Source organism: Argiope bruennichi, chromosome 9 (assembly GCF_947563725.1).
Source record: "Argiope bruennichi chromosome 9, qqArgBrue1.1, whole genome shotgun sequence".
Lineage (NCBI taxonomy): Eukaryota > Metazoa > Arthropoda > Arachnida > Araneae > Araneidae > Argiope > Argiope bruennichi.
In genome coordinates, this window is record NC_079159.1 from 51358968 (window position 1) to 51429809 (window position 70842).

Sequence of the window (70842 nt, forward strand, 5' to 3'; positions counted from 1 at the left end):
TTCATTTAACTTCTAATTAGATGACACATACTAGCTGGGACATTTATTATTTTTCAATTCCTATAATAATATAAGAAGTTTTGTGATATTGAAGAGTTTCTGAGAGATTTTTGCATTTTCAATTACTTTAGTTTTAAATTACTAAAGAATTAAAATTAAAAATTCAGTCATTCGATGCGCGTGTCAGACACGTCATTGTATGCGAAAAGGTTAAGAATAAATCTTAAAAATGAAAGAAAAACAAACGGACCAATCATAAAACATTATAATTCTACAAGCACGCTTGTATTTCTATTTTTCTTCTTCTTTTTTATTCAATTAAAGTTTTCCGTGAACACATTTTTAAAAATTTTGTTTTATATTTAAAATTTTATATGACACTGTTGTCAGATTTGTAAATTTACCGAAGTTACTGGTTTCCGAAAAGAGAATTATTTAAACGTTTCTTTTTATAACAATTTTCTAGGTGAAATTCACTGGCGTCATTTGCATTTATTACATTTTTTTAATCGCATCCATCTCTTTTAATATTTAAATCGAGGTTAAAAACGAAATTCCGCAATTTCAAATAACCAGTTAAATTTTCACTAGCAAATGAAATGTTAAACCGGTTATAACTAGTGATTATAATTTCGATTCAACTTGAATTCGTTATAATAACAAATGTAAAATAATGATGAGTAAATAGAATGATTTCTTAGTACAGTCAAGTGGTTTGGTGTGATTTGATGATAAAATTGTAAGGCATCGAAAATTCTATTTCTAAGAACTCACTTGATTGCTGCATGTTTCGTAAGTTCCACTGTATTTCCGACTTGTATAAATAATAATAAAATAGATTTTAAAATGCAGTAATGGGATATATTTCGTATTATTTCAATTTGCATATAGTGAGAAAAAGCAAGTTTCCTTGAAAGATGTTGCCACAAACATTTGGAATAAATATCTGAGATTTCTGAATAATTTGTGTCGTAAAAAAGAATTTGCACAACTATGGAATTGACTGACAAGTTTGTAAACATGTTTGTAGATTTTACGGTATAAAATTAAATTTTAAAACAAACGAAAATCAAGAAACAAATCATGAAAGAAAAATACTCACCATAAAAATTATGCTGTTTCTTTTTGTGAATAAACGGTTAAATTATAACAATTCTAGCTGCTTTAATTAAAATCTGAAAAGCTAATAAAATTTCAGTAACACCAAATCGAATGTCTGGCTAGAAAAAATGAAAATAATATTCCAGTTATAAGTATCAATGGTTTTTCAAAAGCCGTTGATATCATGAAACAGATGTACTTTATTTATTTTATTTCAGATGATATAACTGACATTGCAAAAACTACTTTTGTTTGAAATATTGCAATTCTTTTATCGTCTGAAACGTATTTTAAATAAAATGAAAAAAAAATCCTTTATACCAGACGATTTTTTTAAAATTGCCAATAGCTAATTTTCTTCATAAGTTATTAATATTTGTTGCATAAAATCTTCTAAATTTGTTCACAAATACTAAATTATAAGAAAATTTTAATGAATGTTTTGAGATAATGAACGAAGCGTTTAATATTTCATTTATAAGAAAATATGATACTTGTTAAATGTAACGGCGACCAAAAAGCGCCAAAAAAAAAAAAATGTTGCCAATTTGGCGATTTTAATCGTCAAACTATATAGCATGTGATTCACACGTTCAAAATTTTTCATAATAAATAGTAATGCAATGGAGTATATGTTTAAATTTTGGTAAAATCTTTTCTTGGCGCTTTTCGATTGCCGTTAAAACCGAATTGTACTGAAAACATAAAAATAAACCAAATCAATAATTGTTCCTAATATAGTCTTGTAAAAAACTACAAATAAAAAAAATTATTTCTCACTTTTCTTGCAATTTTTTTTTTTTTTTATAATATAGATGAAACAAAAATTAAAATCATCAGAATGTCAAAGTATTTATTCAAAATTTAGAAATTCTTCTATTGTTGGCAAAGGTTTTAATTTATAATAAGGACATATTCGTTTCATTCTAGATGCTTAATTTGGATTAATAAAAATAAAATAATAATAAAAAAATTGTAACTGTAGGCACTAGATTTTTATTTCATTTCTGTAGGATCTTCATAAATTTATTACAGAAACAAAAGTTCACATTCCTATTTTAGTTTTTTATGAAAAATAAAAACATTTAATTAAAATTAAATATTAATATATGACATTTTTTTTTTTACTCAAATCGTCTACTCTTTTTGTCTACAGTTATTTCAGTTTTTCTATCCTAATTATCTTTTGCGTATTGTACGAATCAATTTTTTTTCACATTCCTATTTTAGCTTTTTATGAAAAATAAAAACATTCAATTGAAGTTTAATATTGATACATGATACATTTTTTTACCCAAATCGTCTGTTTCTTTTGTCTACAGTTATTTCAGTTTTTCTATCCTAATTATCGTTTGCGTATTGTACGAATCAATTTTTTTTATTGTTCTTATGAAAATGAATTGACTTCGTTATTTCAGGTGAAAAAAGAAATCGATAGTTTTATACGACTTGTATAGAATTCACAAATTTTTGGAAAGACCATGAGAACAAGAATAGATATTTGCATTTGCATTTATTTCCCTGTTTCCGTTCAATCATTCTGAATCATTCAGAACAAAACAATTCCATTTTTCTTATTTTTCTAGTAGCTGTCAGGAAGTAATTTTTTCGTAAGATTCCGCTGACAGCTTCTGTCATCTTTTTGAGATACAACAATGCTACTACTTTTAACATTTCCTCAAACTTTGCTGAAATCTTTTTGATTTTCATTCGTCCATTGCTTTTCATTGTTTGCTTGATCCAGCAACTATCTTGTACTTGCCATTTTTCATTCTCTTTGTTATGCTTTGGGCTAAGCTTTCGTTTTTGCATCACTTCTAGAGAATTTTTCTTTTTTTTTTTTTCTGCTCATATATGCCTGATTGAAGATATGATTAATGACCTTTTAGGAATAATATAAGATTTTTTCTGGGTGAATTCACAAGGGAAAAAAGAGGGAAAATATTAAATGTCATCAAATTTTTGATCTTAAGGGAAGATAATATTGTAATATTTCGAATTGCCATTAGGTCTTTTCAGAAATTAAACTGCCTTAAATTTGTGTCTAAGCACTAAATAAATATTTTTACTTTGGCATATAAACATTGTTTTCATCCCAAATAAAAAAATGTGAAAAGAAGAAAGGAATGGCCATTCCAGTGCAAACTTTCTTGGAAGCAAGACTACTAATTCTGTTTTTCCCAAATGGAATGAATGCCGTGTCTTCTAAGGTGAGTTTTGTGGTGCACACTTATATGATCCTTCTAAATTTACATTAAAAATTGAACAGTTCGCTTTTGGAAGCTTTTTCGATGTTTGTCTGACCGAGACGCAAATCTGGACTTCTTTCTCCTAAATTCAGGAAAACAATCTACTTGTTAAATATTATTACTGTCTCAGACGCTCAGAATTCATTTCGCTAATAACAGATGCCACGTCTCCTTTCTATCATAACAGTGGGTTTACATTCGGTCAGTTATAAGACGGCCAGTAAGACAACGCACGCGCATAAAGGGACTGATTTATGTTTGCCACAATGTCATAAGATAGATTCAAACATTCCATTCTTGGCTATAAATTGTCGTTTTGGCGTCCCTGAATTTTTCTTTTTCACTGAGTATCGTATTAAAATGATGGATATTTACATAAATAAGTATTGTAAAAAAAAAAAAAAGTCAGCATACGTAAATTTGAAAAACTATAGAAAAGAAATCGCATCAGAAAAAACAAAGAGCAAAAAAAAAAAAAAAAAAAAGGTCGGAATTAATCTATAATAAGTGATAAATTTTTTCACGCCAAAAAAAAATAATAATAAAACCCCACCAAATTCTACAAACTCATGCGCAATAAGGAAAAAAAATACAATGCGGCGACATTTTTTCATTTGCTGTCCCGTCGGGACAAGTACTTGAGCATTTTTCAGCCTTCCTACGCATGCGCTGCTTACTGGCCGTCTTATAACTGGTCGAGAGTAAACTCAACTGAAGTGTTGTGATTGACATTTCATCAATATAGAGAATTATTTGTGATGGGCTCGGGTGGACGATATGGTGTTTTCTATCTTAGAACGTGAGGGATAGAAAAGCCTCATGAAGGATATCTCCCTCCTCCTCCCTCCCAAGACCAATTCGAGCCGAAAGAATTGGTCTGTCACCACCTCTACTTTTTCTGACAAACGGTATGAAAAAAGTTTTAAATTCAGGCATTCGGCTTTGGATTCTATGGGTGAGGGAAAAGGGAGGGACTAAAAATCTGAGAAGTGAATGCCGTTGGGGCTGCTAGGACTGGATTATTAAATAAGCAAAGCAGGAACTACAGATAGGTTTAGTTTTTAGTTATATTAACGTCCCGTTTGAAGCAACACTAGGGCTATTTTGGGACGGACCTCGTCATTTTGAACCACGGTCTGATGACGAGGACGACACCTGAGCTGGCACCCCCTCTCCACACCACACCACACCAACGGGAGGACGACGGTTCTTCGGTGGAATCGGGTCTCGAACCTGAAATCTTTCGGTTCCGAAGCCGATACCTTACCACCAGGCCACCGCGGCCCTGAACTACAGATAGGATCCCGATGCTTCGAACTGTAAAAAATAATATGATGTTTTATAATTTAAAAGAAATGACCTATCCTATTATTATATCCTATAAAGATTATGTTAAGAAGTTACATCATTTTTTTTTTTTTTTTTTACTATCCTGCTTTAAATTGCTTTTAAATTTCCATATCATACTTTTATCATACTTTTTATACGCTATTGAATCAAACTCTTTTGAAAGCGATCTGTCGCAATTTAATGTTTTTCTGTTTCAATTCGCCAAAATTCGCTTCTTGAATTGCTTATATAGAAATTAAGTTTTGAAAAAAAAAAATGCCTGATTTTAGAAAGATGGGAAAAGTGGCGAGAAGGACCAAGACTCTTATTCCCTAAGGACCCCTAGAGGGTTTATTTCGACATTATTTGTAGATGCCGAGGTCGGATATACAGGAGAGAAAGTGAGGCATTAAAGCCTGAATTTGTAAGAACAACATTTCTCAACAGGGTTGAGACTGGATTGGAAATTCCTGAGATAACAGATAAAAATAGACTTTTGTGTCAAGGATAACACCAAATGGTTATCAACACCTAGCTCATATTATTGCTAGATAAAATCATTTTTGGAACTACTTTATAACTATATGCATGATCTAGAATAAAGAGTAATATAAAACGAACTTCCTAAAAATCCCGTTCTTTGCTAAATTGAAGAAAAGGACCTAGTTATTTTGTTAAAAAACAATGAATCATTAACTTACGGACTGGGCAACATGGTCGATCGAATGGAATTAGAACCATTACCAATACGTAAATTACTAATATTACACTTTCATTTTATAGTTGTTTCATGTTATATGAATTAATTTCTATCGCTGGAGAGGTTTTCAGATATGCCAATTTTCTTGTTACATCTCACATCAAGACCGAATCAAATCAAATTGAATTAAATCTTTTATATCAAACCAGAGGGAAGGGTCTCTCTAAAAAGTTCTCGCATATTCTATAATAAACTTCTCATGCTAGAGAACGCCTTAAATGGCATTGGCATGCAATGTTTACAAAATATTTTTTTTGCGTGAATTTAGCATCTTTTCTGAATCTATATTGTCCTTGGCGAGTTTTTTGGCGGTTAATCCCTGGCATGCGTTAATAACATCCAATTATTCGAATTTTCTTATTCGAATGAAATTAAAATTTGCCACAAAATTGCACTTGTAGTCGCAAAATCTCTTACCAAAATTTGACATATTAAATTCACTGCTTTTCTGAATGATCGCGTTTACATTTTTTTTGAAATTACAGACCGACAGACAGTCAACCCATTATTGTATTTTGACAGATGTCTACATCATAAATGTTAATTATGTGCACCAAATTTTATCTATCTGGCTCTCCCCGTTTTGTAATTATCTGTTAAATTATATTGAAACAGCCGGACAGATGGACTTCCTCTGCACCCATTTCACTAAACATTTTGATAGAAATCTGCAAATTTGGTGTTAAGATCATATACTGTATTTCAACCATCTGACTCAAAGCGTTTTTGAGTTATCTTAACCACAGACAGACGGACGGACGGACATATTCAAAAATATGATTTTCGAACTCAGGGTAGTCTAAAACGTAAAAATTCATCACAATCTCGAGCTTGAATTTTTTTGACGATTTTTCGACTTTCTCTATACTACGTATACAGAAAAAGTAAAAAAGGGGTCTTTTCCTATCATTAAGCATATCTCATGAGACCTTGTTGTATAATGGCGTCTAAGGCGCATCCTTTTTTGTGGCTGACCTCTTTGAAAATCGGAATGAGGATATCTCTTCTGACCACTTTTTATTAGGATATCCCGTTCACCTAAAGGATAAAACCGAAAGATACTGCTTCTTCCTGCCAGCCTGCGACAACCCACTTGAGACACCCACGGCAGTTATTGGTGATCGAAGTTCAACGACTTATTGATTTTATCAACATTTCATAATAAGTTTAAGGTGAAAAATTAAAAGAGGAACATCCCATGCGTTTTTTTTAAAAAAGAAAATGCTATAAGTCGTCTAGAAAAGCCGTTTTAGCGGATAAATAATTAGTTATTTTTAGTCGCAGAACTTGATTGAAAAAAATGAAACGGATGTTATAAGTATAGAGGATTTCAAAATGATATAATTTTCACCCAAATCACAAATATTTCGCCGAATGATGGTATGGATATTGGAATCGAAGACTAGTCCGATTATAATGCCTTGCCATTTTCATAACGCTGGATTTTATGTGATGATTCTCATTAAATAGAACCATGGTTAAATAACGAAGACGATGCCTGAGCTCTTAACTTCTTTCTAAGAATTATGATCACATCTGTAGAGGAAATCTGAATTTCGAAATCAGATTTAATTTAAATTCCCATACACATTGGTTTTCGTATCTTGGCCACGGCAAGATTGAAAAAACATTGATCCGAGAAGACTCGATAATTTAAATTATTAGCCTTTATATACAAATTTGATACACATGAAATCAGCTATCAGTGTTAAACGCATTCTTAGCGTGTGGTGTGGAAGTTTGGAAAGCAAGATGCTTCCTCAGGTAAGGCTTTTGTCATTTATATTTGCAAGCCTTTTACATTCTACTTTAAAATGACACAAAACAAATCCATCGAAATTAAGCAGAACTAATTCACCGAATAACAATTGCGATAATTTGGCAGAAAGGGCATGGAAGCTGGAGCGGATGTTGTTGTTTCTAAAAGCACTTGTCATAGACAAACCCACTGACTTTAGAAGTCAGTGATTTTAAGCTAAGGGTGCATCTATTGTTTTTCAGTAGCGTCATCTAGGGCCAAGAGTATGACTTAGCTACACACAAGTCACAACCCTTTTTACGGGGCAGACTTCATTCATGCACTGCATTCACTCATCCACAGATTGTAATTTAGATTTGAATCAGAGAACGATCACTCCTGAATACTCCCAGTGGTATTACTCTCGACATGGAGGACTTTGTGACCACGACAGATTTATATGTGTGCCAGCCACCACACACACGAAGAGTCTTTGGTCAGCGGGGTTCGAATTCGCAAAAAAAATCCAACGCCCTCCCAACCAGTCTATCCCGGTCCTTAGAGCAGATGTTCAAGAATTGACACTATCAAATATATGTTGCATATATAAGTTTAATATACATGAAAGAAGTTAGAAATAAAGTTCATCCCAATTCATTCATAACTATTAAGATAGATTACATCTTTTATAAGACGGAGAGGAGAGAAAGTTTCTATTATTATATATAAATTTTGCCATTTTTTTAAAATTCCTAAATTTTTTTTTCTCAATAATTATTTCTCCGCTCTTATGAAAAGCGAACTTTTCATTGGAAACAGAAGAGACAACATCCTTTCACAATTTGCCATTTAATCAATATAAACAGTGAAAAAAAAGAATGTGAAGCAATTATTCCATTCTCCTTTAAAAACGCAACGGACTGATTCACTGAGAAAACTTCGAACTTATTTGGTTTTAAAAAACACCTGTGGGAAACCCTTTCATGAACTTAATACATCTCAGAATACTGTACAATAGTGTATTCCACAAGGTATGCAGTGTCTGATATTTACAGATTCTGCTAGAACTGCTAGATTTAGATAGAACACATGAAGACGAATATTTTTATGTGGAGGTAACATGTGGGGTCTCCGAATATAGCGTCATAGTCTAAAATCGGTGTCTATATGCGTGAAACTTGTGCTATAAAAACTTCAAAAAAAAAAAAAGAGAGAGAGAGAGAGAAAACTACAAGTGAAAATATATGTGTATTGAGAACTTTCAATACAACAGATTTTCGAAATGTCGGCCGTTCCAACAAATGACATGGCGAAGTCAGAAATCGAAGTTCGCAACTGTTTTCTGCAAAACATCTATTCCAATTTCCTTGACCCTCGGTTTCAAGTGCTGCTCTCAAGTCGTCCAACGTTGAGGGCTGTGTGAGATACACTCTGTCCTTCAGACGTCCCCATAAAAAAAGTCGCACGGGTTAATATCCGGGGAGTAAGGTGGTCTCTCTATACCATTACCTGTAATGAAATCCAACCCGATCAGTCTATGGTGAAAGTGCTCCGAATTGCCGTATTTTTTTTCACCACGGCCGCTGGTCATAGCAATTCATGATAAGTCAGCACCATGAAAACACGATGTTCAATCGAATGTTTGTTTATTTCGGAACTACAACGAATACGTACAGAACACAATACTTTCTTAGTGAGAACGCCCGTCTCATTCTTATCAAACCTGTTATCTAGTCATATGTGCCGCTGCGGGAATTTGCATATTCACTTGTAGACGCGCTTTTCTTCTCATTGGTTGCCACAGATTTGCATAGTCACCTAGGGAAGCTTCCTCGGGAATGTTGCATCGTAATTTGGAGTACAAATTTTCGGATTCGTAATTAACGTCCTTCGTGTAATTAGACCATGATGCTCTATATTCGGGGCCCTCACGCTATACATCAAAATACTCGTCTTGACATGTTCTATCCGAATCTGAAAATTTCAGACGCTGCATACTTTGTGGGACACCTTGTAAGTGCTCAGGGACAATCAATTTATTAAATATCGATTAAAGATTATTTTTACTTTCTCGTATACGTAATATAAGAAAGATCTGTAATCGTCAAAAAAATTCGAACTCGTGATTTTGACCCATCTCCACGTTTTAAACCTCCTTCAGTTCGAAAAACGCCTTTTTGGGAAATGTCCGTCTGTCTGTATGTGTTAAAGTTACCTCAAAAACTCTTTGAGCTAGACGGATGAAATTTGGTATACGGCCTTTATACCACATTTGTAGATTTCTATCAAATTTTGAGCAAAATCTGTTCAGCAGAAGTCTGTCTGTCCCGCTGTTCGAATAAAATTTAACATGATAATTACAAAATGAATAGAGCTAGATTGTAGTGATGTGGTAGTATATAGACTGGGTTGTTGATCCATTCTTCACGCCCTTATTATGTAATTATGGCTCGAAATGACGAAGTCCACCCCCAAATTCAAGCGCACTTTTAAGATAAAATGTTATTCTAAACAGTTCAATCCACCGTGTATATGTAATAAATTATTTGAATCAAAGCTTTTGACATTAAAACTGCTCTGTCTTTCCTTCCCTTCTCTTGCTACTCATTTCTAATGAGCCTTGCAACAATCTTTAAAATACTAAAACAGCAATTTCTTATATTTTGATTGTTTTGATAAGAAATTTCCTGTTTCGAAATTTTGGTCTATCATTTGACCCTCTCCTACAAATTTAAGTTCACCGGTGGTGCTATTTGTTTTCAGATACGAAACCTCCTGTGCTTGCGCCAGTCGGCTTTGTTTTCATTAAAACGGGGATAAGAGGATAAATGCAGGAAAATGCTTTTTTGTTTTGTTTTTTTGTTAGTAATCTAGATAAAGAACCATTGCAAAGTTTGGAATTAAAAAATAAAACATGATTTTGGAAAAGGAAATCAAACACCAAAACTTTATATAAATATCTAAAAGAAAAATAAAGAAATTCGGAAAAACATTTATTTTACTCAGACGCCTGTTTCTGAAACGAACGGTCCTTACAGCTTCAAACTCGACATATTATCATAGTGATCATAGGTTGGAGCCATTGACTCATGTCGAAAATATTAAATAAAATACCTTAATATATTTATAAAATTGTTATTCAAATGACGTATCAAGTCTACAATGAAGTATTATTAAAATTCGTCGCTTTAAAAATCAGAGGGAGTGTTCCCCTCAAAATTTGCTCTCAAATTCTAAAATAAACTTACCATGCCAGAGAACCTCTTGCTTGACTTTAGCGTACAATAGTTAGGAAAATATTGACTTTTGGCGTAAATTTAGCATTTTTACTGAATCTGTTGTGTTTTTGGCGATTGATTCCTGGCATAAAATTAATATTGTCCGAAAATCGAATTTGTACTTTAGACACGCTTTTCTCAACCGATCGAAACAAAGATTTTACAAAAAACTGCACTCGTAGTCACAAAATCTCATGCCAAATTTGATATATTTAAGCTTTTCTGTTTTTGAATGACCGCGTTTACATGTTTCTGAAAGAACAGACCTACAGACAATCAACCAGTTGTCGAATTTGGCTCAAAATTTGATAGGTGGCTGTAGTATAAATGTTAAATTTGTGTACGGAATCTTATCTATCTAGCTCTATTCGTCTTGTGGTTATCGTGTTAACTTATACTAGAGCAACCGGACAGACAAACTTCCTTTGAACAGATTTTATTCAAAATTAAATAGAATTCCGCAAATTTGGTGTAAAGATCATATACCAAATTTCAACCGTCTAGCTCAAATTATTTTTGAGTTATTTTAGTCGCAGGCAGACAGACGGACATTTTCCAAAAATGTGCTTTTCGAAATCAGGGAAGCATACAATAGTATAGATTCAGTATAATTTCTAATTCGAATTTTGTGCCGATTACATTACTTCCTCTATGAGTAATGGACTATAAGTAATTATATTCGAACAGACGAATTTCCTTTTCAGATATTTTATTCAAAATTTGTTAGAAATCTGCGAAATTAGTGTAAAGACCGTGTACCAAATTTCAACCGCCTAGCTAAAAGCGTTTTTGAATTACCTTTGTCTCAGTCAGACAGATGGACATTTTCCAAAAATGTGTTTTTCGAGCTCAAAGAAGTCTGAAACTTGTAGATTCGTCAAAATGTTGATGCCTAAGTTTTTGATGATCACTACACTTTCTATATACTAAGTATATGCGAAAACAAAAACTGTCAATGCCAACAATATTATTGAAACAAAAACAGATCGATATATCACATATATTTATTATTTTTTTGCAGTTTCAAACTTCAATAACATTTTGCAATATGTGTTTTTCGAAACTCAGAAGGGTCTAAAACGTGGAAATTCATCAAAATCTTGAGTTCGATTTTTTTTTTTTTTTTTTTTTTTTTTGACGATTACGATGTTTGCTCTCTACTACCAACACCTTAAAATTAAAACTGTCTTATACTGTTACAATTCCATATTATTGACAGAAGACAGGTCAATATTCTACATGTATTTATTATTTGTATTGCAGTTTCAAATTTCAACAGCAAACGATTATCTTATTTCAAAGTTAAAAAAAAAAAGCATCAAGAGCTTTAAATGGAATTTTATTCATCCAGTTGTGGCTATTACAATGACCTCGAAGTCCATAGCTAAAAATCCCTAATCCGCTCTGCTTTCTTCGTTTAAAAGAATTAAAAATTTCCACATACTTCTTTCCTGTTTTTAAGCTGAATAATTAGGTTTCAAAAACTGCCTTTTAATAGCTTATTTGTGGAGGTCATCTTCACCACAGCTTGAAAATATGAAGTGCAATGCGAACACGAAAATCCTGTAAGCTGTCCGTAAACAAAACAGCTTTCTTTTCCCCACTATTAAGAGCATTGACATTCGAGTTCATCTTACAGGGACGTCAGACGTTTTGTCTCCAAAAAACCCAAAACTTGTGACCTTAATGTGCAATTCTTCATTCCTAGCACGTTTGGAACTCTGGGAGAAATGCACCTTCTTTCAAAAAAAAAACTAAAGAAAAAGGGCTATTCTTTTTTTTCTTTCAGCGAGGTTGTAAAAGATAATATACAAGACCTTGAAGCCAGCAGAAAAATATGACTCTTTATTTCCGAAAATTTATTCATTCATTTATTTATTTTATTTGAAGCTCTCAGTGTTTTTAGAAAGAGTTAAGAGACAAAAATATTCAGATCACTGCTGATTCCTGGTCTGACCAGGTGCGAGTCAAATGAGAAATTAAAAAACAAACAAAAATTCGTAAGAGAATCCTTGCTTATTATTAGTATTCTGCGCTTGAATTTGGAGCGTAATGACGGGTTGAGTTGTTTCAAGACGACATGCGAATAGAATTGTGACTCACGATTTCAATTAATGTTTTGTTCATTGAAAGATCGTCGGCATTTAAGATGTCTGAAAAACTTTTGTAGTAGAGTTAAAAATCTGACGTGGCATTGTTTTTTTTTCCATGGTGAATGTATTGATATCCATTCCAGCAGCAATTCTTTTTCCTTGAAAAAAATTACAGGCAACTAATGTAATTTAATTTTCAACATCAAAAATACCTTAATGGCTATAAATAAAACTACTTGAATCTTCATTTTTACTACTAATAAAAAAGAATGTATATGTTGACTTTCTACAAAATAGACTAGTTGACTACTGTCAAATTTGGCACATATATACTTTGGAGGATGGAAATGTGAGATTCGAAACAATTTCTATGAAATTTTAATCAAAAATCAAGCAGGAATTTTTGATGGGGGGGGGGGGGTCACAAAACTATCCGGAAATATTTCTGCACAAAACTGATTTTTACACCATTTTAAAAGTGTAAAAATTGGCTTTTCTATATTAGTCTAATTATCGTACACGTTTTTTCTGAATTTTGATATTTTTTTCTAAAATTGTTTTTCATGTAATTTTTAACTATATGTTTAATTGCTGGAATGAAAATGAAACCGTTTCTAATGTTTTATCAATTTTTTTCTTTTCTTTCAATTGCTAAAAGTTAAAGAAAGATGCTGTTTATTTATCTGTAAAAAAAGCAAGAATAAGAAAAGTTAGTTATAATATTGATAAAGACGATTTTCAATTAAAAGACATTCGGACAGCAATATTTAATTTCTGCAATAAACAGAACAATTGGTGGTATAATAAAATAACAAAATAATTATTGGTATAGTAAAATAACAAAATAATTGTTGATATAATAAATTTCTAGCACAATTTGATACTTAAAAAAAGTTTTAGAAGGAAATATAAACATCAAACTATCGATAAGAGTTTTAATAGAAATTAAGACAACCAGTATTCCTGGCGAACCAGCAGGTCACCATAGATGGCTAATTTGAAAAAAATATATATATATATTAATTTTAATAACCGTTTTTAACATAATACGCTGTTTGTCAAATGTGGCCAGTTGTCGTAAACTTTATTATCTGGTCACCAAAGGCAGTTAGTGTAAAACAACATGGCATCATTAAAAAATATTCCCTTAAGAAAAATGAATAAATAACTCTTATTTAGAACAAAATGGTACTTAAAAAAAAGAGAAAATTCCCACATTTCTTAAACAATTTCAAATAGAATAAATAAGGCCGAACTATTTAGGACACTGAGAAAATTAAGCATAGCTGAAAATGACTAGAAATTTCTTCCAAACAATGCAAGGGGGAAAACTTTTCTGAAGGTTAAAGGTTAATTGCACTTGAAATCCTAGCGCAAGTTTTTCAAAAAATAATTCCGAAAAGAATGAAAAATACGATCGAAATTATTTCGAAATGCAGATCCATTATCATTAATTTAATGATGGTCTTCGATCATCGTGGTTTCTGCACGATTCTCAAACAACATTTATCACGAAAAGGAACTAGAAGAAGACAATTTTGGAATTGTTATTCTGATGATTGAACGGAACATTTTCCCGGATGCTTTAAAAATTGTCAGTAATAAATGCAAACTGTTTTTGATAATGCTCTTTTTATTTACATTTTGATAATTGCGAAATAATTTTTCTCTTCATAAATTTTAGGACAGCATTAATGAAAATAAGAAATTTATATAGCAATATAATGATCTATCAACAGATATAAAGTAGAAAATATACGTGTGTGTCAATTCACTACATGAACCTCTCTTATAGCAGTAACAGAATTGTAACAATCTGAAATTTACCCATGGCATTCAGGTATATGCATTTTAAGATCGATTGGACTATTTATAACTTTAAAAATTTAATTAATTCCTAACATTTAATTAAACATCTAAAATTAAGATAACTTTTACCATTTTATGCTAATAACTGGTAATACATATTTATTGAGAAAAAATTATTTTTATATGATTTTAAAGAGAAATAAATTATCTTTTACATGATGCTAATTTCTTTTTCATAAATTTTTTTCACTAATTAAAAAAATTATAATTATTTTTAAGCATATTTTCTAACAATTAAATTTAAAAAAATATTATTTCAACCAATAGGAAAACTATTTGTTAATAGGAAACAATTTCGTTAACTATGCATTTATCCACTGCTAATCGGATAAAACTATAGTATGAAAATATGCTTTAAAAAAGACTTTACTATCGAAATATTTATACTTTACTATACCAAATATTTATATTTACTTACTTTACTTACTCGAAAATTTATACTAACTATATCGAATTATTTATATTTTACGAAATATTTATTTATACTTTACTATCGAAATTTTATTACACTTCATACGAAATTTATTTATACTTTACAAAATATTTATTTATACTTTACTATAGAAATTTTATTATACTTTATACAAAATTTATTTATACTTTACAAAATATTTATTTATACTTTACTACCGAAATTTTATTATGATTTATACGAAATTTATTTATACTTTACGAAATATTTATTTATACTTTACTATTGAAATTTTTCTATACTTTATACGAAATTTATTTATACTTTACTCTCGAAATTTTACTATACTTTATACGAAATCTATTTATACTTTATGAAATATTTATTTATACTTTACAGAATATTTATTTATACTTTACTATCGAAATTCTCTCCCTCCCTCCCCAAAAATGTGTGGCAATTTAAGTGGTATTATAAAAATACAATTTTTAAAATTTTAGAAAAGTATAAAAATAAACTTTGTGCAATAATATTTTCGTAAGTTATCGCGGAAAAATGTCAAATTCTCGCTTTCATTTTTGATTAAAATTCTAAACAAAATTTTTAAAAAAATGTCCCGATATGGATAATCAAATATGGAAAATGTTTTTATCAAGTATATATCTGCCAAATACGATAGCTATTGATCAAAAGAAGTAGTCTATAGAGCATCATTAGACAGGACATAATCTCTTCATTTAAAGGTATAGACATTTTTTTATAAGTTTATAACTTTTCTGTATAATTTTATATAATTTATGCAAAAATAAATTTTACTATAAAGATACATTTTTTTTAACGAATATCCCCTAATCCGGTGGACCTTAAGTCTGATTTCAGCCAAGTTGCTGAGAAATTACTGTCTAACGCCCCTGACGCCACTTACTCTCACTGTTCCACTGCTTTTTTGTAAAGTAGTTGCAACTCTAAAGAAACGTTCTTGAACAACATGATTTTCTATAGCGTTAAGCGAGTATATACATAATTATCAGTCGTACGAGATTTTCCTGTTTTACTTAAAAGTTTGACGGTCATTTAAATAAAAGTTTAATTAAGTTAAGTAACAATAACAAAAATAAAAAATACGAACCGGCACTTCATTCAATTAATGTAATTCTAGTGATTAGTATTATTTTTAATGACCATTTGACAGCAATTTTGGCCTAATGTGTCCTTGACCACAATTAGTATCTATATTTTATGTTTTAAGATAACTTTTATCTGAATAAGTATCATTGGCTTAATATGTCTTTTTAACCTTTTCCGGGCTTGTGTTGTCTTTGGCATCACCGGAATATGCTTTTATATGCATTCTTGCTTTTGATTTGGGTTGGAGAAAATTTGATGGGGGTAGATAATTTTATGAACTAGGAAAAAAAAATTTAAAAAATGTTAATTTATTTATCTTGTTGAAATTAGTTAATCTGCCATTATAGAATAATTTTAAACATGACATAATCCTAAATTGTTTTGCTCAAATTTTAATTTCTTTTACTAACAAACAATAATTTGGAGTCGGAAAGGCTTGATAATATCTTAGATAGTACCTTCTTAACCTTAGTATTCAATTTATTGCCTCATTTGGAAAATGACTGAATAATAAAAATAAAAAAAAATAGGACAAAAGTTAAAGTCGTTTCATTTCAAATAAAAAAATACATAAATATATAAAAAGTCATTTAGGCTTAACATCTTTAGGGGAAATATTTACAGCAAAATCTCATTCCTTCAGATGAATCTTTCAGTAATAAGTTGAATTCGGTAATGTAACAGTCACATGCTAAAAACTCATGCTGTTTTCTGATGTGCTATGATGTAATTCGTTGAGTAAAAGATTCCAAAAATAACTTGACAGAGCATATATGATCAAGGTTACGTGATGATGAATTGAGTCAATTCTGCATCGTTTCGAAACCCAGTTAGCCACACAAAATAATAAATAATAATAATATATATGTAATGGTATCTCTTAATCTAATTTAAATCCTGATTAATTTCCTACTTTTTATTTAAATTTAACTAATATTAATTTTATTCTAAAATGTTCGCTTATTTCCTGATTCAATTCCTCTTTTTTATTTAATTGTTTCTACAAAGACAAACACAAAGATTAGAGACAAAAAAATTGACAAAATTCATGAAATAATTGCACGACTATTAAATAAGTATCATTTAAAAAAAGACATTTTTTTAAATTTTAAAAAAGCGAAAAAAAAACATTTTTTGTGCAATAATATTTTCAGAAGTTATTGCGAAAAAAACCCTCCAAAATTCAAAATATTTAGAATTCTGCAAGAGTTAAAAAAATTTGTGCAATGATATTTTTAGAAAATATTGGAAAAAAACTCAAAAATTCAGAATTTTTAGAATTCTGAAAGAGTGAAAAAAATTTTTTTTGTGAAATTATATTTTAAGAAGTTATTGCGAAAAAACTTCAGAATTCAGATAATTTTTAAGTAAATGTTTTCAAGGATTTTTTTTAAGTTAATATAATAAGGTAATTCCGAAAAGGAAAAAAAAGCATATCTTCAATATCTTAACATCATGTAAATAAAACCATTAAAAAGAATAACCCATTGAGCTGTTTTCATAATTGAACGTTGAAACAATTGTCAAGAATTGTCCATGATGCCAAATTACATCGTTAAAGTACTTTGCGAAAGAAAGTTCTTTCCTTCCAACAACATTTTCAAATTTCGTGTCTTAGTAATTAAATGAGAAAATTAGTCTTCAGTTATAATCATCATTTTCGCATTAGTACATGAATTGAAGAATTGTATTATTTTTAAATGTAAAAGCCTTGGATGATCTTGGAACTATTTCTAAATTTTGAATAAAGTTAATAATGAAAGTTAAAGTACTTACAGTAATGGCAGACGATAATTATTAAGTAATCAAGTTTTATCATAAAGAAAAACAGACGTCATTTTCTTTCAACTACAATAAGATACGAAATGGATACCAAGATTAAATGGACTCTTAATGTGTATCACATGATCATGAATTGTCTGAAGCGAAGAGATATTCAATAACACTCTTAAATGAATTGTGTTTTCTTTTAAAAAATGTCACAGTTAATTACAATCGAATCTATACATTTTTTTAATTAAAAAAAAAACAAAATGTTATGAGTGTGTATAAGCATATTATTTTCAATATCATATTTAGTACATATTTTAAAACAAAAAATGATCTGCTTTTGATATTATTTTAGTATAAAACAACTTTTATTCATCAAAAATCTGCGATAAAAAATATTTCACAATACGATTTTTTTTTTTTCTTTCAAGCGTAGCAAAGATGGAAATACCACATAAACTGGAATTAATTTTTTTTACAAATTTTTGTAGATTAAAGTAGTGCGTATATCATGATAGTTTATGTTAATTATTACTATAGTTAATTTTTGTTTATTTAAATTTATGATTGTTTATATGATAATCTGTAATATATTAAGAAAAGTAATTATTTTGCATATATCGATTATAGTATAAATCACTGCTGATCCTTAATTAAAAGTTAATTTAAATACACTTGAAATTATTGAAAAAACTTTGGTAAAATACAGCAGATTACCAATTATTCTGATGTTTTAAGAGGGCAAGGGGGTGAGAAATCCTCAAACAAAGTCTTGATTGTAAGTATGAAAAATAGAAACAACTAACTTATAGATATATACAAGGAGTGATACTTTAATACCATACAAATTGATATATCAAGATTGCACAAAATTAAAATCCTTTCATATATAACATGTTTGATTTTTTTTTTTTTTTTTTTTTTTTTTTGCTAAACTAAAAATGACTTTTGCATAAACTACTATACAAAATTCTTGAATTACCTAAAATGTGAATTTTAGGTCATTCAAGAATTACCTAAATTGAATTACCTGAAATAAAAATAAAAATTTTTTATTTAAAATTAAAATATTAATTGGATCAGACAATTTTTTTTTAAAACCCCATTTTAATTTTTCCCACAAAGTATTAATATTTTTTTTTCATCAGTACTGCACATTTTATTCATAAATGCTGAAATATATGAAAGGTTTGAAAGAAAATATCGAGAAACTTAATTAAATAGTTAATTTTTTATTAATAAAAATATGAAAATAAGTCAAATCAATAATTTCTTCTATGCAAATTGCTAATCGTCTGCTTTAAATTTTTACAAAACGATTAATAAAAATACTAATAACAGCTTTTCATATGTATTCTCGTGTTTCAACAATAAAAATTTATATTTTTTTTCACGAATATTTACGTTTTTTGCTTTAATTAAAATTTGAGTGATGAACTTTTCTTTTTGATATCGTTTTGTTGAGTCGCAACTCCACATTTCTCACAACTCGTATACTCTTTTCAAATACAAAAATTTATTATTTCGTAGAAATAATGCTGTTAAAGATGACAGGAGAATCAAGTTGTAGTAATTCTTTAATCCAATTAAATAAACTTTAGAATTCTTTTAAAACCTATACAAAATGTTGCTAAAATATTTTTTAAATAAAATAGAAATATCAAAAAATTAAGGAAGTGTAATTTAAAGTTTACTGTTGCAAATTAACGAAGCATCTATAAATTTCTCTATTTTAAAATTGTCTGTGACTGACTGTTCAAATATTTTATTTATTAAAAGTTACTATCATGTTTATAAAAAAAAGAATATATGTTCTCATTTCAAAAGATAACGCATGCCAGGAATATTTAATGTAACTCCAAAACATCCTACAAATAACCTTGATTTGTAGCTGTTTTCATAATCTATAGCATTCTGTACACAATTCACGAGTAAGCCACTGACATTGTAAATGTTAAAACCTTACAAAGGCACGAGTGTAGTTAAAGAATAAGGTCAGGATGAGTAGAATCTAAGCCTCAAGAGATAAAAGTTCGACAAGAAAAAGATAATGTTGAACATACGCCGAATTCTAGTTGAATGTCAATGAAAACAATGCGGAATTAACTTCTTGTAATCTAAAAACAATAAAAAGAAAAGAAAAAGAAAACATTTAAATGTTACATTATGTATGAAAATGATTCAACAAATAGTATATTTAATCTGATTCAATGATATTAATTCTGTCTGGAAAAAGGTTCGCTTATACAAAAAAATCGTTTCGTACAGTTTTGAGAGATAAGTTCATTTCAATTAAAAATAGTTTGCTACAGAAATTTTCATAAAAAACGTTGGTTAACGATATCTTTATTTATTTAAGAAAACTCCTGATTCGTTTAAATTTTTTATAAAATCATCATCACTTTAATTAAATTATTAATTGTATTTACCAAATATGACCAGTACATTTATCAAAATTATCACAGTTTGGCCTAAAAATTAAAGACCTAAAAAACTATAATCAAATTTAATTTTGATTATAATTTCATTAAAAAATTATTAATTTGATAAATAAAGCGAACGTTGTGTATTCAGTTGCAACATAAAATTAAATCAATTTTTTAAAGCTAATCTTGATATGAAAATGAATTACAACTACAGAGGCTTTCAGATTTCTTGAGTTGAAAGTGTATCTTTATAATTAATCAAAAAAGACCACAGCGTTTCATTTTTAGACTATATTCCGAAAAAAAAAAATACTTCAATTATTTTACAATGTAGCGTATTCCTTTTTTTGTGATTACTGGTCATAGTCAAATTTTTTTAACGTTATTTTGAGATTTTTTTTTTCCTTGTATCTAACTAGTTCTGAATTTTAGACAGATTATTCACATAGTCCACGCTTTATCTAAAACCCCAAAATTTCTTCAGTTAACCTTCTGAAGGGTCTATCAAACCAATAGCACAGTTACCATATTTTATTAGACTAGTTTCAAATATTTGCAGGCTTGCTGACTAAATAACAAAATTTAATATTTTGTACGAAATTTGCCCTTTAAATAACTGTATTATTTTATTATTTTTATTCAGTTTTAATTTAATCAAATTTTAAGATAAATATTGCATGAACTAAAATTTAAAGGTACAGTAAAACAGGAAATTCAAAAAATATCAGTTAAAAGACAACTTTGAAGTAAGAAAATCTAAACATACATTATTTCAGAAGGATTTAAAATCGTCTGCCTATTTAATTTAGGAGAATTTTTAATGATTTTTTTTTTCGTGAAATTTGTTTTGAGGTATTTTTAAAATCTTTTGCTCCGATAAATTCTAATTTTAAAATAATCATCTAATCGAGTGTGTACAAAAAATGCTTTAGTTTTAGATATTGCGCGAAATTATTTAAGGAATTTCTCTTTTCTCCTTCATTTTGAGATATAGTGCTTTTTATAAATAAAATCAAACCTCAAAACTAATGTAAGGTACAAGAAAAAAATTTATATTTTCACAAATTTTCATAATTTAAAAATAATTTTCTTGGATGCATATGTCTTTCAAAATATCCTAATGTCTTAACTTATCCATGAGCCCGATTCGCCTACATTTTTATTTCAAATTCATTCATTCTATTTCAAATAAATAGTAATATCATAAAACAGACCATTTAAAATTAGATAACGATGTGCTATATCATACTTTGTATCGGATGGTGCTCTGCAATAGATATCGTCACGGTTAAAGACACATTTACAAGAAACAAAATTACCATAAAATTAAATGTCCATTGAAGGAAATTAAATTTCCAAAATTGAGCAAGAACGATGAAAGCAAAATAAGAATTTCATCTGTTTCAACTGCCAAGTTTTGTAAAAGAATGTTTCAATTTAAGATCGAAACATAGTTAAAGAAACTTTGTCTCTTTGATCTTCACGTTATTTGAAAATAATAACATCACGCAGCTCTGATCATTAGGAATAATCCATTATGCTGTTTTTCGTGATTGAGCTTCAAAATGATTATCAAGCAATTACCATGTTCCCAAATTACATGGCATCATTAGAAGTATTTTGTAAAATAATAATAATAATTTACTTCAAACATTATTTTCGAATTTCGTGTATTATCAATTAATAGCGAGAAATATTCTGTGAAACATATTTTTCTTATTACAATATGAATCTTCAAATAATTACATTTTCACAAAACGGGGGAAAAAGGACAAAAACTATGTTTGATTATAGCTCCATTTTTTTAAAAATCTTTTCTCGAATTTTACTTTTTAATACAAAACCAAAATATAGCAGAATTTCTCATTTCTAGAAGTAACAGAATCTCTCTTATCATACAACAACGGCACATCGCCGATGACAGAGGATCAAATATACATTTAGAGAACTTCAGATAATAAATATTTAAGATTAGATTTTGTGATACAATGTGCAGGAGTTGCAGCACCCTAAGTCTGTTAGTTATGTTTTTCAATCTTTTGGTCGAAATTAAAGACATAATATCGAAAATATAGCAGATTATCTATATATTTAAAATTAAAAAAAAAATCCCCAGGCACAACCACCGGTACGATTTTTACAACTTTTATTTCATATAAAAATTTATGTTCTAGTTATATGGTCAATTTTCTGTTACACCATCACAGCCTTTTTCCAGAGAAATCTCAAAAAACGCTATTTCATTACACATTTTTTTTATATACGGGAAAAACCATGACGGAATTCTCCATTCTCGAACAGCTGGTCATCGTAGACGGCCATATTAAAATATATACACATCACATACATAAGATTAAAATACATATAAAGCCGGTTACAAAATGTAATAAAGTTCCACAAATTTGGTAGCTGAAACACGAATCGAACTTTATTGATTTTGCTTTTAGTGTTTTTTACATACAAGTATACAAAGAGAAAGTAACCGTAACCATAAAAAAAATTAGATTGTGTATATCTATGATAATATATTGCATTTTTGTGCAAACTGTTATAAATAGCGATGAATTGATAAGGGAATTTGAAAAATGCGGCTATCTGAAGATCAACCTGATAGGTGAATTCACGATAATCTTATCTGTTGCCACGTACCTGAAAAATGTTGTTTCGTATCCCTTTCAGTAGTGAAAGTGTGATGATTCATGGCAGTAATACAAAGATAATAAAAAAATCAGAGCATTCCACGTTGATTACAAGAATGATGTGTATAAGTGTTGTAAAAGTTGACGACGTGGGCGAAATAGTATTACATGCTTATACCTTTTTGAAGAAAATAAGCAAAGGATGTTTCTTTTTTGCAAATATGAAATCGCACATTTCTATAGTTCCTATAAATTGCATACTGTCTGTGATTTTTTAAAAAATTAATGCGATTTTTTAAATTATGGATTCTTTTTTTACTACTTTGTATAAATCCATTATCATTTTTTTATACTAAGCTAAGGGGAAAAAAAGAACAGAAACTAGGAAATAACTGAAAGCAATAGCGGATACAGTTAATACAACAAACGTAATAGAGATTTTAATTTAATCACATACTATTTTAAGCATTCGTTACGGCACTCCACCTCAACACCGTGCACGAAGCACATCGTTGGCACTATTTTAAGCAGTGGGGAAAATCGTATATCTTTTTTTTTTTTTTTTTTTGAAAAATAGATTAATGTTACGAAAGATCCGAGCAGCGCACAAAGTCACTCACTCCATTGTAATTTTAAATTTAAAAAAAAAAAAAAATTCAGTCATAATAATTTTCTTTATTCTTTAATAGTTTGAGAATATTGACTTACTTTTAAAACTCTGAAATTTTAAAAATTAAATTTCAAATAATCTACTATTATCGAAATTTGTTTTAATTTTCAATTGCTTAGTTTCAAGTTGGGCCTGGGTATTTTAATCCTGTAAAATTACAATGACTTTATATTGTTATTTTTGCCATTTGAATTTTTGTACTATAAATAGTGTAGAAGTATTATTTGTATTTAGAATAGTTTTATTAAATTCAAAATCTTCACCTTTACATTTAGAATATTACACCGCAAAGTCATCCCAGCTAATTCGCTACACAATAAATAAATTTAAAAAAAAAACGCGTGTGTATATGTGAAAATGACAAATCTATGTGCTCTACTATTTTGGAAAATGCAAACGTAATAAAGTGCAAACAGACAAAAACCCTGAAAAATAAACGAACTCAGATCTGTTTACTTACACAGTAAAAGACAACCCGGATTCGGTTCCAAAAATAGTTAAGATAAAACGACCTTATAGTGAAACATGCTTTGGAATTAGCATTAAAATTGCATCATATGGGATTTTAAAAATAATCAAGTTACGAGGAATATTATAAAGATACAATCCCCAGCACAATTTTTTTTTTTTTTTTTTTTTTTGTACAGTATTTAGAAATCGAACTAAAAACATAATATAATCAATTCGAAGAACTATTTCGTTCCGTTTACCGAAATAAGTAATTTTAAAAGACAGTTATAAGACAAAAAATGTTAGCTGCAAGATATTAATACTTGTTTTCTATCTGTGATATCAAAAATTATTGGGAAATAATATAATTAAAAATCATTTTTCATTTATTCTGTGAAGGTTTTTTTGGATTACTGAAAATAATTTCGTACTGTATGTTTACTGCAAGCACGAACGACTTTAAAATAATATTCATTCTTAAATTTCATGTTTATATTTAACAACTTATTTATGAAGTTAATTATTAAATTTTCCTATTGTGAAAGTATCAAATTTAAGAGAAAAGTTAATTTCGATTGGGACTATTTGCAAATAATTTATAGGATTTTTTTTTTTTTAATACTAGAGTTTCATGTTTAATGTATGTCATTTTTAAATGATTAATGTATTTTGAAAGTTTGAAAAAGAAATGCACATTCTATGAAATTCTTTATCTTCTTTGCAGTGTGGTTTTATTCTGACAATCTCTATAGGATATACCATTTAACTTAGAGGTGCCATAACCGGTAGAGATAGAATTTGAAGAGTCAAAATGCATACATTAGATTTTTTTTTTTGAAATTTTATTTAAAAATTAGGCTAAATTCTGGTGATATTGAGAGATAACTAAAAATATTATTATACAAAATTTATTTTTAAATTATTTTCAAAATTGTCTTTTAAACTATACAAATTTAGTAGTTGTATATTTTTTTATTCCTAAATTTTGATAAATATACATATATATATTTTGCATAGTTTTCAATAACAAATTCACACTTTTATTCAAACCATTTTTATTGCTTCATCTAAAAATTATGAAGGTGATTGCCTTCCATTATTTTATGTCAGGATTTCACAAATTAACTGTTTAAAGGAGGAATCAGTTAATGAAACTGCACTGCAAAAAACAATGTGATATTAAAAATAGATGATCAAACATCAGGTATTTAATTTGAATCCATTATGAAGATTCATTTAAACATAAACAGAACCGGTGCAAGGCTATTAAAGGAACATGGTTTCATGGCTAACATAATTTGATGCTTAAAAATACTTTGTTGGAGGTGTTAAAAGATATAATTGAAATTAAATGTAATCAATATTCCTAGCTTTTATATTATTATTATTAAAAATATTAATTATGAATGGAACTGATAGCATGTTGAAATGTCAATAATTGAATAAAATAATGCAACTGCAGTAAAAAATTTTATTTTTTATATTTGAATTTGGCAACACAAACTAAAAACACTCTACATCATTTGCACAATAAATAACAATCAGCAAAAGGCCTCTACAAATAAAACACTCATATAATTTACTTAGTTCAATATTTATGTGAAAAAAATATATAAGTTAGTAGGACAAACTAAGTAAATATAACAACTAGTAATAGTTTTAATTTAAGATTAAAATCATCTTCATTTGGGTATTTTGTGCATTAATAAGTTAACACTTAAAAAAAAAGAAGAAAGTAAAATATCTAGTAAACCTACAAAGGCTACAGCCCAAAATTTGAAGTCAATAAAATTTTTCTGAATTTATACAAATTCAATAAAACTGCAGTGAATTCAAAAAATACTAATTTCAAATATAGGATAAAAATCTAAGTTATTGCAATCAAAGACATGTCTCGGTGATATTATGATAAAAATTATTATCTGTATCAAAACAAATAGACCATATTAAAAGACCATAATCAGATCATAGTAGATTATATTATTATATAGTAATTTAATAGATCAATACAAATAATCCTATTAAATAACTTTAATATGATCTATTTGTATTTAAAAATTATTACTGTAATTGAACAAGATTTTATTTTAAACATCAGGTGTTGATACTTTGTTTAATGAAATACATACAAAATTAGAATTGTTTAATTTCATTAATCTTTTATATAACTTTTGCATGAAATTCAATTGTTCATAACTTTAAAAGTGCCTCAATTTGCTTTGTCATAAGTTTATTATTTTTACAATTTATGGTATCTCAAAAAACAATGTTATATTACTTTAAATAATAAAACCAAAATTGAACCATTCTATTAGAGTTATGGATGACAATGAATTTAATAATATTGTTATTATAAATGATATAAATTATATCTTTTTTAATTAGAAATTTAAAATTTTATTGATTTAAATAATTTACCAGAGTATATGAAGTACAAATATTTGATTTAAGATAAAATATAATGAAAAAATTGAAATTACAACTTTCCAGTTAATCAAAAAGGAAATTCTAACAGAAGACTATAAAAGAATTCTAGTATGATGTCTACATCAAAGTTAATTGAATTTTTATAAAAATATTATGAAAGATTTTTTTTACAAACTCTTTCATTAAATCATTCAGATGTATTATACAAATGGAAATCAATAATACACCAGTGCAATAATACCACACATGTAGTCTAGCTTACATATAACAAAAATTATTTGTTAGAACAGCAATAATACACAAAGATATGCCAATGTCATCAAAATAATAACTAAATTTTAATTTTTATGTGGAGATGAGAAATGTTAGGACTTTTCCAATATGTTTGCTAAAACTGTGAGAATACAAAGTAAGATTATGTATATCAAGAAATTTTTATTGTGGATATTGGTAACATTTCCATTTGAATTTCAGCTAAATACTTGATAAAAAAAAATGAATCCAAAATCATTTATTAGAATGTGTTGAATAACCACATTTGAATTATTTATCATAAACTTTTGTTCCATTTTTAAATAACTTTCTTTTTAAAGTTAAAAAGTTTTTTTTTAATGATGAGAAAAAATAATTGCTGCAATTTACCAATCAGCTAAAAGGTCTAAATGGGAAGAATAGAATTAATAATTACTAGCTTTGTAATCATAAGCTGTAGGCTCATATTTTTGCCAACTCTGTGGTTTCTAGAGATGTCAAAAAATTATTAAAAACTATTTTGCATGATTATGCAATAGGATTTTATATTCTTGGATATAAAAAATTCATAGTACAACTTGCTCAATCTGGTGAGCAAGTAGCAAGACAAAATTTAGTAAGCAAGCAACATTAATTGTAAAACAATGGTGCCAACAAGTAAATGATTCTCATGATCCAGAGAAAGAATAGCATCTTGTGAATGACTTATTGGTGATAGGCAAGTTTCATTAAAAGAGAAAAAGCTGTTCAAAATTTCACACAGCAAAAAGAATATTAACCAATTATTTCATAGAAACTTCACATTAGTAGGTATAATATTAAAAAAAAAGAATGAACAGCTTTTTTTAGCATGGTAATATTACCAAATTCCAAATGTATTGTGGTTAAAGAACAGATATATACAGCTGTTAACAGTGAGTGAAAAATGAGTGCCAATAGCATTCAATAGTTTTTAAAAATTAATTTTAAACAAATGTATGCTTTAAAAAATTATTTTTCATCATTGATAATTTTTTAATAAAATTTGATTATTGGTGAAAAAAAGAAAAGGTTGCTTTATAAATACTGTATTTTATCATAATAAATTTCTAAAATATAATTTATTTGAAAAATGCTCTCAAACTTCTATTTTCTCCCTTTGTATGGAAATATTTCAATTATATTCAATACTAAAAATAATTTAAATAAATTCCTTGCAATTAATAGTCAATACTATAAGTTAACTAAAAATATATAATTACAAATGTGCACAAGAAATAGCTTATATTTCTGAATTATTCATGTATGATATTTTGTTCCATTTATAATAACTCACTCAGCAAATGACAAATTATCAATCATACAATGAAGGTTTTTCGAAATGTTGTGAGAATTCTTTCTCATAATGAATAAGATAAAAATACAGCTGTAGAAAGATCATTCCGGCAGTTCAATGTCAGTTATTATTGAAATGCCAGAATGATTATTTTGCATATTTCCGAATTATTCAACTGAGTATTGCAATATGAATACTTTTTTAAATTTGGTTAATAACAGACAGATTTTTTATTGAGTTAAAATTTATAGAAACTGATTATATTTTTTTAAATTTAAATATTTGTCAAAAATATATAAAAAAAACATTTATGATTAGATTAGGATTATGATGCAAAATGTAACTAAAAATATTAGATAATAGAAAGTAATAAAGAGGTAGTTTTATAGACAAAATGACTTAATTCATACACAATTTGATGAAGTTAAAAAAAAAAATACCCACAGAATTCATATGCTGTACATTTTCTCTCAAATAAATATATTCAGTTCAGTATACAGCTGATATATCAACACAGAATATATCAATATTATTTCTTTTCAACATCAGTGTCACTCATCTACAAGTGGGAAATCTATAAAAATAAATTCACATCAAGAAGTAACAACATGAAATGATTCCACAGTATATTTTAGCTGGGTATTTACATAAAATAATAAATAATTGTTCTTTGATATCACTTCAATTGATTGTATTGTATATGAAGCTCATATTTGATTAGTAGTAATGAATTAAAGTAATTGTAACTTTGAATGTTAAAACAAAAGAAATTTAAAGCAGTTAATCTTTACATATATGACTGAATAATGCCAAAAAGGACTTCATTAGAAGACAAATACACAAATAAGTCTATAAATAAAAAATGAGCTCAGAAATCACACAGTCAAATTAAATTAAAAACTAAATTATTGCCTATATATATCTATACAACTCAGATCCAATAATATACATACAACCTAAGAGAAAACGAAAACATAATTTTACCTTCCTTTCTTTTTCGCTAATTTTGCTAACCTTTTGCGCTTCAAAATCATTTCATACAGAGCTTCTAGCCCTTCGTCAAGTCCTTCACCAATTATAGCACAAGCTGGTTGCACATGCCATAAAACATTGGGCCCTAATTCATGTAGTCCTAAAATCTTTTCAACTTCCGCTGGTTCTTTTGCATTCGGTAAATCCTGTTTGTTTGCTAAGACTAGAATGGGAACTCCTGAATTTTCAGGACATCGTACCGTTTTCAAAAGTTCCATACGCGCTTCGTCCATACGTTCTTGGTCAACACTGTCCAAAACAAACACTATGCCGTCAGTACATCTCGTATACGACCTCCATAAAGGCCTTAATTTATCTTGTCCGCCAACATCCCAAACTAAAAAACTAGTTCCTTTGGCTTTACCCGTAGTTCCTTTAATTTTTTCGCAATTAAATCCTATTGTCGGTACAGTGTTCATGTACTGGTCGAATTTCAGCCTGTACAAGGCTGTAGTTTTGCCAGCAGAGTCCAACCCGATCATGACTACGTGTAATGGTTGGTTTGGAGGTAGGCTATCAAGGATGGATCCACCTTTTACCATCCCAGCACCCATATCCTAAAAGAAGCAACACTCAAATATCACCAAATGATACCAACTGATGCATGGAACATTTCAGTTTGGTAACTGAACACATCTCACCCTGAAACGCGCCAGAGTCGATTGATAAATACTTTGTGAAAAAAGATAACAGTAATGTATCGTTATCGCATGCACGAAGATGTTGAGATATTTACACTTCAGAGGAAAATAAACATTCGCAAAGAATTCCACGAATGATCCGTAAACAAATCCACAGAAGATAGAAAGTCTGTAAACACAAGGTAGCACGCTCTCCAGGATCTAAACTCGTTCCCTCCGAGGTCTGCGGCAAGTGAGGTCAATCAATAAGTAGAAGATTGCCCACGTTGTAAGTGATAAGGATGGTTCTTATCTAACCAGTGGCGAAATCTGATGAATTATTGTGCATTAAATCCGATTGGTTGATCTCTTAATTTCTCGATTCAGATAGACAACAAATGCTTACACACCAGCAATCTGATATAAGTGTATAATTAGGCAACTTCAGCCCAGTGATTAATATATGCATGAAAATGTCCAGAGTTGACAGTTCGGGTCTGTAGCCTCCGATTGCGTAAGTTGTGGGTAAGTAAAGTGATGCCTCCTACCTCTGAAGACCAGTTTGAGATGGGAGCCCGCGGCGTTCGAGTCCAGGTAGAAAAACCACACCGTCACACCCTTTTTTTCTATAGTATTATTCACAATCTGCTAGAAGAATGGTAGTCCAAAATCAATTAACAGGCATATCCAATGGCTGTTTTGCCTATACGCATTGCAATGATCAACTTGAAGAAGTTACTAGCGAATGACAGTCGGCTTCCATTCCTCGTTTCTTACTACCGATCAACCTTTTCGTTCGAAACGCTCTGTCGGTGTTTTCTTTTGACACAAGCGAGCGGGATCACAGCGTGCGTGCATGGGTTGCCTTGTTTACAATGAATGACGCCAAGGTTGGCGAAGAAACTAGTCGCCAAATTAGACCGCCAGCGATTGCAGATCAAGTTATTGTTTGAATTTTTTTTTTATTTATCACAGAAAATATTGAGAAAAAATACAATATATCAATATTTTTAAGAAATAATAACAAGTAAAATAATAAGGAACCTAGCTGTTTTACAAATTGTTAAATGCCAGTAAAGTTTTTATTTTTTTTAACACTAGTAAAAAAATTTTGAAGCAATTTAATTTTGTGAAGTGATAATTTTTTTTTGAAAAAAAGCCTGAAAATCAAATCAAATAAGTTTATTTTTAGAAAACATTAAATAAACCTGGAAAAAGAAAAAAGATTATTGTTTATATAATAGAAAACCTATTTCTTTTATGTTTTACCTCCATTTTATTTTGATTTCACCTAGCAAATAAATCTAAGTATTTCTTTATAAGACCTTAAAGTTGAAGTAATTAAAAATTTGATACAAAAGCTTGCGATAAAATTTTTATTCAGTTAAATTATCAGTAAAACCAGCTAGTCATCAACTCCTAGTCCTCCTTTGAACAAACACAACAATGGAAAATATTCTTACCTCTTTGCAATCATCAAGTGGCCTTTCCTCCTCAAACTACCTTAGCTGCTCATGCAACGACTTTAAAACTATTTTTTTTTTTTTAAGTTAACGACAATGAAATTCATCACAACCACCCATCAAAATTCATCACAACCACCCATCAAATTGCTATCTAATCAAAATTTACATACAGCTTTTACTCCCAAACTTCATTGCTTAATGAATTATTTTCATGGTACTTTCTTCAGGTTGAGGAAGAGTACATTGGCTCCAGTATTTAAAGAAATATTTCAATGAAAACAATATATATTTCAAAGATAAAAGGAAAATTTCACATTTTAGTTTTTTTTTTTTTTTTTTTTTTTTTTTTTTTTTTTTTAAGGTAGATTCCTGTAAGAAGACTATCTATTTCAATGGTTTTCGTGAAAAGATTTCGGGAAAATTTCTTCAGCTCTTTACCGATCATGGTCCTTAGAATCCCAAAACCACTATTCGTTCAAAAGTTTATATATATATATATGGAAATGTGGGGGGGGGGAGGCGGAAATTTTCATTTCTCTATTGTATTGTTTCTATCTCCTTAATATTGGAGATAGAAAAATAAACCCAAGCAGCCAAATTAGCGGCTCATTAAGACGAACAACTTTTGCATTTAAAATTTTTCGATAACTTCATTATCTTAAAAGTTAGGGGCAGAAAAGTGATTTTCAAACCCTAATTTTGACTATTTCTAACATCAACAGTTTATGTTGCCAGATTGTAACTTAGATGTAAAGGAATCTATCTACCTTTACCTTAAAGCTTGCCGCGGGGATTTTTTTTAAAAATTTCATTTGGAAGTTTGCCATTTTTCCAAGAAGTCATGTTTTGATGTAATGTCATAGCAAAAGTAATCTGATTGTGAAATGTGATTTTACTTCACCCCTTTAATTCATAAATGCACCGATATACATGGCGAACCTAATAGTGGTGTTTGATGCACCAAGCCTCCACTGGTTATAATGCCACTGTTTTAAAGAAGGTTGACATGTGGAATTAAAACCTCAAAACAGAAACTTTTTTTTAAGGTTTTATTCTTTTTCTTCCAGCAGCAGCGAGGAATGCGACGGGCTATTGAAGAATATCAGTCGAAGGCTGCAATGGAAGCCACCCTTCAAACGATTCCTGGAAAAAGGTCGAAGGTTTGACGACAAATCTTTACCTCCCCGGGTGGTCTACAAGGGTCACTTGAAATGGGAGCAGGGGATTGGCAGGTGGTCAAGGCTTCTGATAGAGGATTCTGTGCAACTATTTTTCATTGAAGAAAAAGAAAAACAGAACTCAAGAAACTCTCGATTTTCCCCCTTTCAAGTTTGTAAATGTATTTTAAATGTTTCAGAAATCCATTGACTACACAGAAAATGAAATCTGTAGAAAGTGACTAAAAATATGAAAACTAAACAGCAAACAAATATTTTACAGAGTAACAGAAGTTTTCAATTGATTCTTGTTATCAAACATTCTAGAAGAACATCGTATAAAACATTTATTCTTTTCTTATATTAAAATCAACATTTAACATTAATTATAAAATGTTAAAATAGAATAAACATTTTATTTAATAGCAATATTGATCATTTTAGCTCGAAAGTATTCTTATAATTTCTTTTTTAAAAAAGCAGACGATTTTCTTCTTTATTTATTCGTATGTTAAAAAGATTCAATACTAAAAGAAAGCTCAGCTTTATTTTAAAAACAATAATTCAATGGTAAATAATTTCAATTCTGCATTTTCACTTACCATTTTCTTGACTTTATGAAGGGAAAAATAATGCATAATTTAATAGCCTGCTTTTTTTTTTTTTTTTTTTTTTTTTTGAAAACAACATTTTTGACAATTTTTTTCTTCTCATAACCCTTCCCAGGTTCAAAAAAATTAATGAAACTAGTATTCTTGTCAGTTAATTTTTTTCCTTGTTACGTTAAACATTTTGACCCTTTCATTATCTCAAAAATTAAAAAGCAAATTAATCAGCGTATATTTCTTTTTATTTAATTAAAAAAAATAGTCTTGTTATGATTTATTTACTAATAAAACATAATCGATCTAAATTTATAAACAAGATATTAAAAGAAAAAAAGATAAAATTTACTATGCAAAATGACGTGTTTATGCATTTATAACTAGAAAAAAATACTAACAGGTAGTTAGAAAATAAAGTTGATAAAATAAGAAAAGAATTTAAAAAACAGGTGAATTCATTAGAAAATTCTAAAAAATAACGAAATTATATCGCTACATCAAAAATATAAGAAAATTGATTTGTGTAATTTTTCTCATCACCAGGAGATTAAAAAATAATTTTTGAAATGCATAAAAAACAGCAATTAAAAAATATGAAATTTTGAATCAACTTGTGATATTCTTGTTCCATTTTTGAAAAAAATGAAAATTAATTTTAAAAAATGAAACTTAAAATATTATATACGATTTATGACATCCAATTCAGATTGAAATCAAAACTTCGAATCTTGGCGCTAAATCCCCAAATATAGCAACCCAACCAATCTACCTCTCACCTACCAACGAAGTGGAATAGTCCGAACTGCTTCAGATCTCGGGTTGCGCCGGCAATTACCGTACGAAGTTTTAGCTGCAGGGCGCGTGAATTGTTCTGTTTTCGTTTTTTTATTTTATTTATTATTATTCTTTTTCGCGTTCTTTTGAATCTCCCCATCCCTTAGAGCTCAAGCAATCTAATTACTTCCAAATTCCGTTATATTTAGCCGTTACGGTTATGTTTTTCGAAAAGCCTTGCTAAACAAAAGCTCGAAGACTCATCTTTTTCTGTTTTTGATGAACTTGACTGATAACGTTGAAAGGAGGCAACTTTTGTCCAGCTGATGACTAGCAAAATAACTTTTTTCTCCCCATCCTTGCAGCTTTTTGTTTATTTTATTTTATTTCTTCACCTTTGGAATTTCTCGTTGAAAGAGAATAAGTTATAGGGTTTCTATGCAATTAATTTCGTCAATCAAGATAAGAGGTGTTTCTTGACGTTAAAGTACAAATAAATGTCTACGGATAAGATAACTTTATTTTTGAAGAATGTGTTGTTCAACAAAGATAAGGTTTAAGTTTAAAATTGTGAGTATTTTTAAATAAACATTGGACATTTTCACTTTTTCCAAAAGTTTTACGGTTAAAAATTATTGAAGCTTTTTACTTAATTAATTAATTAAATTTTAATTGTTGCTTTGTGAACAGTTTTTTTTTATTTATTAGATGTATTCGAGGAAATGATGACTGAAATAAGTTGAATTAATATATAAATATTTGTAGATGCGAGTTTTATTTTACAAAGCATTTGATTGAATTTCAAAAATTAATTTAATTTTATAACAGTGATAAAAAAAAACAGAATAGCAGTAGGTAGAAATGAATAATAATATAAGTATACAAGAGGGCTTGAATAAATAAACTAATTTTGTAGCGGTTACATAACTCTACTACCTTCTCTTTTGATACAACAGATGGCGTTACCTTATTAACATTGAAGTATATTTCCCATGATCTTTCTTGGAGGTCATTATTTATTAGATTGTATTCTAAGTGAGTGTCGTGTATTTTTTTGTTCGTGTTTGTTTTGTCTTGTGAAATGTGGAATTTAGGAACTAATTAAATAACAGTTCCTGAAACTCGTCTATTATTTTCATCATAATGAAAATTATAAAGAGTTTTGTCCCTCTACAATTTTTTTTTATTTTGAATCAAAAAATATTTGGAAATAATTTTCCGAAAATAATATATAGACCTTCTTCATAATTGAGTCAAACTGATCAGTTGGTTATTTTAAAATCCAGGAGTAAATTTTACGATTATAATATGGAAGAAACATTACAACTAGGGATTGCAATACCGGGATACCGAATACCGGTATTTTGAGCCATTTGTACAATTTTGTAATACCGGTATTCACAAGTTTAAATACCGGTTTTTCGGTATTTAACAGAAATTTTTAAAATTGTCTCCACTATATGTTCAGGTTCCGGGAACATAGCAATATAGTATACGTTTTTGTTTTTATGTCTCCCTAACGGGCGAAATTAATTAGCTAATTAATGGCTTAATTAATTGTTTAAATCTAAATTGGCGAAACATGGATTATACCTGAAAGAAAATGTTGTATCCATAACGACTGATGGAGCAACAATCATGAAAAAAGTTGGAAAGTTGATTTGTGCAAATCAGCAGTTGTGCTATGCACATGGAATACATTTAGTAGTAATAGATGTATTATACAAAAAATATAAAGAACAGAAGAATCTAAATACTGTGAATATAGAAACTTCGGATTCCAACTTTGAAAAGAGTAAGAGTGAGAGTGATATTGACAATGAAGATAATGACAATGTAATTGTTGAATAAGATATTGCTAATGAGGATGAAATATTAACCTATCAAAAAATGCTTCCTATAATTTATAAAGTTCGAAAAATTGTTAAAATATTTAAACGTTCCCCTATAAAAAGGATATATTACTAAAATATATACTAACTGAAAATAAAACAGAATATATGTTAATATTAGATTCTAAAACATGTTGGAACAGTCTACCCCTAATGATGGAACGATTTTTGAAACTGAGAAATCCAATCCAAAAAGCAATAATCGACTTAAACCTGCAAATTAATTTTTCAGATAGTGAATTCGACTTAATATGCAGAACTATATCAGCTCTACTTCCAATAAAACTGACTATAGAGGCATTATGTTGGAGAGATTCTAATTTATTAACAGCTAATGCAACAATAAATTTCATGTTGAGTCACTGAAAGAACAGCACACATCACTATCTGAAGAATTATATATTACATTGAAAAATCGCACAGAAGAAAAGCATACCGAAATAGAAAATGTCTGACGGTATTTACATAATTATAATGATTTTAAAAATGAAAATGAAAAGAAGAAAAGAAAATAACCAATTCAAATCTGATTAAGTTAGAATAAAGTTTCTTATAATTTTTTCCCCACAAACCTATCCACATTCAGAATTCGGTTCAATTATCGAAGATTTTGATGTCACTACTGTCGATAGTGAAAAGGAATTGGCTCTTGAGCAAAAATTAGAATTAGCGATAAATAAAAAAAAATTCAACGAACCAAAATATAATACAGAAATCAGCTATATCCAAAATCATCCGACGAGAAATCGATTTATTTGAAGATGAGACATTTAGAGGTAAATACTTGGAAAAAGTATATCGCGCATTGCTAACAGTACCACCAACTAGCATAGATGCCGAAAGAGCGTCTTCGACGGCTGGTCATTTTTGCACAAAATTACGTTCCAGGCTTAGTGACAGTACAATAGATGTATTATTTTTTTAAGATAACATTTCAAAAATTTGTAATAGTACCACAAACTGAATAGTGATATTTACACTTTTTTTGTGATTTAAATAAATAAGATGTTTCTTTACTTTTTTGTGATTATATACTGTTATAATTTATAAGTTACAAATTATTTTTGTGATATTTACTCTCTCTAACAAAACTGGCCAATAAAAAAAGAAGCAACTGTGTTTTCTTTCTTTTTCCAACATTTCTAATACCGGTATTAAAACCGGTATCCCGGTATTGAAATTTTGGTCCGGTATTGCAATCCCTAATTACAACAGAAGTATCAAATTCGTGGCTCTGCGAATAATAATTATAATCAATATAAATAATAATATAAACATTATATTATGATATTAATTATTTAATATTTTAATTATTATAATATTCATTATTTATATTTATTACAAAAATTATAATAAATATAAATAATTTATAACAAATTTATTAATATCATGTAATAATTTTATTATAACATTTTTTTTAATACAAGATTTTTTATTACGTTTAAAAAAATTGTTATATTACAAAATTTCTTATATTTGCTGGATCGCGAGTTGATACCCTTATTATTTCGTAACTTAATTTTTCAAACTCTTAATTATTATTAATCAACTAGAATTTGCTCAACAAAAGCTTAAAAAAAAAAGCCTTAAAAATGAATTTGAAACATAGTTTGAAGATTTTGAATCCTTAAAACAAAAGTTTTCTTTCATTTCCTCGATATTCCCCATACATGTATAAACAGTACCTAAGCATATGCAAATGGTGGAAATCGATATCTAATGATAATTTGAAGAAATATATAATTAAATTTGAAGAAAAATCCAATAAAATGAATTTTAAAATATGAACGCTTGAATTTTACAAATATTTGCTCAACATATTTGGAAATACACGGAAAATCGATATATGAAATTATTTTCATATTTGAAAGACTTATCGGAGTGAGTAACTATTTTCACTTATAAATGGAAATCAATCTCCCATCGGATGCACTATGATTGACGTACAGCCTCGATAAGTATCGAATGTAATCAGAATTCAATATTATCATCATAAGTTTTATCAGAGCAGATAAGATATCCTTCAAAGTTAGAAAGATGGTAGTAGAGGGCAGAGATGCCAAACGCCAAGAAGATAAAAATGATCTTTATGTTGTTTTGCAGTCTCTACTTTCTTATATACAAAGAGAAAATATTGTAATCGTTTGTAGCGTATTGATATGAGCGGGGATAGAACGTGGGACCTTGTGGTTCACAGCCCAGTAACATGACCACAATACAAAAGCAATTGCCGTGCAGCGTAGCTGTTAACTGGCTTATAAGCTGTCATCACACGTTAAAGAATTTAAACATTTTGATGAATCGCCCTGAAAAAGAAATGCAGAGTTAGTTTGACTGTCTGAATATTCGAATACAAATTAACTCGATAATTATAATGCAAAAAGAGCTACACAAATAAATTTTGCTACGCAGATCTATCACCTAATGTTTAAAATTTTTTTGCCACATTTTAAACTAAATCTGTCGAAGGATTGACCGCCTGTCAGTCTATATTTCCTCATGCATGTGAACCATAGAGTGAGATACTGATAGAGGAAGTGCAACCCTATTTTGGTGTAGGACAAGATAAAATCACGTGACCTTGGGACATAATTTATGTTCGCTGTAACCGCATTCTCCATTCCTTATATTTCAATGGCAGATTTTTTCTCGCTTTTAACTGTTGGATTTTAAAGTTTATTTACTCCATGATTAACTATTGCTGTGCAATTGGATGCAAAGGAAAAGCTTCTAAGAATAGTCCTGTATCATCTCACAGGTATGAACAATAAACATATTCTGTTTATATCCATTTTAAGTCAATTTAAAATTTCGCAACCTCGATCACTCAGTGATTTTGGTGTTATAACTGAATAATATTTCATAGTTTGGTTTAGTTATTGTATTAAATTTATTTAACTTGTTATTTAGCTTCATTTAAACTGATGTAACTGCATTATATTTTGCTACTTGCTTTATTTTAATCTCGAATGTGTTGTAAGTGCTTGGCCGCAAGCTTGGAGTGATTTTTTCTTGCCAATACAAGTGTTTACATAAACATTATTGACCGATTAATAATTGTGTATTTATATTAGTGCAAATAAAGTTCCTTATTATTTCCAATATATTGTTTCTTTTTTTACCATAAATATTCGAATCATATTATACCTTAAAAGATATTAAATCATCATTGTGAATGAAATAGTGAAATTAAAACGTTTTATTGAAAATGTTATATAGTAAAATTTTTTATTGTGCTAGCAGTTATTGCAAGTTTTTATAAATTTTAATTAAGATCTAAAAAGAAACCAGAGGATATTCTAAAGATAAGAAACTATTAAAGAAAGAAATGCTATCTTTACAGATAAAAATTTTGTCTAAATGTTAACATTTATTAATAACTTGCGATATGCACATACCCTAAAATCACCGTTTTCGTAAAAATTTCGAATTTCCTTATTATTTCGTATTAAATCAACTTATTTAAGATTCCAAAAATGATTTAATTTTGTTTCTGCGGTAGTTAGAAGCAAAGTTACCGGCAAAATTATAAACCAGAAGCGAAATATTTAAAACTGATACTAACAAGGGGAAAGCACGAGGTTTAAAACTAAGTTCGGGACGAGATTTTGTATAATGGAAATAGAATGTTTATCCATGATCCCCTTAGAATGTTTATCCATGAAAATATTTAGACTCAATAGCAAACCTTAAAACTTTATATCAGCTCTATGATGTGAACGCAATGTCTTAAATAAGTTTGGTATGTGATCTTGTGATTGCAATCGTAGCATTTTGCTTTCAATCAGTTAAAAAGAAGACATCTAAAATATATATAATGTTTTCTTTGCTATATTACAAAATACAAAACGCTCATATGTGGAACTTAATATTGGGAAAAATTATTCTTACAGATTCATTTTGTATTTAAATAAATAAATAAAAAAAATACATATTCAGTTTCCTGATATTGTGATTTCCATAAGGAGAAGTTTTATTTCGGAATACATTTAGAATGTTCCCAGGAGACAACTCTAGTATGTTACTTTTTACCGCTTAACTTTTTGAAATTTCGATAATATATAACATAGTATCAGGAATGAATTTCACTAAAGTTATCGATATTAAGAAAAGAATTATTACTTTGGGGGCAAAATCATACATTTTACTTATTTGAAAAAATACTGAATTATTCTCGTATCTGAAGAACGAATAAAAACTTGATAATATCAAATCATTTTGATAATTATCCGCATTTTTTATTTTTCCTTTTTACTTCCTGATTAAATATTTTATATAACAGATCACGAATTCACATAAATTTTTATTAAAAAATATTGGAAAGAAAATTTCTGGGCAATTTAAATACCATCACGTTGGCACGATAACCGCTAGTTTGGCGTCGTATCACCGGCGGGTATATCGCCAAATCGTATTCTTTTCATGCCTAACTGAACAAGAATACGAAAGTAAAATGCAAGATGGAACGGAGAGGACAAAACACTCTCTATTAGAAGGATTTCCTGGTAAATAATGAGGCATTTCAGTTTTTTCTTGAAATATGCTACATATTCGGATAAGCGTGAAGACTTTCAGTTTTCTGTTCGCCCGTTTAGAAGAAAAAGATTGGAATTATAATGTCAGAACAGTTGAGTTTGCGAAGTCTTTGGAATAATGATTCAAATGCATTGTTGATTCTAGTTCCTTGGCGGCATTTTCCGCCCTTTAATTTTGAAAGTAAAAGTTTGAAGTGTTTTGAAAAATCATTGCTGGAAAAAATGGGCGTAGTTCATTTCTGAAAATTTGAACTTTCTTCAATGGTCAGAAACGATTGGGTTATATTAGTGTAATTTTAAATATATATGCATATATACTTAATACAACTTGTGATGCCGGTTATTTTCGTCATTTGCTGAGTTTATTATTCTTGATACATTTCAGTTTAAAATAATTGGCAATATTACTGCATTCTTCGTAAAAATAATACCGGTTTGCAGCTGAAAAGTGCTTTTATCAATTTTATGTTCATAAAATAAAGCTTTTTTACCATAAAAAAGCATGGAAAAATGTCAAATAAGAAAACCCCTTCTTTTAAAAATCCATATTATATATATCTATATATATATAATTTCGTGCAATGATATTATGGCCAGAAAACATTTTATTCTTAAACAGTTAAATGAACGAATTTCGCAGAAAAAGAAGGAAAGAAAAAAACAATTTCCTTAATTTATTTTTTAAAAGTTATTATTTTACCATAAATGGAGACATTAAAAAAAATTGTATTTTCAATAATTGAGCATGCAATTTCTAACTATTTGTCATCTTGCGCGGGATCGTAATGTCACGTCCTTTTTCACTTTTCCATATATGTAGTATAGATTAAGTATAGTAATCGTCAAAAAATTCAAACGTGAGATTTTGATTCAAAGTGACTCAAACGTGAGATCTCCACGTTTCAGATCTCCCCAAAATCGAAAAACACAGTTTTGGAAAATGTCCGTCCGTCAGTCTGTGACAAAAATAACTCAAAAACGCTTTCATCTAAACGGTTGGAATTTGGTATACGATCTTTACACGAGACAATTTTGTGTAAAATCTGTTCGGAGGAATTCCGTCTGTCCGGTTGTTCGAATATAAGTTAACACGATAACTACAAAACGAAGAGACCTAGATAGGTAAGATTCGGTACAGAGATTTAATATTTACTGTGTAGATACCTGTGAAAGTTTGAGATAAAATATACAAAGGGTTGACTGTCTATCGGTCTGTACCTTCAGAAACATGTTAAAGTGGCAATTCAAAAATGTAATAAATATTTCAAATTAGGTATAGGATTTTGTGACTAAAATCTCTGTTTTGTATCAAATCTTTGTTTCGATCAATTGAGGAAAGCGTGTCTAAAGTACAAAGTCGACTTTCGGGTACTATTAATCACATGATAGAAATTAATCGCCAAAAAAAGAAAAAAACACGCCAATGATGGCACGATAGATTCAATAAAATTTCTAAATTCATACCAATAGACTAATATTTCGTAACTATTGTACGCCAATGGCATGCAAGGTGTTCTTTGGCATGACAAGCTTATTAGAGAATATGCGAGAATTTGTGGATCGACTGGTTGACTTCTCGAAGGTGCGGAATAGGATACAAAATTAAGCAGCGATGACACAGTTAAAGCTCATTATGTGATCTTGAATTGCCCTCTTCTGATCGATCTTCTTTTACATTAAAAGATATAAATAATAACTATGAAAAATAATGATTCCGAAATCAAGTTCAAACATTTGGCTTGATGCCATAAGACAAGTTTGACTCCCCATGTTCTCTAGCTGCACGTCGGCTTTCGCTTTGTTTATATCACATATTCTATTTCTTCACGAAATACGCAATTCATATAACAATTAAAATGTTCATTTCATGTTCATTTGTAGACATGTATTGACCATAACGCACTTCCATTCTATCTTCACGGCACCCCTTAACACAAATGCAATTTATGTGTCCAGTACAACTGCATTGTTAGCCACTGATTTTAAACTGAAACATACGAATTCGACAAACCAAAAATAAATGAAAATGTACCCATCAGAAATTTTTTTGTAGATATATAATTGGTGCATTGGTTTTAATCATATAAATTTAATCGAGCAATTCTTATATATGTATATATATATATATATTTTCTTTGTGTATCTCAGAAACGGCCATAATGATTTGGATCAAATTTTATATTTAGATAAGGTTTTGCTTTTTAAATTTATCTATATAAATGTCTTTCCTCACACACACACACACACACACACACACACACACACACGCACGCACGCACGCACGCACGCACGCACACACACACAATTTTCTTTATAACTACCTATTAGTATAAGTATATACGAAGTGTGGGAAGTTGAGTATAACGGTCTGAACAATATGGGTTCACATGTGTGTTGCGGTCGTCTGTTCGAGTAGCGCTGTTTGCTTTCGTTTTTGACTTATGTATTTATATTTAATATTTTTGCTTTTCAGATTTATCTGTATAGATGAATTTCCTGAAAAAAAAAAATTGCGATTTTGCACACACATAAAAATTAACCATTAGAACCCTTTTTCTATTTGCTCTCATGCTGACAGTGCCATCTCGGATCCGATTTCAGCATGGCAAAACTAAGTGCAAGTTCAAAAATATAATTAGTGATAGAAAAACTGTAAAATGAATACCGCAATACAGCAGATTGTTTTGAATAACAATTTAAACTATGTACATTCATGATTTTTTATTAGTAGAATGACCAATTTATATATGAGTAAGATTGAAAGATATTCGTATGCAATAAGTATATCTGATTCGTATCTAAACATTTCCACCAAGGAACAAAAAAAAAAAAAAGATTTTTTTTAAAAAAGGCTGATAAAAAAAATAGCCGATGTGAGAAGCTTGGTTTTCCAGATATTTAAACACTTTAATAATGGTAGTTACCCGGGGAAATGGTTCTTGTTTAATTGCATACACATTTGAATGTATGAAAATAGCAATTAAAAATCGTTTGGAACACTGGCTTGTATGGAAAATAATATTTAATTTTGTTTGCTATTGTTGTTATAACTTTAATTGTATTTTCTAGATATCAGTACCAGTAGTTTTGACAGTATTTGTGTTGATTTGTTAAGTTGCAGCTGCAATTTTAGACCTCTTCCGACTTTTTTTATTCTCGAAATCATTATTCGGCTCTAATCTTTCATAATATTGTTTTATGTTACGTTTTATTTAAATTGCTTTTAATTACATAGCAATGATAACATGCATACAGAAGATGTATTTATTATCGTCTGCATATGATTGAAAGAATATAAATCCAGTAGCAAAAGTACTAAAAAGTAAAATGTATTTAAAAATATTTTTATAAATTTATTAAAATTAGAGAAAATATTCTCAAGAAATAAAGTTAGTTTAATACGACAAGTATTTCTTGTATTGGATTTTAAATTGATGTAAAAAAAGTTTTTGTGCAATAATGCTCCGAATTTATTGAGAGAAAAGGCGAAATTTTGATTTTAATTTTTAAAAAACTGACTAAAATTTTGAAAAAAAATCTTTAATAAGTACATACTAGCTACGAAGTAAATACCGAAGTAATTAGAAATTAGCTATGTTTTAAAAATAATTTTCTAATTTCTTGAACTCTGGTTTCACTGTAATTTTGATTATGTAAATACGATTTATCTTCAGACTATTAAAACTTTAAAAAATAATTTGAAGCTGAAGATATAGGATCGGATATTCCAGACAGACTAAAGGAAGGTGTGGGCGGTTATTGGAGTCGACATTCCGAGAGGTTTCTTTTCAAGACACAGACGATAATCCTGTCGACTTTTTTAAAATAATAAAAACAATCGTTTAATTCTTTAACTCTTTTTTTCCTTCAAAACGTCAAAGAAATAATCCAGTTTTTAGTTTTTGTCAAGATGTCTTTGTCCAAGCTATGGTGAGTACCAAATAGAAAGGCAGTAATCAAGAAACAGAGAGCATGAGAAAATATTCTAAGCTTGTATATTTTTTATAAAGAAATTTGCTGATTCAGGATTTGGATTCCATGGAAAAATAAATAGATTGAGCGACAGAAAAGTTAACGTGACGCTAGTGTTGGAGTGCTAGAAGATTATTATTAAAACAGAGCTAATTTTAAATTATTTCACACATATATATGCACGCAAGCACGCACGCACACATTATTTCTGGTTATTATTTATAAAGCTACCCTTTTAGTTTCTTTAAAAATATTTTTTTCAAAGAAAATTAGTAGTGGTTCAAACTTCCCACTTAGCTAATCAACTTTATGAAAACATTCCTCAAATTAATTCCACCCCAGAGTAATTAGTTTGATAAATAATTACTCCCAAGTCCTTCACAACATTTTGGTGGACAGTTATATTTCCATTCGAGCCATTTGAATTGCCCATTACACGTCACATCCCTGGCGCTAACTTTAATATTAAAATTTATAGGACCTAATAAATAAGTAGAACCTAATGGCTCATCTCCCTTCCCAGATGTATGTGTTAATGATCTTAGTTTTGGAAATGCAATGGGATTTATGACAGTGAATGCAGAATTACCATGGAAACGGATCTAGCTCATTACGGAGTGAAGGGTACTAATTATATTTTAGAGCTGAAAAGAGATTGCCTTGTTATAGGTTATAAAAATGTTTATGACTTTTGTACCGAGTAATATCAGAGTATATATTTTTGTTTCAGCAAGATAATGACTGCTATACCTCCCATTGAGCACGGAAAATGCATTTTGTTTCTTTTTTATTTGATATAAAAAAATAAATTAAGACGACTTGAATGCTTCTTCGGACTTGATTTTTTCATAATCGTAATTTTGAGAGGAAAGTACTTGTTTGATTAGTTATAATTAAGTGATCAAGTGCAGTGCTGTGATCTTGCTTGGCTGATTGCTTTCAAAGTGACAAGAACGTTTTTAAGTGCTTCATTAGCACTCAAACGATATGTTTACTTGCATATTTCACATTCATTATTTGGACGCACCAACCTTCCATTGCGATTATTTTTTGGGCCTGTGATTTGTACAAAAATGACTTATGACCAATAACAATAAGTCGTTCATATTATAGTATGTTGATCAGGTGAAGGAATTGTAACCTTGTCTCAAAGTTCAAAAATGAATTAAAAAAATACAATAAAATAATTAATAACAAAGAATTTGGGAAAGGGGGGGGGTCATGTCACTGACCCTCCCGAAGGCACACGGATAAAGAAAACTGAATGACAATATAGGTGGGAACTATTGTTGAGTCCTAAGAGCCCTCACCGGCCACGTTATAACCCTCCCCGAAAGAAATACGTCCCATCATCGATGGGAGGAGCCAGACCCCTACCTATTTATGTACCCTCCAGGGTAACGAAATCCAAATACCATGCCGGTAGCATCTCATCCTCTTTTTGAGGTTCCTCCCGGGATGGGGGATAAAAGAGACGCAAAAATAAATAAACAATTTTTTAAAAATTTATTTTGTCTTTACTTTTACTAGTATTTCCACACGCTGATTCATCTACAATGGTTGTATTAATGAAAGCCTATTCTATGCTAGTATTCAAATATTGAAGCAAATGTACAAGCCATCGAGGAAACAATTGTACGCTTCCCTAGAAAATCAATCCGAAAAACTGCACGCACATATCAAGTAAGCAAAAGGCGACGCATAAAATAATGCGTGTGTGCTTAGCCTTGTTCCCGTACAAAATTCAAACACAGCAACCGGCTTCATACCGCATCCATAGAGAAATGGAGCATGTTTGGGAATGAGTTGCTGGATATGATTGATGTGGGTGATATTGATGTGAACTTTCTATATGGGTTTCAGATTTAGCTCATTTCCACCTGGATGGATTCGCCCATAAGAACCCTTATGTGCGTGTTCCAAAGTCACTATATTCTCAAAAAGTGACTGTATGCGCAGCTGTTTCCAATGTGCAATTAGACCCTTGTATCTACGTGATACAATGACTTCAAAACGATATATTAAAATTTTGCATCATTTTGGGGCTACTGAAAATGATGGTTCGATCACTTTAGTTGAACCATCCGCGACATCCTGATTTATGCAAGATGACGTGAGACCCCACCGTACGGCTGACGTTTTCAGTTTTTTAGAGGAATATTTTGATAACCGTGTAGCTGCTTTAAATTTATCATCTTCCACTGGCTACCGTATTCACCAGACTCAAATCCTTGCAATTTCTTCCTTTGGGGTTTACTTGAAGGATGCAGTGTACCAAACAAATCCCCTAACACTTAAGGAACTTGAAGAATGGCAACTTTCTAGAAAATGTCTACCAATTTCGTCCTCCCATTACGATATGTGATTGCATCTGATGGTGGACATTTCGAAAATATTGTATTGTAAATTTCATTTATTAAAATATTTCTAAAAATTGTGAAGTGATTTTCAGTTGTTTCCTTATTTACATATTCACAGTCTGCAGCGCCTTATATCGACAGCTTTTTGAACTAAAACCAAAAAAATGTGGAGAAAAAATTTATAACCTATCACATGAATTTGCTGCAAGGATTGTTTTTTAAACGTGATAATTCTCTTGTGATGCATTTTTAAAAATCATCAGTCTATTTCAGGACACTCTGTACATGCATGGTAGTAATGTTCACCCTTGGTGAGTTTTTCTGAAATTTTAATCAAATAATTTTATTCAAAAATAATTTCTAATTAATAAAAAAATCATTTAATTTATTATCATGAAACTGCAAGTAAAATTTTTCTTATACAGTGCATTCCCGAGTATCCGGCCTAATGTAGTGGAACAAAACAAAACCGGATAACAAAAAAGCTGGATAGATCGGAGTTCTTTGAACTCATTTCTTTGTCCACTAATACCAGAAGACAAAGTTTTTGCACCAAATGTATTAAATAATATGTATTTTCAAACTTTTTATTGAATACTAAGCCCTCCCTTTATCTCAAGCCACGTAGAATGTGAACGCGGCCAGTGAATCATAGAAACAGTTGCCAGTAAAGTGTCGATTTAAAATAGAAGACTCCAGATAGTTTATATTTTATACACTGCATTGCACGTTTCAAGAGTTTATTAGAGAAAAAGTAAATCGAAGGATATAAACTGTTAGCATTTTAACATAAATTCTATAATGCTTAACTTGTTGTTGTTGTTTCTAATGGCACTTGCCATGGACAAGCCCGCTGTCGAAGACAGCCGAATTTAAGCCTCAAGGGGAACGCCTCTTGTTTTAATAGTAGCGCCATCTAGGGCCAAGAGTATGACTTAGCTACACACACGTCACAACCCTTTTTACGGGGTGGACTTCATTCACGCATTTCATTCACAGATCGTAATTTAGACCTGAATCAGAGAACGATCACCCCTGATCCAGTACCCCCCAGTGGTATTACTCTCGACATGGAGGACTTTGTGACCACGACAGATTTAACGCGCGTCAGCCACCAAGCACGCGGGGAATCTTCGGCCGGCGGGGTTCGAACTCGCAACCTAAGGGACGCGAATCCGACGCTCTACCAACCAGGCTAGGAAACATAAACAAAATATTAAAACAAATTACAAGCCTAGTCCTTAAGAAAATTGACTCAAACTGATTTAACTTTTTATGGTAAATGGTTACACAGATATGAAAAGGATAAGAGTTAAAGCTTACAGTTTTTAGTTTTTGAAAAAGTGCTTAATAGATGACTTATGCAATAACTTGCCTTTCTCATTTAATTACGACGAAAGAAAACTAGGATAGTCACGAATCGGATACTTGGGAATGTACTGTACTTTTATAATATTTACTACAAAATTTTACGAAATTCTTATTCGAAGCTTGGATTTCGATAGCTCAGTAACTATTTGCAGATTTTTCACTTTTATTTGCTTCTATCAAAAGATTGAGAAATACATGATAGAATAAATAACCATTTCCGTGATTTAGTGACATGATTACAATTGAAACCATTCTTCTCTTGACGTTTTCGATGTATTTCGCTATCGCACTTCAGAAGCTATCTATGAAGCACCGCGACTTCATTCACTGACAACAGCAAAACAAACACAGCATTTTCCTCTGATGAGGATTCCCAGGTGTGTTTTGTTTGCGATTTTGCTTTTGTTTGGATGGAATCTCGCAGCCATTCCGTTACATAAGAAACTTTAAAGGTCACCTCGAAATTCATGGTACGACAAAATAAAAGAATAAAATAAATAAAAACAATATACTTAAATAAATAAAATACTTATTTAAGTATAAGTATACTTAAGTAAATAAGAATTTCCTTCTATTGTATTATTTATTTGTATTTCAAAAGCTGATTTAAAATATTATTACGAATTAAATGTTTTTAATATTTATAATTTTAATTTTTTTGAAAATTGAGAAATTTTAAGAAATTTTTAAATTGAAGAGAATAATTTTCTCCAAACTTTCTCGCATACTCTAATAAAGTCATTATCTTCTTATAAAATTTAGGTTCTTCAACGAGGCCTTGAATGTTTCGAGTGCTCAAATTTTTAGAGACCCAGGAACGCTTTATAACTAACTATAAGGGGTGTTCAAATGAAAATGTACGAAACGTCGTAACAACGAAACCGTTAACATATTTACTTATGCTGCTATGGGAGAACGTAGCAAGTCATCTAGGGATGTGATTGAAGCCTCCGGCATAGATCGGAGCATGCGCGGGCGTCCGCATGCGCAGGAAAGAGCAGAGGCTCTTATAAAGAGCGTCGTCCAATTGACGCTACTTTTTGAATTCCTCTAGTACAGAAGAACCATTAACTCCCATGTGTACTGTGAGACATTCCGAAGACAACGCAGGTCCATCAAGAACAAAAAGGCGGGTCTACTCACGGAGGGTATGGTTCTGCTCCATGATAACGCGCGTCCACACGTCTCCAGAGCCATACAGGCAAAACTGGCCAAGTTCAAGTGGGATCAGCTCGACCATTCAACCTACAGCCCGGACATGTCGCCCTGCGATTTTCATGTGTTTGGTCTCCTGAAAAAACATCTGAAGCTGTGTTCCAATGACCAGTGAATCTGCAGACGAAGCACGCGTCCCCCCCCCCCCTTGATCCTTTCTTACGGTTTCCTGTGACTCTTTGATGCCTGTCTAGTTTACCAACAAATTGTCGGTAAATTGGACAAACATCAAATCGCAGGAATGGCGCTTGAAAGGGAAGCGCTTCAACTCGGACATCGAACTCGAGGACGCTGTGAAGGACTGGGTCTCGTCACGGCCACAGGAATTCTGGAAACAAGGAATCCTTCGGCTCGTTAATCAATGGGATTGTTGTGCTCAGGCCTATGGTGTATAGTTTGAATAAAGTCTTCATTTATGCCCACAGTGTCGTTTTGTATCTTTTCATTTGAACACCCCTTGTACATAATATAGTGAAATAGTAAATTACTCAATTTACTACTTCATTTTATACATGCATTTTGAACGAGTAAGATCGCGTACCAAATTTCATTTATCTAAGTCGTTGCAAGTTTCAGTTATTGCGTTTTACATACATAAGAATGTATAGAGCAACTAATTCTCTAACGGATTTCATTCTGAATTTGAAATAAATATATATTTTATGGTGTTAAATTCAGGCATCAGTTTATTTGCTTTTACGTATTGAAGTTATCGTGGTCCCTTTATTCGGACAACCAACCATAAAAAAATTGATCACTCTTGTCCTTCACGTTTTGAAGTTATCGTATTCTGCTGTATTCGGACAGCCCCCCAGAAAATTTTTATCAATCTAGCTCTTTGTATTTTGAAGTTATCGTGTTCGTTTGTATTAGCAGAGCCAACCAGAAAAAATGTATCCATCTCACCCTTTGCGTTTTGAAGTTGTCGTGCTCCCTTGTTTTCAGACAACCAGCTAGAAAAATTTCCTGTGAATGACTTTGTTTCAAAATTTGATAGAAATGTATAAATTTGGTATAAAGATCACAAATCAAATTTCATTGGTCTAGTTCAAAACATTTCATATCATTCCCAGATATTTTTTAAAATAATGTGCACAATTTCCAATGATATTTAATTGATGATGGCCGGTGAATTTACCCTATTGTCCTCGAATATTGTTAGCATTACTAAAACAAATACATTTTAGGAGCGCCTCTTCAGTCCCCCCCCCAAAAAAAATCACTTGTCCGTCATTGGCAAGACCCCTTTGCCACAACCCCCGATAGACAAGGCCTCTGCGGGTTTCCGTGACGTCACAACGAGACGGCACACTCCATTCCCTTAACGTCAAGTCTCTGCGCGCCAGAGAGTGAAGAGAAATTACTTTTCACTTGTTAATATCATTTCATATACTTCCATATCATGCAATTCAACACACATATATTGTAGAATTCATTAATAATTAAAATGCAGCCGCTTTCCACATCACCCTGGAGGTACGGTGCTTGGTATGCATTACCTTTTTTGCATTAAGTGCAGGGCAGGTTTCCCAGTAGGTGTATCTCCCTTAGATTTAAAACTATTATCTTCATTCACTACATCATTAAAAATTATATCTGTTGCAAAATATTTTTGATTAGAAAATTTCAAAATTTCTTCTTTATATATAGTACATAAATTTTTAAATTATAATATAAAAAATACATTTGCAATGCTTTTGTTGATTAATTTCAAAACAATTCCATACAATAATGGTTTTATGAATATTTGCCGTGGCGTCAACTCCAAGAAAGCCATAAAAACAATATTTCATGAAACAGTATTCTATTCAAAAAAATATTCAATAAATCTTTGAAACATTAGAAGAGCTTTCTTATTTAACTATATATTTTATCATTGCTTTGTTAGGAATATCTTTACTAAATTTATCAAATTTTCTTTCCTTTCCGGTTTTAGAAGAGCTTTTCAAACTATCATGTAATTATTCAATAATGCATTGACTGCAGACCAGATTGCCAATCTATAAACATTTTCCGGTTTATGTCCTGAAATGCCTTTGCCATAATCATGTACTTCTTCATTCACTACATCATTAAAAATTATATCTGTTGCGAAATATTTTTGATTAGAAAATTTCAAAATTTCTTATTCACATAAGGTACAGAAGTTCTGAATTATAATCAGAGCCAGCCTTAAATATAAAGGAGATTGGGTGCAAGAAACCATTTGAAGCCGCAATTTGTTTTTAAAGTAAAAAAAAAAAAAATTACAAACATTATATATAATGCTATTGCGTGTATATTTGTTAAATGAATTTGTTTTTGCTTTTAATTACTTCAGAAAAATCACCATTTTTTTTTTCGATGATTTGTATAGCAAATGCTTGTAAGCTTCTTCATGCCTTGACCAACTACACTTCTTCCTTACTTTTAATTTGCTGAATTTAATTTGAAATTTTTTATATTAGTGATTAAATTGACACATTTTTAAATCTACCTTCTCTCTGTACAATAACAGTATCAATTGCTGTGATATTTTTAATACCCAAATTCTTTAACTTCATCTTCTTTTATTTCGGAATATGATCTTTTTCTTTTTCAAATTCGTGTTTTAAGAAAATTTTCTGAATTATTCAAATTGCCTTCTATCACTTTTGGTTCGTCTAAAAATGTGTTGAATTTTGTACTTAAATTTTGAACTTCAGTTTTAATTTTACTGATCAATTTAAAAGCCAAATAAAAAACAATTGTTTTTAGTTGAAATAGTTCATTGGTAGTGTTAATTTTGGGCAATATTGAAAACTATACTATTAAGTATAAAATAAATGGCATTTCTTTTATTGATTCCAATATTTTTACTTCGCATACCACTGTACTATCTCTATTTACCTCAATAAATTCTTCTAGGACATTACAAATTTTTTCAAACTGTGTATACAATGCTTTAACTGAATCCATTCTGGCTTCCCAAAGGGTATAAAAAAGCATATAAAAGTTGTAATATCCAAAAAAAAAAAAAAAAAAAAATTACAATATATACTGCTGGAAATGGTATCACAAATTAATAAATTTAAAAAGTATGATGTGCAAGACATATAAATTGCATGTGGATTTAGAGCAACTATTCTAAATTGCAAAACTTTGTACTTCCCTTTCGTGTTGCTATCTTTGCCTTACGCCTATCCTCTACAATTAATAATATTTAAATCCAGCTCACTTAATCTTTTCAACAGAGGTTTCGCTAGTCCTTCTCCAGTCACAATGATTACTTTAATAACCCCTATAAACGACGCATTTATATTTAATCTTTTCTCTTTTTCTCTTCAATATTTTCACACCTAATAATGACTGAAGTGCGTTTGTTCTTAATGGGGAAAATCAAGATTATATTCCATTTGGTTACTGCTGTACTTGGATGATTTTGAATAGACTTTAATTTTGCTAAGGATTTCATTTCATAATGCATTAATATTTTGTTCATTTGATCGCAGTGCTAAATGATGCCCAATTCTTATTTTCGAATTTTTAATTCTGTTTATATGATTTATTAGCACAGTTTGTATTTACTGAATTATTCGATTAAACATACAAAAATTTCCATTATTAGGAGTTTCTATTATTTTCATGGTTTCCACGAAATGAATGGTTATTACATGATAATTATATGGAATTGCTCCAATCACTAGTCTCGGATATTTAAGAGGGGCACTTAATAATTTTCCCGACTTCGAATCAAATAGACTAGTTTCTCTTTCAATATCATTTTTTTAAATGTAATTCACAGACCTACTGTAAAGGAAATTATTCGTAAATATTGACTTCCTTTAATGTTTAATTTAAATACAGTAACAAATATACAACATAAAACAATATATAATTATTATTGTTTACTCTCATGCTTTTATCGTTATGTTATATAATAAAATTTACCTATATAAACGTAATTATAGATATAATAGTAAATAAAGCATGTAAACATAATTACGGCAAATATTATAATTATTATTGACAATAATTACAGACATTATTACCTGTATTACAGCATTTTATAAAATAATTCTTTTCATAATGCACTTGATTAAAATCACGAATAATGGATATTACTGAGCTGTTAAATTTCTAATGTGAGAATAAATGATTTTTCATTTAGAAACATTAAGCATTAGTTTAAAATAATTAAATAAGCTTACCCTACTATGCTGCGTCGGATAAAATCCTTCACAATGTATGGCACTTAACCATTTCTTTTTAAGCTCTTCGTTTTTAGGAAAGGCAAAAACACTTACTCTTGGGCCATTCCTGTAATTTCCATTACAGTTTGGAACACAACAGATCAAAGGCATTTCTATTCCTTATTTTTAGTAATCCAAATGATTTTTCTTGCAAATAAGAAATGGCGCTTCCTGACTACTCAAACACAGGAGGGCCACTGGCTAAAACATGGCGTGGGAGGAAAAGAGTTCGTTTCTTATCAGTAAACTTGAAGAGGGTGAAATTCCTCCCTCGGTCCCCCAATTCGCACCCACTCGTGTAACCTCTCGGAGCGACGTCATTACTTTCTGTGACGTAAGTTTTCCGGCCTTGTCTAACGGGGGTCGTGCCTTTGCTCAATATTAAGAGAGATTCCATTACATGATTTAAAAGAAACCAAGCGCAACCTCCATGCATAATTTATTAACACCTTTGCTTGTCAGTTTATGCACCATTTCGTCAATAGTAGGTGACAAAAACATGCCTAACATAGAAAGGGCATATTTGGTGCGCGTAAACGCCAAGATGCCTTGGGTATCTCGCATTCCGAGGAGGGTCGTCCTCCCTAAAATGAGGTTGCATACGCGTTTTCGGGATCGGAAACGGGTTCCTTTTCTATTTGCGTGGTCTACTTTCTTTTGTGGACTTGGGGAGGGAAGGATTGTTGGCCGGAATGCCGATTGCGACCTTTTGTGTTCCCTTATCTGCTGCTGCCTGGTGGAGACATTTTCTTCCTTCCTTCCGCCGAACCCGTCAGCCTTGGCATTGACTCCCTCGGCATTCGGTGTAGACAACTTTAGTGTCTTGAGTCGGATTCGTCCAGCAAGTAAATAATGGCGGCATTGCTTGAGATGCTGTCAATCATTTTGAATGTTTAGTGTATCTTAAATTATAGATTACTATAATTTGTTCAGATTTCTTATAAATAAACTACACAGAATCGCTATGCTGTGAGCGGGTCAGAAATAGGTCGATTAAAATATTTTATTTTCTTAGTTGTCAAATAAATAAGACTGGTAAAAAAATGATATGAATGAATTATTTGAAAAATATGAATTCTTAATGAAATATAATATTTCTAGAGTCAATATGTTCATTTAATGGTACTTTTCCGTTAGCCCGGGGAGAGAGAAAAATCGCCAAATAATGTAGAATTACGCCAAATTTTTTACGCCAAATTCGCTTTTGGTTCACAATTCGTTAGCCGGGCGCAAGCGAAAAATCGCCAAATAATGTAGAATTCCGCCAAAATTTTTTACGCCAAATTTGCGTTTGGTTCACAATTGGCGACATTTGTGCCCGGCTAACGGAAAAGTACCCATTTAATTATTAGAATATTAATAAAATATAACGTTTGCTTCAAAAATATTGTTTACAAACGTGGATGCTGGGAAGTCTAATAAGAAATTACAGTCGTGTTAAAATATGAAATTAAACTCACCAGCTTATCCAAAAAGGGGGTTTAGTAATGTGCAATGATTAGAGCCACGAAATACTTAAATCCACCACTAGATATGATTTTAAATACTGTCTCGTACACGCTAATTATAGGATCCTGAAACCACTGACAGAAAGAAGTTTTTCAGCATTTCTACAGTACAGGACCAAATTAATCCGTACAGGAGCCTTTCAGAATTGCTGATCACTCAACAACTCCCAAACGTTGTCACGTCCCAAAAACCAAAAATATATTACATAATTAAAGAAAAAGAAAGAAAAATCTCTTCTTAAGTCAGTTTTATGTGCCAAATTTTGAAAAACGGGAAAAATAAATTTTTTTAACTGTCCATCATATTTAAGAATACTGGTTTCAGTATTTCACGTATAAAGTCAAATTTAAAAGTAGTTTTAAACATGATAATCAAAAAAAAAAAAAAAAAAAATTGCAAAATGATTTTTTGAACAAAATTTAAACACAATTTATTTCTAGAATCGGTCATTTGTTTAATTAATTAAACAGTATACTTTTTTAGAATCGTAAAGTAATATCATTATAGAATTTGTAACCGCAAAGTGGCTACTTCGGAAGACGCACGGAAAAATCTGAATGTCTGGACAGCAGCAACAGCAACGCTGGCGGGAACTGTCAAGCTGCCTAAATGTTCTCATCGTACCCACGCATATTATAAATCCTTTATTGTTTTGCTTTAAAAAAAATTTATTTAGCTGCCTTTGACGACCAGTTGGTTTGCTGGGAATATTGTTTGTGTTATTTCCAATTAAATCTCTCTTGCGTAACTTAATGTTCATGTTTCCCCGAAGAAAATATATTTAGCATCAAATTGCGACGTATATCAGAGCTGTATTTTTAAAAATAGTTTTATACATTATGCATCACCCACAGGAGGGCACTTCGGAGATGAGGATGGGACGCTTCCCGAATGGCGGTTGGTTCTCTCTGGGTGGATACACAAATGGTGGGGGTTGGTTAACTCCTATCGATGACGGGGCATGCTTCTCACGTGGCCGGTGATGGTTCTTAGGTATCAATCTTAGTTCCCTCCAGTTTTGCTGTCACTACGGTTCGGTCAGTGGAGGGTCAGTGGGTGTCTTAGTGGAGGGTCAGAGTATGGTTGTAGTTCAAAATATGAGGCCAATATAGACACATTCCTATTTGTTAAAGGCGGAGATAAAGTTATAATGATATGACATTTTACATTCCGGGAATGTGACATCTTACAGATTCATTTAAGAACCCATGGAATGCCTATTTGTGGGTTATTGGTTATTTTTGTAATGAATGTCAATTTATACATGAAAAGCGATAATCCGATGCCCGTATGACATACGAGCTTGAGAATTAAGGAGTTGTTTTTTTTCTTTTTTACAAAAACCCATTCTTATTTTCCAGCATCTTTGTATAGAACCGTGGGTGTATAGATTGCCAAGCTATCCTGTTCACTCGAATTGCACCTCATGTCTCGGAGAACACGCGCCGACATTGTTGTATGTTGCTACAAAGCGCACACCCGCAGCGCCATTTTCCATCTATTTTTTTTCTATTTCAGACTTTTCGAGTTTCTATTTCAAATATTTTTCTTTTCGGACTAGTAAAATGGCCACCAGGGTCCTGTGAGTAGAAGAAGTTTATTTCGACAACCGTATATATTGTTTGTTTTAAAATTTTTAATTAATTAAAATCATTCATTCCTGTTAATGTGTTCTCATTATTTTGTTGTTTGTATTTTTTTCCTTGTACTTTTGCCAATGAATGACGAAAGTACAAGAGTGAATATATTGCATATATTTTAAAATAAATTTTTATTATTTCTTACTATACTGCTGGGAACATAAAATTGTGTATATTATAAATATGGATGTTTTGCACTTTAAAATCTGCAAAATGTTAAAGTAAAACACGGACTTATTTTTTTCAAATAATGATCTTTTATTCAGCTCACTGATAAATGATTACATTTATGTGAAAGCGTGGGTCGAAGTCAAAAGAGTTGGAAGAAAAGAAGAGCTCTAACAGAATTATTGATTGTAAGCAGACACTCACAAGTTTGTCTGGCGATTGTAAATTACCTTTCATTTTATTATTAAGAATTATTTTTTCTTCAATTAGAATGGATGGTGGGGAGGTTGAACAGTTGTGAACGTGATAATGGAGAGTCTATTAAGTATAAAAATAGAAACAATAACTTCGTCAATTCGGAGATAATTGCGAAATGAATTAAATTCAGACGGAATAAACGTCATCACTTCTATTACAATAAGTGTTTGGATTTCATTTAATTGCGCTGCAAAGAGAATCAAGTGTTTTCTTCTATTATGAATTTTACTTAACATCTGAGGTAAATCAACATCTTTTGAGGGCCGCAGTGGCCTGGTGGTAAGGTCTCGGCTTCGGAACTGGAGGGTTTCAGGTTCGTGACCCGATTCCACCGTAGAACCGTCGTGTAAAGGGGTCTGTTGCACGTTAAATCCGTCATGACCAAACTTCCTCCCGCTGGTGTGGTGTGGTGTGGTGTGAAGAGAGGGGTGCCAGCTCAGGTGTCGTCCTCGTCATCTGACGGCGGTTCAAAATTACGAGGTCCGTCCCAAAATAGCGCTAGTATTGCTTCAAACGGGACGTTAATATAACCAAACCAACATTTTTTGTTGAAAGGACCAAAAGTCAATTACAGTCAGTTTTGCTAGTTGCATTGTTTGATGTATTTTCACAAACAAGCAGGAGGGGTCTTAGTTATATTAACTTCTCGTTTTAAATCAACACTAGTGTATTTTGGGGCGGACGTCGGGATTCTGAACCGTTTCCAGATGATAAGGACGACACCTGAGCTGGCGTCCCCCTTCCCAAACTTCCACATCACACCAGCGGGGGACATTTGGCCCCGATGGATTTGGAGTGCATCAGATCCGCTTACACGACGGTTCTTCGGTGGAATCGGGTCTCGAGCCTGAAACTCTCAAGTTCGGAAGCCGAGACCTTACCACCAGGCTACCACGGCTCTTACTCTCAACTAAAGGTATTATAGTAGAGAACGCCTTGTAGGGCATTGGCGTACAATGGTACGAAATATTAACCTTTGGCGTGAATTTAGCATTTTTGTTGAATCTGACCGTGTCACTCTTGGCGAGTAAACTGACGATTAAGCCCTGGCATACAGTAAATAACAGCCAAAAATCGAATCTGTATTTTAGATGCGTTTTTCTCAATCGATTGAAACAAAAATAGGTTAAAAAGCTACACTTGTAGTGACAAAATCCCACACTAAATGTAATATATTTAACACATAGCGTTTCTGAGCTATCGCGTTTATATATTTCTGAAAGTACAAACCGACAGATGATCATCCCTCATTGGATTTAGCTCAAAATTTGACAGATGTCTACGCTATAGATTGTAAATGTATGTGTTGAATTTCATCCTTCTAGCTTTTTTCGTTTTGTACTTATCACGCTAACTTGGATTCGAACAGACTTCCTCCTTCCAAAATTTGACAGAAATCTGCAAATTTAGTGTAAAGCCAGTACACCAAATTCCATCCGTCTAGCTTAAAGTGATCTTTGTCAAAGAAGACAGACGTACATTTTCCAAAAATGTGTTTCTTAAGCTCAGGGAGGGCGGTGTAAAGTCTCGATGCAATAAAAGGTAGCGTTATGATCAAATTCTTTATTTACAGCTTTATTTACATAAAATTACAGTTCATTATCTAGGTTAAATGATTCTTATTCGACACAACAAGGAAAGTTCCTCGAATACTTTCGGAGAAACCTCCCTAGGAAACAGCTAGCCGACTCTTTAGCGTTTTCGTAAACACAGGCGTAGCTCCAGGGATCCACCGAATCTTTTCGGGCGAATTTTCGTCGGACACACCGCTCTCAGACTCCTTCTGCACGATTCTCCTCTCTCTTCCAATCTCCTCGCACTTTTATTCTGTCCCCACCCTCATTCACATCGGACCATTTTCCCGGTTATCCAATAGTAGTTCAGCAACAACTTCACTGGTCTACCGTCGACCGTGGGAATCCGTTGGGAAGCCACCCTCCACAATGTAAAGAATGCAGGTTTACATCTGTTTCAAATACAATGCAGGTGGGGTCCCTTATCTGGACTCGCACTAATTGCCCAGATGTCCTTACTTTAAAGGGGTTGACCACCTGGCACTTCTGGAAGCACTTACACTGCGGTAGGGCGTCGCCATTGCTGATACTGCTGTCTGGATGCTAATTATGGAGCGTGGGAAAAGAAACGTCACCATGGTCAAGCAGGGAAGAAGCTGAATCATTACAGCGGAAACTTGGAGATTTGTCAAAATATCGAGCTCGAATTTTTGGATTACTATACTTTCTCTATTTCTGGATACCCGTTTATCTCACCACCTGAAAAATACAAGGAAAAAGGCAATTAATTAATATACATGTACTTAACACTAGGGGAATGGTGAGTGATGAGATGTAATGTGAGGATGATAGGGGGACTTAGAATTATCTTACATTGAACCTATAATTTAAACCATCTTACCCCTGTTGCGAACTTCATCTGTCCATTTCAACTGAAAGACAATAGTTTATTAACATCAACAGGTATTGATAAAAACTTAACTAAATCTAAATGAAATAAAATAAATCTTATTCTAGCATATTAACTTAACCTAGATTAGTTGCAATTAGTTGCGATCTTGCGGCGAGAGTGCTTCCTGCCACCATAGCCTGCCGTGATCAGACATTCATTTTTATCTTGTATTTTATATTATATTGAGTGGTTTTATACAGTCTTTAAGTATTTTATTCTTTAATATAATCTTTAAATATCCGTTTGCGTCTTTCCCGTGATCTAGGCGTTCTGGGTTCGAGTCCTTGTTCGGGCATGATTGTTCTCTTCCTTGTGTTCTCTCTGTGAGGTGCGTGAATAACCCCCCCCCCCGTGTAAAAATGGGTTGTGCAAGCGAGTGTGTGTGTGCTATCTTTATTTGAGCTAGAAGTCAGACTTCTGCCCTCGGGTGCTCAGGGGTCTTTACCCTCAGAAGCTACTGCGCAAAAATTTGACTTAAAAATACAGTCCCACGACAATAAAAAAATAACCGTATTGTAAACGGTCGAGCTCTGTAACAACATGAACAGCTCCTTGTACCTATATGTATGTAATTAACTACTGCCCTTATTTGCAAGGCAATATTTATAAAGTTTCTTTTTGGATTCAATAAAGCTGTTTAAGGGACTGGTCTGATCCGCGGGCCCTCCCTCTGCTTGGGTGGTTCTGCTCACCGTCTCCCCATGTACGGCCTTATATCCAACTCGGGTAGGCCAGGGAGACGTGGGTGTTTACTATATTTTCTCTATACTACGTATACGAGAAAGTAACAAACATAGATATAGGCAGAAATTTATTCATTATAGTAAATTTTATATTATTTATTTATTCATTGGATTCGAGTCTGAAATGTAGAGATTTATGAAAATACTCTACACTTCTTCGTAAGTAAGAATTTAGAGAATTAAACTAAAATATATAACTTTTGTAATATAATGCACGTAAATCATTTTTCTTTTTGCAAATTTCTACATTTTCTTGACTAAGACAGAGAACAACTGTTTCATAATTCATACCTACTTTGATTTGATTATATTTACTAGCAATATGTCTTCTACCATAAAGAAAACAGAATCATTTGAACTTTACATAATACGAATGAAAGTAATAACAAGAGAGGGGAGTTTCTATAATTCAGATATGATGTATAATCAGATTTCTTTCTTTATACTCTAATAAGAAAAGCAGCACGATATATTTTACTCGAAACGAATGAGAGATATTCGAATTATACGAGACAGCGAAAGTCATTTGCTACCATTTGGAGATACGGGAGAGAATAATTTTGGCAGACGACATTTTTATCTTTTGCGTTTCCCAGAATAGCCTCTTCGACTGTCATGTATATTATGATGGTCGCTCATCTTTGCATTATACACATTTATCAAGACTGATTGTTGCCATTGTACTTCTCTTGCAATAAATAGTATGAGTAAGAAAAAATCATATGGTTGCGATGGGAAAAAATATTACATTTGGAACAAATTAGTTGGTAAGAATTGTTCGAGATGGCAAGGAATAGGTTAAATAACATGATTTAATGTAAATAGAGAAAAATTATTGCTTTTGTTATCTTTATTTCTCTTTGAAACAGTTATTTAATTGAGAACCAACTTTGAAACTCGTACTTTTACTTTCTTGTAATATAAGAAGAATAGAGAGATACAGTATACAATAATCTTTTATTTAAAAAAAAAAAAAAAAAAAAAAAAAAAACGACTTCGAAGTTTTTATAAATGTTAACGTTTTATACTTCCCTGGATTTTTTTAAATTTTTGTTTTGCATTTTGTTTGATTTTCTGTTCTGCTTAGGAAATCAAAAACAACAAACATCATAGATGAAATTTATCAAACCATTCTATCACTAACAGAGATCCATATATACAGTGGCTCAAAAAATTGAGAGTACACCTTACTTTTACTTCATAAATCTGACTTTCAATATAAATAACATATTACTGGGAAGTGTAAACATGTTTTTATTTTTACACATAACAAGTGGTTTAATTTAGAGTAAATATAAAGAAAAATCAAGAAAATTATTCCAAATTGAAAAGTTTCAGAAGCATTTTAAATAAACATACGCAGAATTTTGCCTCAAAAAATTGAGAATACACCAATGACATTCTTGGAATATCTCGTATAGAAAGAATGTGTCACTGTTAAGTTGCATATCTTTTGGCTTTTATAATGGCCTCTAAACGTCGTGGTACCGATTCGACCCATTTTTGGTGGTATCTGAAGATATTTTACCCCATTCTTCTTGCATCACTTGTTTTAAATGGGTTTTGTTTCTAATTTTGTGTTTTTGGACCACTGCTTCGAGTGTGGCCCACAGATATTTAATGGTATAGATGTTGTGGTAGTGTGGTGGTGTGTGTAACTGCTATTTACAATGAAAAAGACACCAAATTTGGACGTTACATGCATTCTGTTTGGGGCCGTTGTCCAACTGGAAAATGAAATTTCCATCTAAACTCATATTTTTAGCACTTTCCTTTAGATTGCTGCGAAGTATATCCAAGTAAACAATATCGTTTATAATGCCATATTGTAAAAATTAAATTTCCTACCCCGGATGAAGCCATGCAACTTCAAATCATAACGGAGTCACCATCATATTTAACTGTAGGTGGTAAATTTTTTAGATCTAAAGCAGTATTAGGCTTTCTCCATACAGTACGATGGCTGTCACTACCAAAAATGTTGAGTTTTCTTTCATTACTAAATATAGCTTTTTTCCAAAGGTTATTGGACTTCAATAGATGAGTTTTTGCAAACTTCAGATGCTTTTTCTGAATTTGCAAGCTGATGAACGGTTTCTCTCTAACAATGCTACTTTTATATCCAGCTTGTCTAATGGCATTTCGCACAGTTTCAACACTTACATTTCTGCCTATGATTTTAAAAGTTTCTGCAACAAATTGGATGAACCATAGGGTCGCAGCAATCTAAAGGAAAGTGTAAAAATTTGGGTTTAAATGGAAATTCCATTTCCCAGCAGGACAACGTCTCCAAACAGAATGCACGTAACGTCAAAATATGGTGCCTTTTTCATTATAAACAGCAGTTACACACACCACCACATTACCCCAACATCAATACCATTGGATATCTGTGGGCCACACTCGAAGCAGTGGTCCAAAAACACAAAATTAGAAACAAAACCCATTTATAACAAGTGGTGCAAGAAGAATGGGGTAAATTATCATCAGATACCATTAAAAATGGGTCGAATCAGTACCATGACGTTTAGAGGCCATTATAAGATCCAAAAGACGTGCAACTTAACAGTGACACTTTGTTTCTATGCGTGATATTGCAAGAATTTCATTGGTGTATTCTCAATTTTTTGAGGCAAAATTCTGCGTATGTTTATTTAAAATGCTTCTGAAACTTTTCAGTTTAGAAGTTTTTCGTTGATTTTTCTTTATTTTTATTCTAAATTAAACCATTTGTTATGTGTAAAAATAAAAACATGTTTGCACTTCCCAGTAATGTGTTATTTATATTGAAAGTTAGATTTATCAAGTAAAAGTAAGGTGTACTCTCAATTTTTTGAGAAACTGTATATGTATTTTACCGAAAATAATATTTTCGGCAAAATACATTCGTGGGTTGACTGCTCGTGTATTCAGTGGGAGATTAAGACGTTTTGCTGCAAAGACCATGCAGCGCATTATGTATAACTAGCGAATAAATTTGTGCATGAATAAATAAATATTGATATGCTGTTTTAACATCCGCACTATAGGTATACATCAAATTCTGAAACGAACGTAAAGCGATTCAAAACGGAAATTCTCTTCTATTTTCTATATTACGAAGTTAATCGCATGATGCGACATATTTTCTGAGCACATAAGAAAGTGAACGGAAGAATATATTTATGAGCTATTTAAGTCAAGCAATTTAGTTTTTCTATAACCAAAATTAGGGTTGCGTTAAAAAAATTTTCAAATAAAAATAGGGTTCAGGATTTTTAAAAATCTCTTTCTGTTTTTTAGGATAGGCCTTACCACATGTTTAAATAAGCACGTGTTTGCTTTCATATATCGTAACTGCCAAAAATATAGCCTATATTTCCTAATCTATTCTTAACAGGTGATTTATTACTTAATTATAACCGTCCAAAAATACAACCCACCTGTTATTTTTATTTATTTTTCGAAAGCTAAAGCTAGACCGGCCGATTACTCATATTTGGAATCGAGTCCAGTTTTGCCCCCAAGTTATTCATCAGAATATGTTATAGCAGACGATAAGTACCTCCAAAAGATTCGCCCACTCGTGGAGCGGTTTGTGAGTCACAAAAATAATCGTCTGCGGTTTAAAAAAAGCAGTTTTTCTGAAGACGATGATCTCGTTCGAAACATAGCATATATTAAACCGTTCACTGCGACCGCCACACCCATTTTGTGGCCCAGATAAAGGAAAGTAGATTATTGTAACTATTCTTCTATAACTGGGAGCTTTCCAGATATAGATTAAACTCGATTACCACCCGTTATGCTGGAAAGAATCAACGTAGCAACTTTCTGTTCTATTCTGAAGCTATCGTGTGTGTAATCTAAGATGGGATCAAAAAAAGTTTCCGTTTAAAAAGAAACATTAAATTTCATTCGATGTTTTTCTTTTTATCAAATAATTTTTTTTCGAGCTGGCAAATTTCAAAGTTCAATGAACCCAATATAAACAGTTTTCGAAAAAAATTGTATTGGTGCACTAAAAAAATGATTTATTTAAAAATAATTACATTGCTTTTTATCTTTTATTTATAAATGCAATTCAATACAATAATTTAAAAATGAAATTGTATTATGCACTTCCTAAAATATCCCCCAACCCTTAAATTCATTATTAGGCATATTCTTATCGAGAGAACAAAAAAGTTCAAAATTTCAACTTTTCTTCGATTTTTTTTTCTTATCTGAATTTTTTTTCAAAGATAATCTTCCAACAGATCGTAATTTAATGAACTTAATATAAACAATTTTTAAAATATGATTTTATTAATACATAATTTTTTTTTGTTAATTTTGCTAATTTTTGCTTTTAAATTATAATTCGTTTTTTTTAAATATCATACATTTCTAACAAACCATTTTTTTAAAGTTCTCTATCAAATATATTCTGATTGAAAATACAAAAATCTGCAAAATTTTAATTAAAACTTTCATTTGATTTTTTTTTTTTTTTTTACATTTTTGGATTTTTTTAATAAAGAATTTTATCCTAACAATTCAAGGTTAAATAAAATATAAAAATTTTTTTAAAGCGTTATTATTTTTTAGTGCTTAATTTCCTAAAAAAATGTTTGTATTAATAGCTATGAATAAAATTGTTTCCTTTTCAGTTATGAAATAAAATTGTTTCTCTTTTCTATTTTTTTTTCAATTTATATCTTTAAATTTTAATTTATTATTATAAAGTTTACACCTTAACTTCTTTTTTTTATTTTCAAATTGATTATTAGGTGTACTTTCATCGTAAATACAGAAATGTAGAAAATTTCGAAATTGCTCACAGGGAAGTGAGTGAAGAATATTTAATAAAAATTCACCTTTACGAGCATGAAACAAATGAAGTTAAATAAAAGATTATAAAATCGGGAATAAATAGAACTTCTTCCCGATCTCTTCAATTCTCCTTTAACATACTTACAAAACATCGTCTATAATTCAAAATTATTTTGGTTATCTCGAAATCAATACTACAAATTATTAGTATTATTTCTGAATTGCTTTTATTAATTAAATGCCGCCGTATCTTGTATCTTTGGTGATTTTGAATGAATAATTTCTTCAACACTTGAGGACTTTGCTTCTGTATAATGCAATCAATAAAAAAATAAATAAATAAATACAAATATTTTCACCTTTTAAGAAGACTTTTGAGCCAATATTGTTTTCATTAAAATTACTTGCTTTTCTATTGAAATCGCTCAAAGATTTAATTAAAGTTTTACAATTAGAATTTTTTTACACATGTACTAAAATAATTTACAATCTATTATGTCTTATTTTTTTTACTGAACTTGTTTAATTTAAAGACTTGGCAACTGCATCGTGCGTTGAAAAAAAAAAAAAAATTGTTAGAAATTTTAAATAATTTTGAACTTGTTAGTTGTATATAGCAATACTTTTGAAATTGTCTATAGCATTGTTATAAACAAAGAGCTGCTTAGTATTTATTGTAAATATTAAAAATTTTCCTTTCTATTTATGTTAACTAATTTAATAAACACTTTATTCAGAACCATTAAATATTGTAAAAAATCGTTAATGACATTTTCTTGGAAAAAATTGCCTTCCCGCCTTCATTTTTAAATCTATTTCTTCTTAACCCAATTTTTTTAAACTTAAAAATAAAACTTAGATGAAATTTTTATTTGATCCTTCATTTCAGCGTCAAGTTGATGTACCAAAATTGTCTATCTAGTTCGTTCAGTATTTAAAATACAGTATTCACTTAAAACCCAGCCAGCAGTGTAGTTCTCCATGCATTTCATCTGAAATATGGCATAGATCCACAATTTTGCATAAAGATAGATAAGACATATTTGTATGCCAGATTAATTTGTCCTTTACTGAGTATCCAAAATTATACGGTGAACGGTCAAAATAAATTTTGCTGCTCTTTACGCATTTTATTCGGAATATGGCATGAATCTACGATTTCGCGTAAAGATATATCAGATGTTAACTGTGTGATATCAAAATAGATTTGCATCAGGTGTGCATCTAATTACCCCCTCACGAGACCTGCATCTAATTAGGCCGGCATCAGATTTGCATCTAATAACACCCGCCTCTAAATACATCTGCATCTAATTAGGCCTGCCTCAGACCTGCATCTAAATAGAACTGCATCAGATCTGCATCTAACAACGCCCTCTTCTAAATGGATCTGCATCTAATTAGATCTGAATCAGAACTGCATCTAATTAGGCCAGTACCTAATCAGATCTGAATCAGGTATACATTTAATTAGATCCGCATCTAAATAGAACGGCATCTAATTAGATCTGAATCATGTCTGTATCTGATTAGGTCCGAATCAGACCTGCACCTAATTATAAGTCCTTACTTAGCTCTAATTAGATCTGCACCTAATTAGGCCTGCATCTAGTCTGCATCTAATTAGGCCGCCTTCAGATCTACATTTAATTAGATCAATATCGAAATCTGCAACAGGTCTGCATCTAATTAGGCGAGCATCAGATCTGCATCTAATTAGGCGAGCATCAGATCTGCATCTAATTAAGTGCCCATCAGGTATGCATCTAAATGGAACTGCATATAATTAGATCCGCATCTAAATAGAACTGCATCTGATTAGACTGAATCAGGTCTACATCTGATTAGGCCCGAACCACACCTGCATCTTATTAAATCTGCATCTAATTAGAACTACATGTAACTAGATCTATTTAGATCTGCATCTAATTAGAACTAGATGTATCTAGATCTATTTAGATTTGCAGCTAATTAGACCTGCATCTAAGTAGAACTGCATGTAACGATCTAATTACTTTTGCATCTTATTAGGCCCGCATGAGTTCTGCATTTATTTAGATCCGCATACAAATAGAACTGCATCTAATTTGGCCTACATTTAATTAAGCCGCCATCAGATCTAAATCTAAATAGATCCATACCTAAATCTGCATCAGGTGTGCATCTAATTAGACCCTCATGAGACATGCATCTAATTAGACCGGCATCCGATCTTAATCTAATAACGCCCGCCTCTAAATAGATCTGCATCTAATTATGCCAACATCAGACCTGCATCTAAATAGAACTGCATCTAATGAGGCCCGTACCTAATCAGATCTGAATAAGGTCTGCAATTAATTAGATACGCATCTAAATAGAACTGCATCTAATTAGATCTGAATCAGGTCTGCATCTGATTAGGCCCGAATCAGACCTGTACCTAATTAGAACTGCATGTAATTAGCTCTAATTAGATCTGCATCTAATTGGCCTGCATCTAGTCTGCATCATATTATGCCTGCATCGAATCTGCATCTAATTAGGCCTCCATCAGATCTACATCTAATTAGATCCATATCGAAATCTGCATCAGGTCCGCATCTAATTAGGCCAACATCAGATTTGCATTTAGTTAAGAGAGCATCAGGTATGCATCTAAATAGAACTTCATCCAATTAGGACTGCATCTAAATAGAAATGCAGTGAATTAGGACGACATCTAAATAGATCTGAATCAGGTCTCCATCTAATTAGATCCACATCTAAATAGAACTGCATCTGATTAGATCATAATCAGATCTGCATCTCATTAGGCCCGAATCAGACCAGCATCTTATTAAATCTGCAACTAATTAGAACTACATGTAACTAGATCTATTGAGATCTGCAGCTAATTAGGCCTGTATAAGACCTGCATCTAAGTAGAACTGCATGTAACTTCATCTAATTTGGCATGCATCTAATTAGGCCGCCATCAGATCTAAATCTAATTAGATCCCTATCTAAATGTGAATAAGCTCTACATTTAATTATATCGAATCAGGTCTGCATCTAATTTGGCCAGCATCAGACATGCATCTAATTAAGTGCGCATCAGATCAGCATCTACATGGAACTGCATCTAATTAGGTCCGCATCTAAATAGATCTGAATCTAATTATATCTGAATCAGCTCTGCATTTCATTTGTCCGCATCAGAGCTGCATCTAATTGCATCTGCATATTTTTAGACCTGAAAGTAAATAGATATATTTAAATCTGCATCAAATAAGATCCTCCTCTAAATAGAACTGCATCTAATTAGGCTTTCTTCAGTTCTGCATTTGATTAGATCCATATCTAAATAGATCTATATCAGGTGTGCATTATTTAGAATTGCATCTAATTAGGACCGCATCTAATTAGATCTGAATCAGGTCTATATCTAATTAGGCCTACATCTGATAAGAACGCATGTAAATAGATCAAATTTGATCTGCAATCTAATTAGGCTCCAGTGATATCTGCCTTAATTAGATCTGCATATAAATAGAACTACATCTAATTACGTCTGCATGAAGTCTTCATCTAAATAGAACTGCATCAACTCTGCATCTAATTCGGTCTGCATGAAGTCTGCATCTAAATGAACCTGCATCTAATCTGCATTTAATTAGATCTGAATCTAAATAGATATTCAAACAGGCCTGCATCTAATTAGATCCATGTCGAAATAGATCTGCAGTAGGTCTGCATCTAATTAGGCCTAATTAGATGCATCAGACATGCCTCTAATTAGATCTGCATCTAATTTGCTCCACACTGGATCTGTATCTAACTAGATCCTCATCTAAATACAATTGCATCTAATTAGGCCTGTAGCAAGTCAGCATCTTATTAGGCCTGTAACAAATCTTCATCTTATTAGGCCTGCATGATGTCTGCAACTAATCATATCCATATAAAAATAGATGTGCATCAGGTGTGCATCTAATTTGGCACTTATGAGACCTGCACCTATTTAGGCCGGCATCAGATCTACATCTTATAACGCCCGTCTCTAAATAGATCTGCATCTAATTTGAATTCAAACAGGTCTGTATCTAATTAGGTCAGCATCAAACCTGTATCTAAGTAGGCACGTACCTAATCAGATCTGAATCATAACTGCATTTAATTAGATCCATATCTAAATAGAACTGCATCTAAGTAGATCTGAATCAGGTCTGCATCTGATTAGGCCCGAATCAGACCTGCATCTAATTAGATCTGCATCAAATTTGAACTGTATGTATCTACATCTAATTATATCTGCATCTGATTTGCTCCGCATGGGATCTGCATCTAATTAGATTCGCATCTAAATAGAACTTCGTCTAATTAGGCCTGTATCAAGTCTGCATCTCATTAGGCTTGCATCTGATCTGCATCTAATTAGATCCATATGAGCGGTTTATTTTAAAAGTGAAGCAAGTCCATTTTTGAAAAAAAATTTAGATAATGCTAGTTATATATAAAACTAGCTATGGTCTTTTTGCGCATAAACAATTTAAAGTTAAAAAAAAATCAGATTCTAGTATTTTGGAGATGGAAGTTTTAGCTCTTAACAGTATTGAAAACCTGTTTATTTTGAAAGTGGTGCAATTCCACCTTCGATTGAAATTATTTTTGACCGAATATATTAGGGCAAAATTTAGCCCCGGTTGCTGCATGGTGAAGGAAATGTGGCCGCTTGATATCATGTCTGAAATCTAGGGTGTTCCTATCTATCTCTCTTTGATAATGAAAATCGGTGATTGTGTTTTTCGATAATAATATGTTTACTTCCAACACCGATTGTTCATTCCAGTGACAATAAAATAAATAGCATTGACCACAAATTTTGGTTGTCTAAACATTCAATTTTATGGAACGATCGTGATTTTGGGTGGTAGAACTGGCAATCCGGAAAACAAGTCCCTTTTATATTCCCCAGGATTATTAGATATTAATACGAAATTGTCGAAAGCATAATAAATATTTAATACATGAAAAGAAACGCGGATATTTATTTTCAACCCTACCTCTGGAGAAAGCGGTTTTAAAAAGAAATAAAAATACCGATGGAGAAACCGTGAATTGTTTAACTATATGCTGGATTAACTATATGCAAGGGATGAACCATACAAAATGTTCTACAAAACTTCGATAGGACGAGATGCTGAATTTAAATTTATCGATTTGCCATCACAGGGAGGAAGACCAAAAATTATTTTTTATGTATGATAAAAAGGAGATCTATTACATCTGAAAAACGCAAGAACATGACGGATTTATTACGATATATTTAACTCCTGTTTATCATGATTATTTTGAAAGTTGAATCTTGAATAAAATTCAATTCAATTATACCTACGTATAAACTGAAATTGTAAAATTTCATTGAAATTCTTAATAAAACTGAAATGTTTTTTGTTATGTTATATTTTTTACAAGAATATTCTTTGTGTTTTTTTTTCACTTTTTATCAAATGTTTAAATAATTATAAACTTTTGAATAGTATTTTGTTTTTATTATTAAAAAAAGACTAATGGAACTGAAATACTTCCCGAACAAACTTAAATGAACGTTTACAATATTTCATTAACTCTGAGACTGAGGCAAGTCCATTTAGTTATAATAAAACTCTTATTTTTTAAGTCAGCATTGTAAACACTATTGGATTATAAACTTACAATACCTGGTACCACAAAATACAAAAAATATATCTATTAATATTTACCAATATTTTTAAATTTATTGAAATGCAAACCTTTAAATATCTCGCAATGACAAAAAAAAAAAAAAAAAAAAAAAAATGTACTTGCCCCATTTCCATGCAAGGAGCTAGATAGATAAAAGTTGGTACTCAGATTTAACATTCGAAATGTAGAATTTTATCAAATTTTGATTATAATCGTGAAGGGTGGTCGTCTGTCGATCTGTACTTTCACAAGCATGTAAAGATTATACCTCTAAAACGCAATGACTTAAATATGTTAAACTTGCATGTAAATATGTTAAATATTAAATACGCAAGCACTTAAATATGTTAAATATGCAAGCACATTCCGAAAATCCGAATGGTTTTAAAAGACGCCATAATTAGTTGGTACCTTTCTCCTAAACGGCACTTGGCCCATTTCCATAAAGGTCGCTATATTTAAA

The 70842-nt window shown here is 30.8% G+C and overlaps 1 protein-coding gene across 1 annotated transcript; it reads right to left on the bottom strand.

Moving 5' to 3' along the window:
- Positions 1-26311: 26311 nt before the first annotated feature.
- LOC129984511 (ADP-ribosylation factor-like protein 4C) lies at positions 26312-30367 on the bottom strand. The gene is made up of 2 exons (XM_056094404.1): positions 28891-30367; positions 26312-28480 (listed from the first exon to the last, which is right to left on the bottom strand). Exons 1-2 carry the CDS (start codon positions 29490-29492, stop codon positions 28462-28464), a joined length of 621 nt encoding a protein of 206 aa, XP_055950379.1. The 5' UTR covers positions 29493-30367; the 3' UTR covers positions 26312-28461.
- Between the last annotated feature and the right edge of the window lie 40475 nt (positions 30368-70842).

What these genes read in the sequence shown, in the direction of transcription:
- LOC129984511 (XM_056094404.1), bottom strand. Translation starts at nt 29,492, where the DNA reads ATGGGTGCTGGGATGGTAAAAGGTGGATCCATCCTTGATAGCCTACCT.